We start from the raw sequence: 60,948 nt of genomic DNA, 5'->3' as shown, positions 1-60,948 counted from the left end.
TGAGGGCGTCCTGGATATCGGCAAAGACCTGGTGTGAGTTGAGACTGGCCAGGCTGGGCAAGTCTGGATTTTGGAAGATCTTGAACTGCCAGGACTAGAGAGGACAAGGTGGTGCTTTTTGGATGATGTCGGGTAGATTGGCTCTTCGGAAAATCCAAGACAGGTCAGGCTTGAGAATGAATCCATCTGGGGAATAAGGTAAATAATGAGATCATAGCAGCACGATCTGCTTCCCACATCAGCATCAGCATCAGCATCAGCATCAGCATCAGCATCAGCACCAGCACCAGCATCAGCATCAGCACCGGCTTTGGCATCGGCATCGGCATCGGCATCGGCATCGGCATCGGCATCGGCATCGGCATCGGCATCGGCATCGGCATCGGCATCGGCATCGGCATCAGCATCAGCATCACCCGAAGACACACAAGTGAAATGGGATGGTGTTATTCTGTATTTTCAGAGCCCTAATACGAGCTTGAAATATTTCTACTGAAGTGAGGAAAACTCCCAGTGTTTTGTTTAGGAAAACAGAAAGAGGAAGAGGAAGATGAGGAGGAGGAGGAGGAAGAGGAGAAGCTGGCATTTAGCAGAGTTTCCACTAGTGTCACCACTTACTCCAGGACTCACAGGACAAGGGACAGAGAAGGCTGTCCCCGCACCAGTGCCACCACAGAGAAGCAGTGGTGGATAGCCTTTCTAGCACAGCCTGTCCTCACTTAGGTGGGCGCTTCCCTGGACTTGGAAGTAATGGTTTCACCTGACAGGAAGTTGACATAAATGTTGACTGTGTGTGCTTCACCATGAGCACTCTAGACAGGGAGGGGAGCTGCCACTTCAACTATAGCTTCTAATCTTCCTTCCAGGATCCAATCCAGAATGGCTCCGAAGGGAGCCCAGCCTTCCCTGGGGTTTCCTTGCTGGTGCTTGGAGTAGGTCCTGAGCAGCATGGAGTTAAAGCCACCCTGGGCGACTTGCACATTCCTAATAGTCCCTGAACTCTGAAAACACTGAGAGTGGTCATGATCACGATGGCCACAGGTTATTTGAGGCTTCCGGGTGGTATACTGTGTCAGTCCTCCATATATCCCCGCAGAGCTCCCACACTGAGATGGGCTATGGTAATCCTCACCCCGGCAGATGAGGACCCTCAGCCTTGAGGAGGCCTGCACGTGCTAGTTCCCAGCGACCAGTACAGGACTGTTTGTGCAGGGGCCTCATTTCCACCCCCAGCTGTTTTCTCCTGGGTAAAAGGAGGGATGGGTCTACTCCTACAGAGCCATTCCCAGCTTCTAGAACCTTAGACATCTTGCCCCATTTGGCACTCTTCTTGGACATAGTTCACCTCTTCTGCAGAGGCCAAAGCCAGTACTCAGAATGAGCTGAGCAAAATGTCAGCTGAGCAAAATGTCACCGCTGAGGGTTCACAGGGACCTCAGAGTCTCTTCCACTGGGCATCTGGGTGGGGACTGGGATGAGTTTGTAACAGAGGGGGTCTGGATCAGCATAAGCCTTTGTTGCTGGGGCAGGACAGGTAAATTCAGTGCTTACTCTTACCTATGAGGTGGCTTCGGTCGATTCTCAGCCTCAGTTTTCTCATCTGTGCAGGGAGGGTGCCAACTGCTCACAGCATGGCTAGGAAAGCTTGGATGAAATGCCAAGGAGATAGAGAGGCTCACTCAGGGTTCTGCAGATCCATTCCCACAGGTACAGGTTCTTCTCACCTCAGAGGAGTGGGGCCTGAAAGGGGCCTCCCTAAAGTCTGTCCAAAGCACATGCAGAAGGGGCTTACCCCTACTGCCAAGAACAGACCCCAGAATGGCTTCTCCAGCCACATCTAACATTACGATGAGGACAGAGTGCCTTGCCCCACAGTTGAACGGCTGCCTCTTCCAGAGCTTCAGCTAAGCTGGCCTCTCTAGGCCCATTAGCTTTAAGAGGCAGGCCCTCTCAGAAGCCTCTTCTCCAGGCTGCTTTAGTGCGAAGATAGGTGAGAGAACCTGGTTCAAACCCTCCCTTCCCACTGCACCTGTCTACTCTGAGCAGGAAAGGAAGCTGGAAGCAGAGACCATACATGAGCACATAACACACACAGAATCTCATACATGAGCACATAACACACACATACATGAGCACATAACACACAGACTCTCATACATGAGCACATAACACACACAGAATCTCATACATGAGCACATAACACGCACATACATGAACACATAACACGCAGACTCTCATACATGAGCACATAACACGCACATACATGAGCACATAACACACACATACATGAGCACATAACACACACAGAATCTCATACATGAGCACATAACACACACAGAATCTCATACATGAGCACATAACACACACAGAATCTCATACATGAGCACATAACACACACAGACTCTCGGAGTCCTTATCCCGTGAGGAGGCTGCATCATTCCCCCTCCACAGTGAGGAGATCGATCCATGGCAAGGTCAGCGGCCACTGTCAGAGAGCCACCCTCAACCGATTGTCTCGAAGGAAAAGGTGAATGCTGAGCTTCTGGAACCCATTGCAGATGGGAAGGCTCTTTGAAAGGATTCCAGTCTCATCCCTTCCTCCTGTTTGTCCTGAAGCAATGGCTTTTATTAGTTTCCACCATTGGAGTGTAACCCTCATGAAAACATGGTCACTCAATCTCATTTTTTCTCTGTGTGTGTCTGTGTGTGTACACGCACACATGCATGTATGCACATGCGTACACACACACACACACGCACTCGCGCGCACACACACACACATACACACACACACACACACACACGCACGCGCACACACACACACACACCCACACACACCATGCTTGCAACACCATGGTGCATGTGGAGACCAGAGGACAACCTTTCTGAGAGTCACTTCTCTCTGGTTTGAGGCAGGGTCTCTGAGTTTTGCTCCTGAACTGCTACATACTTCAGGCTAGCTGGCCTCCAGCTTCCTGGTGAATCTCCTGTCTCTGTTTCCCATCTCTCTGTAGAAGAACTGGGATTACACATCCCGCTTTTTGACTTGGATTCCAGGTTACTGGACTTGTTCAGCAAATCCTTTGACCAACTGAGTCATCTCCTTGGCCCTTCACTGATTTTTTTGTTTACTCGTTTCTTTTCCACACTTATTAATCTGGCAGAGGGTGGGACCCCGCACACACCATGGTGCGCATGTGGAAGTCAGAAGACAACATGCAGGAGTTGTTCTCTTCCCACATGTGAGTTCTAAAAATGGAACTCCGATCGTCTGCTGTGGTGGCAAGCGTCCATACTCACTGAGCCATCTTGCCTCCTAGATTCTTATGTGTTCACCGTTTGCTCAGTGATTACAACAGAGCATATAGGAATGGCTCACAAAACATGCTTATTAAATGGTTGTCGGTGGAAAAAAGAAAATGGAGCAAAAGAGCGATGGACCTCTACTTCCCTAAGCCAAACACTTGAAGGATGAATATAGAACTAGAGTCCAGAGGGGGACTCATTGCAGAGACAGGGGCAAGCCAAGGTAATGAGTCCCCTAACTGCTTCTCTTGGGGCAGCTGGCTCTGTCCTCTAACCAAGAGTTAGAGGTTAAACTCTGCTGTCCCAGGATGAGGGGGTAAGAAAACGTTTAGGGTCTTGGAAATTGGTACCCGGAGAGTGGGACATTGCTGTGCAGACCTGAGCGTGTTGTTTTGGGGAGGATTGTGAAGAATTTTGGAACTTGGGACTAGAAATCCATTGTCTTTAGGGACTTAGAGGGTGAGTCTGTTGAGGGCAGTGCGGACGATGGAGGCCTGGCTTGTGAGGTTTCTAAGGGAAGCAAAAACCCTATGGGGACAGTTGCATGAAGAATCTATGGCTCTGGCCAACTGGAGCTGAAGAATTGGCTGTAGTGAGCAAGGGACCTGCACAGGGCTAAAGCAAAGCCTTTGCCTTCCTGGGACAATGGATGCTGCTCGGCTAGGGCTGACGAATCAGCTGTGGTTAGCAAGAGACCAGCATCCCTGGGGTGAGGTCTTTCTGAGATTATTACCTCAAGGTCGGCGCACACAGAAGCTGTGTTCCAAAAGTGGCCAAGGTTGTACTTCCTCCTGGCACCCAAACCCGGTAGTGTAAGAGTCTCCCGGGTGGTACTGGTTTTGAAGGCATAAAGGAGTCATGGACAGCAACTGAGGCTTGGCACTGTGAGGCCAGAGAGGCCACTGGTGAAGGTGTAGCCTCAGTGGCAGTGGAAACCCAGGACTGAAGGGGTCATGCAGAAAGGATGAGGTTTGGCACCATGAAGGGAGACCAAGAGGGGTTATTGGTCAAAGTGCAGCCTAGTTGCAGACCCCCAGCATTTTGGAGATGCCAGTGCTGTGCATGGGATGACCACCAAAAAGAGCAAGAGCTGTGTCAGGGAGAGGAGCCTAGAGGGCAAGCTGTATGTGCAGCAGACAGGAGAGTTGGAGAGGTGACCCAAACGCCTTGGAGGAGCCCAGGAGATCACGAGGAAATGACATTGGACATTGAATTATTTACACTGTTGGAGTGTGGTTTTGCTTTGTTCACATTTTGACTGTGCCCTGGTTCTTCCTCTTGAAGTTAGAAAATATTTTTTTTACTTTAAGGAGCCTACAAAGTTGAGAAACTTTGGATTTTTAAAAGAGATTTTAGGTTTTCAAAAGAGACTTTGGAGTTTTACAGAGACTGAACTTTTAAAGTGTTTGAATTAGTAAAGACTGTAGTACATTTGTAATATGGTTTCACATTTGTGATATTTACTAATCTGAGATCTTGGGGATGAACCAAGAAGAGGAAAGGTTAGGTCTTAAAAAGCATTGTGTGTCAAGTTGAAAAGGGACAATCGTGCTAATTAATTTGATGTCAACTTGACACAGGCTCGTCATTTGAGAGCAGGGAACCCTAACTGGAAAAAAATGTTCTGTAAGATTGGGCTGTAGAGCATTTTATTAATTATGATTGATGGGGAGAGTCCTGCCCACTGTGGGTGATATCATCCCTGGGTCGGTAGTCCTGGGTTCTATAAGACGCAGACTGAGCAAGCCATGAGGAAGAAGCCAGTAAGCAGCATCCATCCATGACCTCTGCATCAGTTCCTGCCTCCAGGTTCCTGCCCTGTTGAGTTCCTGTCCTCACTCCCTTCAGTGATGAACATGGGAGTGTAAGCCAAATAAGCCCCTTCCTCCCCAAGTTGCTTTGGTCATGGCAATAGTAATCCAAATTAAGACAGGTCCTAATGAAAGTTAGAGGAAGAATGACCTCTATTCTGGCACCCAACTCACGGAACAATAAAATAATTGTGAAATGAGCCAGATGTTGCATTGGGATTAATTTGTCTGCAGAGGCTTTGAGCTAATAGAAATGTGTCAAATCTTCTTTAGTAACAGCAAAGAATGCATTAAAAAAAAAGCACTCATAAAGCCAGTAGTCAGCAGAACCCAGTCTTTCTCAAAACCCCCCGACATCCCTAACTGTGCCACCTTCTCCTTTGCCTCTTTTCCACAGCCTGTAGAGAGTTAAGTGGCCAAGATTCTCACAGGAGGCCACATGGCCCATCAGGATGCCTGGACACGAGCTTCCTGCAACACGTTTTGAGTTTCTAGTACAGTGCTGATCCTCTCAACCTATGTGTTAATATCTAGGTTTGGTAATGGAGTGACTTAAAGAATAGGGGTTAGTCACACGCCACCACTCTGTCTCCTAACAATGTCCCATAGCCTTTTGAGATAGTGTATACAGTGTCTACTTGCCTGTTAGGGTGGTATTTCTAGACTCTTCCTTTCTTTCTAGAGTACTTACCATGCCAGTCTGATCTAGTACTAGAGAAATCGAAAGTGAGTAAGATTTGGTTCTGGCCTCTGCGAGGTCCTAGAGTGAACAGTAGGAAAAGGCACACAATCCTAAGATGATACGGATCAGTAAGAGCACAGAGGAGCACCATCATCATCCTTAAGTCATTTGGGAGCTGAGCCTTGGAGGACAGACCCGCTGTGTCTGGGAGCACAGGAAGTGGTAAACATGAGTCTACCTTACCATGGGTAAGGACAGTGGTGGTGATGCGGTGGGCAGAGGGACAATCCTCTGTGCCCCAATAGGAAGTCCGTACTCAGGAAAGACAAACAAAAACAAGCCAGTGTGACATCATCAGCTCTGAGGTGTACGGAGGAGGCTGAAGACTACTGATGGAGGATCACAGCAACACTGTAGCCTTCCCAGCAATGTGTCCAGCCTGGATTACAGCAGTGACTGTGGTAGCACAGGACAGAAAGACGGAGATTCAAAGGATGTGTGGATGGGTCAGGGGTAAGAGAGAGGATTTCAGAATGACATAAATTTCCTGCCTAGTAGAGAGGTCCTCTGGCTTGAGGGGACCGTGAACTGAAATGAGTCCAGGAGGGAGGCCTGAGAAGTACGTCTAATTCAACTTGTGCTCTCTGGGGCTATCTAACCTCTGGAGAATTCATGAATCAGTCGGGTAGAGATAAAAGACTCAGAAGCACAAGAGGAAAATTCAGCACCTAGTGGTTATCATGTACCCAACACACAGGCATGAGCCGAGGTCACACATATCACGAAGTGAGCATCGGGTGCCTATCAGGTACCTAGGCATAGCAGAAGTCATGCACAGCACAAATGATGGCTTCCGGATCCCTGAGTGACCCCGGAGTCTGCCAAATGTCCTGACTCATGGTCCTGCATACAGGTTCTTAGGAAAGCTTATTTCTTATCAGGACCCTTAATCAGCTGGAATACAGGAATGGGCTGCTAGCCTTAGGCCTCACAAGCTGGCTCAGGGTCAAAGGAATCAGGCCCGAGACCAAAGAGAATGCAAGGGGAGAGGCCCACACTCCTGGCCTTTGTTTAGTCCAGTGTCTCACTTGTCTTTGTAAAGCTTAAAAGTGGAAATTAAGGGGATACTCGAGTTGGTATATACTTTGGAGCGCTCACCCAGCCAAGATCACCAAGGTATTCTGAAGTATAGTTCCTCTTCCCTTATAGGAAGATGATGTTAATGTGGGAGGTGTGTAACCCCAGACCCACACTGCCTGGGAATTCACCATTCAGAGAAATTGGGGGTTTTACAAGCCAGTGTTTACAGTTGTACATGTCCTCTTGCTGAAGCCACCTCCAAAGCCATCAAAAGGCTCATCAATCTGGTTTGGACGCTGAAATTGCTCAGTGTCTGGAGCTGATGCCAGAGCAAAAGACTTAAAAGCATCGTGCCATTTTATTAGCGTAGAAATAGTTATAAATCACGGGGCATTTCCTCGGGGTGGGCATGGAGCGCAGCAGCAGCGGCAGCAGGTATTTCTAATCGCGGCTTCTCACCTCCCTTGGCATCACCGCCTGGTGTCCGTTCTCAAGCTGTCCTCTCAGTCCAGATGGACACTTCTCCCTCATCCCCAACAGGACAATGCCTGCCTCTGCTTCCCACACTCACGGGCTGTAGTCCTTAGTGGAGGTGGAGGTACTGGTGCTCTGCAGTCCAGCAGGAGAAGCAGACAACAGTGGTAGCCGTTGTCTCTGTCCCCTCCACGTGCCTGTGTGTATGGATACGTGTGCAGGAATATATGCGGTCTGTTTTTCAACTAAAATTGGACTTCATACTTTTCCTTAAATAACTGATTTCTTTCCTGTAATTACTAGTTATCAGTGACACGTGATTGTCGACTAGGGGAAAAAATAATTGTGTGTCCAACTGAATCATTTACCTTTACAAAGACCACTACCTAAAAACGGAGGGAGCTGTGGCAACTGGGAAGTGGGATACCTGCCATCACCAACCCGATGATGACCCTGGAGAAGTAACATACTTGGGCCTCTTGCGTTTAAGATGGGACTTCGATGGTGGGTGTTACTACACACTGGTATCTCAACACCTGAGAAGCTGAGACAGGAGGACTGCTGTGACTCAGAAACTAGTCGTCCCCCACCCCCGACAACCCAAAAAATGGGAGGCTTGGAAAGATGGGTCACTAGTCAGTAGTATTGCTCTTGCAAGGGACCCAAGTTCAAATCCCAGCACCCACAACCATCTGTGGAGCACATTCGTACATAAAATAAGTATTTAAGAGAAGAGTAGTATTTTGTCTCAAGTGCACTTAAAATGGCCTTTCTAAGGACTAGCATTTTTAAGATTTCATTTGCCTAATATTTAAGCCATTTCCTGTCCTGGAAAGAATTACTACACTAAATTAGAATGCAATTTTCTTTGTCCTTTGATTTCCCCCAACACACATATATCTGAATGATTTCTAATATTATACTTGATCAAGAATCTGGAACCTGAGGTGGGGGGATGGCTCGGTGGTTAAAGTGCTTGCCATGATGTCAAGAGGACTGGATTTCAGAGCTCCAGATTCTGCAGAAATGCCAGATAGGGCGTGGCACTTTGCCTTAATTCTAGCTTTGGAAAAGGGAGATGGGATCCCTGGAGCAAGCCGGGGGGTCTGGGTTTGAGAGACTCTGCCTGGAAGAACAATGGAGGAATTGAGGAAGATTCCCATATCAACCTTGGACCTCCACATGCATGTGTAGAGATACCCATGTGAAACTGCACATATGTGTGTACATATGTGAACTTGTATATTTGTGCGCACACACACACACACACACACACACACACAGAGAGAGAGAGAGAGAGAGAGAGAGAGAGAGAGAGAGAGAGAGATACTCATGAAAAAGAAAAAAAAAAGAACCTGAAATATTTCAGATTATACCAGACCTAGAAAGGAGATAATGAAAAAAAAAAAAAAACTCAAGAAATTGGAATGTTCAGGGATGGCTCCAAGGAGGGCGCCTGGGAACAGGCACGGGAGCGAGTCCTTCCCTGCATATCTTTTTGTGCCTTGTGCCTTTTGTTTCCCTCTCAGTTCCTGGAGAACAGGAGCCCAGTGATGGGACTGGATCCCTGCTGAACCATCCCCACTCTCCAGCCTGGGGTTGGTCTGGAGATGGATGGATTTGGTGGATGAACACTGCTTCTGGCTACTTGGCTGCAGTCATTTTGCAGGGCTACCATGCTGCACAGGGACTCTACTGAGGCGCTCTAGCAAGAGGCTGCTTCTCCACAGCTCCTGGACAAGCAGAGTCAGCAAAGGAGAGTACACCCAGCCTTAAATTCTCTGCCCCACTATTTCCCCTCGAAGGCATAGTGCCCTTTTTTGCTGTCTTCTGAAGATGTGACATGAAGACATGAGTATAAAAGAAAATGGAGCTAGAGACGAATGGGGAGAAAGAGAAGGGCTCCTTTCCCTGGCCTCACCCTGCAGTGCAGGCCTCCATTGGCAGAGCCAGGTTGCTGCATCTCAGGCCAACTTCTGTGCCCACTCCCCCCGCCCCCTGTGCTGCCTCCCCATCAGTTTTCCTAATTACCTCGTGTCCTTATCCAGTCTCCTCCTCCTGTCTCCTTTCCTGACTATAGCCTTGGATGGCACTGGCCATCCGGCCATCACATTTCTGTCCTTGTCTTCCTTTGTCCTACTCTGATTGCTTTGATGCCTCCTACTGCACTGGCATATGGCCAAGAAACAGGCCATCACCGAGGTCCATTTCCCAGTCTGGAGCTGTCACTGGTCCACAGCCGAGACCATTCAAGGAGGGTAATTCCAGCCAATCACCTGCACTGTAAGTTAAAGATGTCAGCTTCCCTCTGTGAATTAGTTCTTACTAGGAACCTAGAGATCAAAGTTTAGACACCCCAAGTTACTTCTATGTCTTGTGAGTGACCTTATGAACATGCCAGCATCCATAGTCTGGAGTGCCCTGGTAGTCATGGGCTCACTGGTCCCAGTCCCTGTCACTGCAGCGAGTGGACTCTCAACTGCACACAAGCCTGGGAGGGCCTAGGCTATGCCCCAGGAGGCTGTGGGAAGTGAGGGCAGGAGGACAAAAGCTGTGACAATCAGACAAGCAGCAGCAGACAGAGATGAGCGAGTGCCAGCGCAGATGCGGACCACACTGAGATGGAAAGATAGAGAAGAACAAGGGAAAAACAGCTTCAGGGAAAGACAAAGCAGAGAGCACAAACCCAATAAAAGTGTAACAAACACTAAAGCCAGACAGGCCTGGGGAGAAACCATCCAGAGAGGCTGTTAGCATCAGTGGAGTCAGGTCAGCGAGGAGGGCGGCAGGCTTTGGAGTGGCGCTGGAGGCAAGAGCACTGGAGCAACATAAATCTCTTGGGAAGGGTCACTCACCTTCCAAGCTGTTGTGCTTATTGGCTACAGCAAGTGGAATCTATTTAAAACAGACCAGGCACTTTGCCTCATTCCATTTCCCTGCCCAGAAAAGGCTGGAGCCAAAGGCTGAGGGAATCAGTCCAGCAGCCATCACAGGCTGAGTGGGAAGAGCCCACCCTATCTCCAATGACCCCTCCTTTCATCTCACTGCCACCCCTAAGCCACCACGCCACTCAACTGTTAGCATATTGAACACAGCCTCCAAGTCTCCAAAACTTCCTTAAAGCTTGTCAGAAGGCAGACGCTGTTCAAATGTGAGGGTTGTTGTAAGGACACCCTCACAAGAGCTGTCTGACAGTGGACATGTTTTAGAGGACTGGGGGACTGGGGTAGTCACTCAGAGGAGAGGAATTCAGGGAAGCGGGAAGACACCAGCGGTGCCACTGCCTCCCCTGGACTGCGTGTGAGTCTTTGGAAATGTGGGCTTGGAGCTGACCCCTAAGCACCTGCCACAGAGGGAGTGCAAAGGTTTGGAGGCAGAGAAGGCCACAGAAAGCCATAGCTGCTTCCTTTCCTCCTGAGGAAAGTGGGCTAAGAGACCCCCCTTCCATGAGTAGTGGCAATACTGCTCAATAAGGCTCTATGAGAGTTATGTGTGTAAACCTTATTGTACGAATCAGTTTCTTAGCCAGAGAAATTGACTTTTCAAAGTAAGTTTGAGGTCAACCTTATGTTCAAAGAGAAGGATGGCTTGAGAAAGTAAAGTTATCCCCACTTGTGTTTATAATTTTTTTCTATGATTCTGGAGACAGGGTTTCTCTGTGTATCCCTGGCTGTTCTGAAACTCACTCTGTAGACCAGGCTGGCCTCAAACTCAGAGATCCGCCTGCCTCTGCCTTACAGGTGCTAGGATTAAAAGTATAGACAATCTAGTGTGTCTGTAAACCTTGAATCAGAATGTCTAGTTTTGAAGGCATGGAGAGGATCTGTGGAGAGATTCACCTGTACCTTACTTTTAGGTGCGGGGCTAAGCGTCACTTAGCAGGAATACAACTCCTAAATGGATGCTGCAGGGGCTACTACTGAAGAGTTTGGAAAATTCAGTGGAAAATTTCAAACATATACAGAGTAGGGAGGAGCTGGAGAGATGGCTCAGTGGTTAAGAGCATTGGCTGCTCTTCCAGAGGACGTGGGTTCCATTCCCAGCACCCGCATGGTGGCTCACAAGCTTCTGTTACTCCAGTTCAAAGGGGCCTGAAGCCCTCGTCTGCCCTCCGCAGGCACCAGGCATACACATGTGCAGGAAAACACCCATATGCATTATAAAAAGAATTCTCGTCTATGTGCACATAGCACATATTTGTAGTTAACTAACTTCTAAAATCAAACTTCACGGAATGTACTGTAGTCCCCAAGTGTGGAGAAATGCTTAAATCCCAACTACTGAATCTTCAGCAATTCTGACTTGGATTTACTGTTTGAGTTTCCTCAGCTTGGTGAATACATGACCTTCGAGTCCCTAAGAAAAGAAAAAGGTACTCCAGCCTTCCTGTCCCCTTTTAAAAGCCACACTAGGGATTGAACCCAGGGCCTCCAGCATGCTAGGCAAGGTCTCTGTCCCTGAGCTATGTTGCCAGTCTTTATTAATTTTTTTAGATTAAGAGAGGGTCTTAGTATGTGGCCATGGCTGGCTTGGAACTTGCTTAGTAGACTGTGGGATGGTCCTGATTTGCGTGGACTGTACTGCCTGATCGTCACAAATGCTGGGATTATAGACGTGCACCAGGTCAGGTTTAAATTCTAGCCCATGACAGTTAGTTATTTAGGCATACATACCTGTCAAAATTCGTCAAGCTATATCCTTCAAATGTATGCATTCTTCAAACATATATGAGGCAACCACACTGCACTTCAATAGGATATGAACAATAAACCCCAGTTCTGTGTACAAATGGGCTGAAACATCACCAGTGTGAGGTGTGCTGGGCAGTTCAGAGAAAGCTGCTGTTTTGAGAGAACAATGCTTTCTGGGCTTTTGCAAGACTTGTTCTTTGGAACCTGCCACCACAGCATGTGCTTTTGGTTAAGCATTCCACAGCTGAAATGCAACTCTGTGTTAGATGCCGAGGGGATGAGGCAAAATCTTGGCCAAGGTCAAGCTTGGCTGATGGCTGGAGAGGGGGCGGCAGCTAAGTGCTCTGCATTTGTGTAACATTTTAAAAAGAAAAGCTAACCCCAAGTCATCATCTGCTCATTTTCTGAGCCAACTTTGGTCCTGCTCACTTTATCTGAGAACTTGGAGGAAGCCATACATGCTACGGTGTGGGCTCACAGACCTCCAGGGCCAAACACTGCTGTCTTGGTTTGAGAGCCAGAGCCAGACCGAGGCTTTCAGTAGGTCTATGGGATACAGCAGAAGGTGCCAGCATTTTAGATGCAATGAGACTCTCTATAAGCAAGGGCAGAATAATGCGCTCAATGCTTTTTGGTAGAAACTCGAGGCTTCAATCTTTTTCTAGGTGATTGTGAAAAAGTTTCAAGTTGAGCATATTGGTACAAGTCTGTGTTTTGCAAATTAAAGCCAGCATACTCTTTGGGACTGGAATGAAGCACGGGATGGATTAGGAAATGCATTTTCTACAAAATCGGAAGGAATGACATTCACAGAGGAGTCTTTACACAGTTAATAATGCAAACATTACCTTTATCCATGTCTGTCCAGCTGGTGCCTAAGTAAGCACAAAGGTGAGCAGGACGAAGTCACTGGCATAGACAGAGACTCTTCCCAGGCTCCCTGTGAGCTATTCACATCTAGGGCTCATGGATGCCTCATGGGTTCTCAACAGTCAAACAACATTTAAAAAAAAATCAGAGACTATTTTACTTATTTGGTTTAATGTCCTCCTTTTAAAGTACTCAATTTGGTGGGTGGTGGCACATGCCTTTAATCCCTGTACTTGGGAGGCAGAGGTAGGTGGATCTGTGAGTTTGAGGCCAGCCTGGTCTAAGTTCTAAGACAGTCAGGGCTATACAAAGGAAATCTCTCTCAAAACAAACAAACAAACAAACAAACAAACAAACAAACAAACAAACCAACCAACCATTTAGGGTTTTACTGCTGTGAACAGACACCATGACCAACAGACACCATGATCAAGTCAACTCTTACAAGGACAACATTTGGGCTGGAGAGATGGCTCAGTGGTTGAGAGCACCGACTGCTCTTCCAGAGGTCCTGAGTTCAAATCCCAGCAACCACATGGTGGCTCACAACCATCTGTAATAGGATCTGATGTCCCCTTCTGGTGTTTCTGAAGACAGCTACAGTGTACTCATATACGAAATAAATAAATAAATCTTAAAAAAAACAAAACAAAAAAAAAAAAAAAAACAAGGACAACATTTAAGTGGGGATGGCTTACAGATTCAGAGGTTCAGTCCATTATTATCAAGGTGGGAGCATGGCAGTGTCCAGGCAAGCCTGGTGTAGGAGGAGCTGAGAGTTCTACCTCTTCATCTGAAGGCTGCTAGAAGACTGGCTCTCACATGGTTAGGAGGAGGGTCCCACAGTGACACACTTCCAACAAGGCCAAACCTACTCCAACAAGGCCATACCTCCTAATAGCTCCACTTCCTGGGCCAAGCATATTCAAACCACATAACTAAATAAATAGATAAAGTGAAAAAGTAAATAAATAAGTAAACAAACAAATTAATGTGCCCAATGCCTTTAATTATTTATTTATTATATATAAGTACACTGTGGCTGTCTTCAGACACACCAGAAGAGGGCATCAGATCCCATTACAGATGGTTGTGAGTCACCACGTAGTTGCTGGGAATTAAACTCAGGACCTCTTGGAGAGCAGTCAGTACTCTTAACCACTGAGCCACCTCTCCAGCCCCATCACACCTACCACCTTTAAAATCACATATGGCAAATCTCCAGCTCTCTCAGCCCCTTCATCTTACTGCTAAGTTCAAATCTCTTATTGTTGTGTTTTCTGTTTTTTGTTTTAAACTTTTTTTTTTCTTTTTTTTTTCGGAGCTGGGGACCGAACCCAGGGCCTTGCGCTTGCTAGGCAAGTGCTCTACCACTGAGCTAAATCCCCAACCCTGTTTTAAACTTTTTAAAAAAATGTGTATCGGTGTTTTACGTACATGCATGTCTGTATAGCACTTGTGTGCTTAGTGCCCAGAGGCCAAAAGAGCACACTGGATTTCCTGGAACTGGAGTTCCTGTGTGAACTCCTGTGCAGATGATAGGAATAAAACCCAGGTCCTCTAGAAGAGCAGGCAGTGCTCTTAATTGCCGAGTCACCTCTCTAGACCCCTTCTTTTGTTTTTCTGAGACAGGGTGTCATTCTGGAGTCCAAGCTGACCTCAGACTTGTAGGGATTCTCCTGTCTCAGCCTCCCAAGTTCCAAACTACAGGCATGAACTACCTACTTCTGAATTATCTTATTTTAATTACTAGTATTTTCGATGTGAGGTTCTGGGCTGGGAAGGAACCTGGGCCTTATCCTGAGCTGCATCTCTAGCTCTGGTTTCTGATTCTTATCCAGGACTTAATACCCTGGTGATCCGACAAGTCAGAATCCCAACTGACCCCAACATGTTGCAGTCTGACACCGGAGACCTTAGAGAAGCAAAATATAGGAAATCACTCCAACTCAAAATTATCCTGAGTCATCCATTGTGTTTGTAATAATGCTGACTAGAAACTCAGCAGATTTTTAAAAAGGGAGATAGGGCTTATTTGGCTTATAATTCTAGGACATGGTCCATTATTGTAGGGATGTTAAATCAGGAACTGAAAGCAACTACTTGTATCTAAAGTCCCAGCAGGGAGTATGTGCAGGATGCTATTTTGCACTTGTCTTTCTTTTCTTCAATTTTTAGGAGTCCAGGATCGCAAAACCAGGGTGTGGCGCTGCCCTTAGTGGGCACTGTTCTTCCTACATTGATTGTCATAATCAAAACTATCCCCGCAACCCTGGCCAACCTGATCTAGACAACTCTCACTGAGATGCTTCCCAGGCTGTCTAGTTGACAATGACAACTATCACACTCACCACGTCACTTGTTATTTGAATTCTGACTAACAGGTGTCAAACTGATGTCACACCTACCCTTGGCCCCTTTCCACCTGTCTCTGATTCCCAGCCACGAGGAGAGTAGATCTTACAGAACCCTCTCTGCTTGAATGCTCTGCTTCACTGCAGGCCCAAAGCAAGGGTGATACTGAGGGAGGCAACAAGTTCCATTTTCAGCAAGGGAGAGAAAATTCCAGGATTAATAACAAGGAAATGAAATGTTTTAGGTGAGTCTGAAGGATAAGACTAACTCCTATCTATCAAAATACAGAGAGGCCTTGAAGGCAACATATACATCAGCAAAGCCACAACCTAAGTTGCAAAAACTGGGTTATATAAGCATTCCTTAGTCCCATATAAAGGAAGTCAGATCTTAATTATCTCCAAGACAATGATGCATTTAGTCCAATTACCCACAGCATTAGAGGTCACCAATCAGAGACTGTCAAGGTAACAAGGAAATGTGATCAGTGCATTTCCCACTATCTTGAATGACATGTTGGTCTCAGCAGAGTCATTACTGCAGGAGACAGGAAAGGGTGCTGACTCTGCGGGTCACAGGCTGCCTGCCCAGCCTAGCATGCACCATCGCTGTGCTCCATGATTGGGATGGGAAGACAGTCCAACAGCGGGACTTGGTAAAGGTCAGAAGAGTAAGCTAGATCCAAAGTAAAAGCGTATGTGCTTTTATATATCATGTTGTGTTGTCTTAAGAATCACCCTCTATCCTCTGTTTGCTCATTTCTCTCAAGAAAAGTGGATTCTGACCTAAAAATTACTACTGTACATTTTTGAAGAAAAAAAAACTGGAGTAGGGGATAATTAATTTCAAATACATAATAATTAGTAATCTTTGGGGAAAAGCTCCCCACTTGCTCACTCCCATTCTTGGGGCGCTTTTCCTTAGTAAACCATGAGAAGGCTCAGTGGGTAAAGGAAGTTTAGCACCATGTCAGCTAGATCCCACAGTCTCAGGGCGGAGGGAGAGGACCTATTCTGAGGTTGTCATTGTCCTCAACAGAGCCACCCTGTTACACATGAACCCATACACACTCAAACACCCATACCCAAAAATGTAAAGCACATTTTTAATGAGACCTAAAAAATGAGACCTAGCGAAGAAAACTAAAAGATAAACAAATGAATGAAAAACCTGGAAGCAAGGTAAGTCAGAACTCAACGATTAAAGAGGCCAAACAAGAAGCTAAACTGAAGGAGCCTCTGCCTGCTGGGCTCCTGAGAGCTGAGAACGGGGATTAAGCCGGCTTTATTTCAACAAAACGCACTTTGTCATCTGATCTGTCCGTGACCAGGGTAAGAATAAGTAACGTATGGCTGTGCTCTGTGGTGGCAGCAAATCCCTGCATGTGTGCTTCTTTCTCTTTACCATAGCACATTATTAAACACAGATCTATTTTCAAAAAGAATCCGTCTATAACCTTATTTTAAAATTAAAAAGTTTTTAATTAAAAAAATTTACATTAAAAATTTTTAAATAAACTACTTACAAAAAAAATCACTGACTGCAGAGGCAGAGAAGGGAACAGAGTAATGAAGAATGGTAGACAAGAGGAAGCAAGGGGCCTAAAGCCACTAACACGAGAGCATGCAGGGTCTATTCCAATTCACAGAAGCTCAATCCATATCCAGGAGTTAAAGGGTTAAAAAGATGAATTCCCTGATGTGCCCTCCACTCCCAAGCTGACATCACTTAGTACCCACTGCAACAGTGACCCCTCCCCCAGTCAGTTTCTAGGATTCTATCCTAAAGAAATCACAAGTACAGAGTCAGAAATATACAAGAAAGTTTATCTCCATAACTGGTAAGGAAGGATTTGAAACAACTGTGCTTTTGAACAGAGTATGGGGCTGCGCAACCAAAGGAGAGCTCCCGGAAACACATCACCATTCACTTTCACTGGTTTTCTGCTGTCTTGTTTTGTCTGAGACAAGGGTTCATGTAGCTCAAATAGTCTTAAACTCACCATGTAGCTGAAGAAAACCCTAAAGTTCTGGTCTTCCTGCCTCCACTCCCAAGGGCCAGGACTATAGCCATGAGCCAGCACGCTTTAGAACTTTATTCTCAAAGACTTAAAGACAGTAAATTACTTGTGATGTCATATTAGTGAACGGGAAAAAAATCAGGATGCATATAAACATCAGACACACACGAGCACGCACATACATATATGACAATTTTAACTTTATATTTAAGTTTAAATATTATACATCGTTTAAAATGCTGATTTTTTTTTCTTTTGAGACAGGGTCTCTTTATGTACCTCTGGCTGTCCTGGAACTCACTATGTAAGCCAGGCTGGCCTTGAGCTCAGAGACCTACCTGCCCCTGCTTCCCTGTATGGGCTGCTGAGGTGCTGGGATGGTGGGAGCCACGGTGACTGTGCACTGCCACACCTGGCTGAATGAAGATTCTTAAACTCACCAAAGTCTAGATCTGCTCCAGACAGAAGGCAGATGGACCTCTGTTATTTTTCCAACCTAGCATCAAATCCAACATCCTCCTGCTTTTTCATTCTGCATACAGAGACTACAGGAAAACATTACCCACACCCTTCTTTGTGTATTTTATATCAGAAAAATAGGTTTACTCTAAAATTTCTCATTGAAGACGGCAACTTAAATCTTAGGGAAAGGCTCAAAATAGACTCAAGAGTCAAGATAGACTCAAGACTACAGATTCCAACCCACACAGGAATGCTCTTCTGAAGAAGACACAGACCCTACGCTGCACAGACTGGCTTTCTCCTGATTTGCTGCTGGCTCTCTCACACTGGACCTTGTTGGGCGCCACTGGAGAGCGTACTCTTCACTTAGCAAACAGTGCACCTCACAGCAACCACTGACCTCCTCAGTATTCCTCTCTTCTTCGTATGCAAATCAGGAGGACTAGGAGAACACATCTCTCTGTTTTCAGAAAAAAGTTTTCTTATAAAGCTATGGAAGTGACTCAAAATTAGCTACAAATATTTTGAAACACAGGGCACAGGTTATATTCAATGACCACATATACAAAGTTGCTTATTTCTCAAAAAGGCATATAAAAACAAATCTGTGAGTGCCATCTTGTGGGGAGCCTGGCAACTACCATGACCCAGGGCCAAGCCAGCTCCCATTCCTCTCTGGGCTTTCTCACTGAGTTCCCACAGCCAGAAGACACAGGCTTCTACTTCGTTAAACATAAATTCCCCAAAAGGAGCTGGTCCTATTTGTTTATAAGGATGTCTAGTCATGATCAGAAACGCCTGAGAGGAGCTGGAGAGATGGTTCAGTGATTGAGAGCACTGACTATTCTTCCGGAGGTCCTGAGTTCAATTCCCAGCAACCACACGGTGGCTCTCGGCCATCTGTAATGGCATCAGATGCCCTCTTCTGGTGTGTCTGAAGACAGTTACAGCAAACTTACATAAAAAGAAAATTCCTGAGAGGACAGGTGGAAAGGTAGGACAGACGGGCAGTGTGTAGCATGCACATGTCATGCGTTTGTGAACTGCAAACCCACCAGGCTTGTGGTGCGGTGTGTATGGTATGTCCATGCCTAGGTATCACAGTCCTGTCATGAGGCAGGGACTCTGAAGGATAAACAGCAATCCCACAAACACTGATTTTTATACCGTTGGTAAGAAAAGTTTCACATTTACAATTACTGAGCTTTGTGCTTTGAAGTTGTTTTATTTATCAATGTCAGATCAGTTATAACCAACTTGGGTACAATTCCAAAATAGAACTCTTGTTGGATTCTGGCCATAAAATTCTTTTCAAGCTTGTTAAGATCTTATAAAATAAGAAAGTTTTCCTAATAGTTTAGAAAAAATACTAATTGCTAATAAATTGATTTCATACTCAAAGTAGTAGTCTAACATTTTGAAAGGTGAAGCATTACCCTTTTAAACTTCTATTGTATCAGTTAATTTCAGTGTCTCAGGCTTTAGGGGAGGTGAAGTCCTCACTCTGAAACCTGGCCAAAGGGCTATGGGAGTGACTTAAATACTAAGGAGAGATCAGTACTGCAAACGCAATGGAACATGAACACTGAAGGGAGCGGGTGCGGAGAGATGATGGTCCTCAGAGCAGGACAAGAGACATGCAAGCAGAGGAGAGGCTGAACAATGTACCACAGCTCTCCTGGGAAAGGGTCAGTGCTTGTCAGCACAGCCAGCTGAGTACTCATTTCCAGAAAAGGACTCCCCTGTGATGTTAAGGAGCCCATAGCAAGCTGGACTTTGGTCCTGTATGTGTTAAGTGGTAACATTTTCAAGCATGTAAAATAAATCCAAGTAATACAGTTGGAATGGGCCCCAAACAAATGCATATGGGAGAGCAAGGAAGATTAAAAGTGTGAGGCTGAGCTGGGAATATGACTGTGACTTGTGGGTCACTTCTTCAACTGTGGAAAAAGTTTTCTCTCAGGCCTGGAAAAACCAAGGCAGCAAAGAGAATTATAAACATCTTCCCAGGGCCCGACAAGTTATTTCAGAGAAGACTTCTCCCTCTTAACAGGACAAGCAGAGAAGGAGTGTGAAAATGAAGGCCAAGCTTCTTTTGCACAGAAAAATAGGAGAGAGAGGAGGAGAAAAGAATAGACTCCTCAACTAAAATTCAAAACCATAAGCTCCCCTTCAAACAACAGCCTTGCTCCATCAGAAGGACCTGGGGATCAGTGTAGGTTAGCATTCTGAGCTGAGTTACCAGGGCTTCAACCGACCATTAAGAACATTAACAGCAGGAGGCCCCTGCTTCCCGCCTGTCCTGATCTGCAGGAAGCAGTACTCATGACAGCTTGATGGGAAGGTCGTCCCCATACTTTCGGAGCAGCTTCTGATGGTTATGGTCCACTGACCACTGCTGGGGCAGGTGCTTAGGCTGCATGGAGTCCAGGAAGTGCTGACGCCAGCGGCTCTCCAGCTGCATGAGGGAGCGCAGCCCACCCTCCGTGTGCCGCTGTACCACCTTTAGCCCATGAGGAATATAACTTTCATTGTATATCCTGTCAAAACATGAAGTTGGAAAGGGTCTGAGAAAAACAAGCACTGGACACTCTCATAGGCAGATAAAGAGATTTACCCCAAAGGACACATTATTTTAAATGTTTTCAAAATATCTTTTTTAACCTTTATTTTTTTCTTAATATGTAGGATACAGACTCAAACTGGAGGCATTTGGGGGTTTTGAGTTATATTTATGGGAAGGCCACATACACTCATCCCTATAGGGAAATCTTGCCTGGCTGATGATGAATTAGAAATATTGATCTTGTATTTGTTGGTGCGAGGCTACTCAGGGAACGACTTACTTCTCTGTAAGCCATTAATTATTAATCTTAAACCATATCAGTATTAAAATGAAGCTGTTTAATCAGTCCACCAGCCTGGTTTCTCAGAACACTGACAGACTTGGGTGTACACTTCAAGGTGATCACCCTGTAGAACCTTCTTCCTCACAGAAAGTATGTCAGAGCACACTAGCAAGGAGTGTGTCAGTTACAGTCAGAGTTCCTGTGGCTGCTCAGCTGTGCAAACAGTGTACAGCAGAAGACAAAGCCCCTGCCTGGTCCCTAGCTAGACAGGAAACCATGAAAACTGCTGGTACTATGTGAGCAGAGCCTCCCAGAAGCTCCCTCCACCTCCTTCAAGAGAGTGAAACCACCTTTCTCAAAAAAGTGCCTTTCCCAAGCTTCTACCCTCTGCCAGTATCTGTACTTCCAATCCTAAGCCCCCTCTAGCTCAGCAACTTTGGACTCTCCCAACGTCTGCAGGTGTTTCATAATTTACCACTGGCTTGTTTGTTTGTTTGCTTTTGCTTTTGTTTTTGTTTTTGAGACAAGGTCTCTCCAGGTAGCCCTGGCTGTCCAGGAGCTCATTATGTAAACCAGGCTGGACTTGAACTCATACAGATCCACCTGCCTCTGCCTCCCAAATGCCATCATACTCAACCCCACTATTTTCAATCTCTCCCTAAACAACCTGTCCTCAGTTTCAATCTATCCTCTAACCCAGTGCAGTGACCCCCTTATTAAAAAGGTCTGTGATTAGCTGGGCATCGTGGTGCACCCCTGTGATCCCAACACTCAGGAGGCAGAGGCAGGCGGACTTCTGACTTCAAGATCAGCCTTATTTAGAGTGAATTCCAGGACAGCCAGGGCTACACAGGGAAATCCTGTCTTGAAAAACCAAATAAATAATTAAATAAAATAATAAAATTTTCAAAAGAAAGGCCTGTCCTAAGAAGTTCATCTGGGGGGCTGGAGAGATGGCTCAGTGGTTAAGAGCACTGACTTGGTGTTCCAGAGGTTCTGAGTTCAAATCCCAGCAACCACATGGTGGCTCATAACCATCTGTGTGCCTGAAGCCAGCTACAGTGTAGTTATATATAATAAATAAATACATCTTTTAAAAAAAGTTCATCTGGGGGTCCCGGAGATGGCTTAGATACGAACCCCAGCAGCATAAGCCAGCATCCTGCGCGGGCTCCCTGGTGGGCCTTCGTCAAAGCAAAGAACCAATTTCCAAAAGTTGTTCTTTGACCTCCACACATGCTATGGTACCCAAGTCTACCCAGACACCAGCATTCATGGGTATATACAAACTAATAAACGAAACAAAATTCAAGAAGCTCATTTGGGAAATAGTCAAAGGCAGTCTTCTTAATGTAATGTGACCTTGACAAGTTACTTAACTTTAACCCCACAGTATTTAATTAAAACTTAGAAAATAACATTTATGTTATGGCTGTATAAAAATACATTTTTAAAAACTTTGAACAATTAAAAATACGAGATATGGGTTGGGGATTTAGCTCAGTGGTAGAGCACTTGCCTAGGAAGCGCAAGGCCCTGGGTTCGGTCCCCAGCTCCGATAAAAAGAAAAGAAAAAAAATACGAGATATAAATAAAAAGTCATTAGGTTGCTATTAGATAAAAAGGCAATTTGTGTGGCCTATTATTTTGGTCTGAGCGCGTCAGTGTCTCTGTAAGGGTCTGTTCAGTAGACATTTGCTGTCTCTGAACTCAGTAGTATGAGTGAAATAAGCACATTTTGAACAAAGAGACAACTATTTGCTGCTATAAATAAAGTCTTTACATTTTCTCTTACTGGTAACAAAACACTGTAGGCATTCGGTCTCATTACCGGAGTTTATGGACCTCCTGTCCTACTGATTAGGTAATCCTCTAACCTGAAAGCTGCATAGTAACACACAGTTCTTATTGTTGGAGCCATGCACCTGCTCATGCCCCAGGACTGTACACTTCTTGTTTAGGAACACTGTCATATGCATTCAACTATGTACTACACAGAAGGAGGGAAATGAGAAAAGGAAGAAGAAAAAATTAAATAGGGGAGCTGTTTGCTCAAAATTCTATTCCATGGGTCCAGACAATCAGTGCAGTGAGAGAGACAGGAATCATGAATGAATGCAGTGGTCAAAAGTCTCACAACCCGAGGTGTGGGGTGAGAGACGTAAAGCCACACATACCCTACTTCGTGACACTTTGCTATTATTTTCACTTTATGTGCTGACTTTAGAATTCACCTCTACAAATAACCATCAGCCCCCAACTCCACTTAATTTGACATATGATCGTATACAGCCAACAAGAGATACTTCACAACTGGCAAATCTCCTTTAAAAAAACATTCCCGGGTCTGGCTCAGAAGTTAAGAGCACTGACTGCTCTTCCAGAGGTCCTGAGTTCAATTCCCAGCAACCACATGGTGGCTCACAAACATCTGTGATGAGATCTGGTGCCCTCTTGTGGCCTGAAGGCATACATGCAGGCAGAACTCTGTAGCTATAATAAATGAATCATTTTAAAAACCTCAGTTTCTTTAGGTATTGTGTATATAGGTGTGTGGTGTATGTGGCATGCGAGTGCATGCGCGTGTGCACAAGGATGCCATGACATGTGTGGAGGTTCGAGGCCAGCTTCTAGAACTTAGTTCTCTTGATCTGCCACGCAGGCCCTAGGGTCCAAGTGAGTTGTCAGACTTGGCAGTAGGTATTTGCCTTAAGCTGCTGAGCCATCTCGCCATCGCTTACGAGAAGGAAGTTCTCAGATCGTTTGGTTCTACCCACAGAATTGGACAGACAGACACTGGTTGATACGCAGGTGGCTAAGCACTGTGACTGACAAGCATTCTCATGCAGCCGTGCAGGCTGCTGTTACTGGGCCACACCCCAGTCTTTCTCCGAACAGTAAGCTGTACCTGGTCTCCAGGCTGGCCGCCTCTTGGAGCATCTCCTCTGTAACAATGTCTGTGTTGTAAAACTCCCTGAGTGCATGCAGCAGCTCTTCTTTCCGATGGGCAGGTAGGCTCTCCGCATTGAGCAGGGCTCTGGCTCCGGAACGCACCTGCCTACGCTCTAGGTCTTCCAGCAGGCGCAGGCCCTCCTCTGAGCCAATGGGGGCCTGGAACTCCTTGGCCAGCTGCTGCTTCAGATGGTTGTCATAGTAGTTAGAGATGGCATGGCAGGAGGTGCAGAGCAGCAGCACATCATGGGAGTTGTGGTCCTTCATCTCAATGGGGAAGTGCTTGCGGTACTCATGTGGAATTATGTTTTTCCTGCAATGAGCCCACCCCAAAGGCGATGCTCATTACCTTATGATACTGAGCATCTATGGAGCCAGCAAGTGAGACACTTGGGCAGCACAACTCAACAGAGGTCACATGAAGGCAGTTCCACCTACTACCTTTCAGGCCCACCTGCTTGCCTTATCTACCTGAGCATTAGAGTCCTCTCAAAGTAAGTACAGACTACATGCTGTAAGGCTTCAATGGCAGAGGCTGGTAACAACTACCATGTTCCTAGAAAGGAGACTCTAAGAGAAAGGAAATGATATTATACTGGCTTTGATACCTGCACAATAAATCTCAAAGAAGTCTGGTGGGCTAAGCAAACCAATTTCCTTTATCTAAGGACTCATTACTCTGATATTACTTCCTGACTCACCAAGGTCTGTCATCATTTTCTAAGCAGAGCTATGTTCTCAGGAAAAACTCTCAGTGACAACAGTTGTCTCACGATGCAGAGAAAGGAGGGAGGGAAGTGAACCAGTAAAAGCAGCATGTGGCACACGCCTTTAATCTCAGTGCTGGAGAGGAAAAGGCAGGCAGACATCCGCCTTCTTGGCCAGCCTGATCTATAGGGCGAGTTCCAAGACAGCTAGGGCTACACAGAGAAACACTGTCTCTAAAAATACCTAAGTAAAAATACCTAAGTAAATAGAAGAAGAGAAAAAATATTCTGTCTCAAGATGAGAAAAAGTGATCTTAAAGAGAAAAAGTGAAACTTAAAAAATTAAGTTTCAGGGGTTGGGGATTTAGCTCAGCGGTAGAGCACTTGCCTAGCAAGCGTAAGGCCCTGGGTTCAGTCCCCAGCTCCGAAAAAAAGAAAAAAGAGAAAAAAAAATTAAGTTTCAAAAAAGAAAATAACAATAATACCAGAAAATAACAAAATAGAAAAAGAAGAAAAAAGAGAAATAACAAAGCACACCAAAATGGTGGAGGAAGAGAAGGAATGGGGAAGCAAGGAGGGAGGGAAGTTGAAAGGGGAGGAGGAGAGAGAATTACTGTACAGGGCCGAGGAGAAAGGTATGCAAACCCAGTGCTCAGCGTCACATTCACTGTGGGAACCCTAACGGAAAGGACAGCCTTGGGGAACTATAACCAACACTGAGGCTCAGAAAGCTCGAGGGCTTCAGGGAGGGAACCCGGGATACAGCTTCAAGGTCTGCTTTAAGAGGAACAGAGGCCACGAGAGATGGCAGACAGAATGTTGAAGCTGTCAGGAAAACTGTGGTGTTTGTAGAAATATGTCTCTCTGCCATTGTAGGAAAACTTGACCAAGGCATCTGGGGCTCAACATGTGACTGCACAGCAACTGCCACAGGAGGCAGATTTCTTAGTCCAATAAATACTTACCGGATGTAGGTATCTGTCTTGCCACAGACAACACACAGGTTCTCTTTAACCATCAAGTAATAATCTCCCGGGGATTCAGGTCTTCCTGCAGGTTCAAACTGTAGCCTGACCACAAAGGGTTCTTTACTCACCAGCTCTTAGGAAAAAGAGAACACATCAGTGCTGGGTGCTCCCACCTCTGCTTCCAAGAAGCACTCTTAACCATTGTTCACTGTGTTCAAGCTGAGAACTCCAGGTTATGACTACCCAGTCCCGAACATCTCAAGGTCTCTGTCTTCCTGCAGTCACCCTCTTCCACACCCACTCACAAGAAGACCTTATTTATAAGCAAATATGACAGATGCGTCTCATACCTCCAATGCCTTTGTCCAGGTACCACTGAGCTTTCCTCCGGTCACAGGTGCACAAGGGCTGTCCATCAGGAGCTTGGAGAAAGCAGTTATCATAGAGAGGTGACTTTCTGCAGGGAAAAGAAATCTCATAAGGAAAGCTGTTGGTCACGCTTCCTAAGACCTTCCACACTCTTCTGAATGACTCAAATTATTCTCAACATCAGAATCAAATATACTACATGTAGAAAAAGCAAACAGGCAAGAAACCACACTGGACTCTCCATCTGTATTGGCTGGGAAGCAGAGCTACAAACGAGCCTCTAATTCTTATGCTTATGGACCGAGACACTGGGAAGTGAGTTAGGAGGAATTCACAGAGTTCTGCTGTGAATGTAAACAGGAACAGAGCACTAATAAACTGCCAAATCGCTGAATTAAACAAACGCTAAATTAAAATGGTAAAAGTTCAATATAAAGAGATGAGGGCACGTGGGTTAATTTCTGGCTCACATGCGATGTTTCCTTCAACTTAATCATCTAATTCTTAAAGGTGCCATGTTCCAGAGATCACACTTCCACTCAAAGCATCCTCCTCAAGAGGTGTCAGTCACATGGGAGATTCTCTACACAATAAAGTTGGTATGAGTCTGAAATCACTCTAAATTAACAAGGAATCTTAAGGTGCATTTCTCCGGGTAAGTATGAGGACTTCATGTTATTCATGTTCATAGCTGTCTCAAACAAATAAAATTTATATCCTCTTAAAATATTTTATTATAACTGTTTATTCTGGAGGAGAGGCACACACGTGCATTTGGGGATCAGAGGACGACTTTGGGAGTCAGTTCTGTCCTTCTGCCACGTGGGTCCTGAAGACTTAGTTAACCAGGTGGTTAGGTTTGGTAGCAAGTGCATCTACCTGGTGAGCCTGGCCCAAGGTTGCACTAGGGACGGTGACAAAGCATGAGTAAAGTCTCTTCATCTCTATTCCAACTGACAAATGGAAAAGGGGAAAGGAAGAACACAAAGAGAAGCACAGTGCTAATGTTACTAAAGGCAGGGGACATTAGCCCTGGGGTCTCTGCTGGGAAAGCTCAGGGTAAAGCTGGGCCCTAACTCTTCAACATCAGGGAACATACGGGTTACCTGGCAGAATAGCCCACCCCCAGGGGCTTCCTCTTATGCTTCCTGGGGTCTCTCCCTTGGTTGCTGCCTGGCACCATTCCATCAGTCCTAGCCTTCCTATTTCTTGGCTTCTGCTGCGATTCCAGTGCTTCCCCATTAATCTCTTCACCCAGCCGGGCAAGTCCTTTGCTTCGGAATGGGATGTCTACCATATCCCTGCATTTCTCCAAGACTTTTTGCCAGTTGATTTGGCCATTGTTTTCCTCTTCATAGGAATTTCTAGAGAAAGGGTATCCAAGAAGATGGAGAAAGAGAGCCACTGAAATCTGTGCATCCCTGGCAGCATAAGTTACCTAAAGAGAAAAGCCAGAGGTCAGTGGGATACGGAAGACAAGCAGACAGGGTACCTTCAGAGTCAATTACAGATGTCTCGGAATACCACTCAGGCTAGCACTGCTCAGCAGCATACAACCCTGGATTCAGCCAAACGGTGGTGGTAGTCTTTAATCCCAGCACTCGGGAGGCAGAGGCAGGCAGATCTCTGAGTTCAAGGCCAGACTGGTCTACAGAGTGAGTTCCAGGACAGCCAGACTACATAGAGAAACCCTCACTCCAGAAAAAACAAACAAACAAAACATCTGGTTTCAAACCCCCACCCCCCACTCTCTCTCGTATTTTTGCCTTTAATCCCAGCACTTGGGAAATTGAGTCAGGAGGACTACCAGACTGCATTGAGTTTAAGGCCACCATTAACTCAGGATGTGAGGTTCTATCTCTAATATAAAACTAAATAAAAATAAAAGTCTATCGTGGCAGTTGGATGAATGGTTCAGTCAGTAAAGTGCATGCTTTGCAAGCAAGAAGACATGAGCTCGATCCCAGAAACCATGTAAAACAGCTGGGCCTGGTGACACTCACCGGCAACCCCAGAACTGGGAAAACAGATGAGTCCCCAGAGCTGCTAATCCTATGCAGGATTAGTAGAATGCCATGTCCAACTTTGTCCTTTTTGAGACAGGATCTAGCTATATAGGTTGGGATGGCCTTGAGCTAGAGACATTCCTGACTCCAGTTCCCATCGATAATATTAGAGGCATGTGTTCATGCTTGCCATTTTAGATAGGTGAATTTTATTATATAAAAAATAATCTTTATATATAGTCTTTATTATATAAAAATTAGTCTTTAAGATTTATTTATTTTTATTTATATGAGTACACTGTAGCTGTTTTCAGACACACCAGAAGAGGGCATCAGATCCCATTACAGATGGTTGTGAGCCACCATGTGGTTGCTGGGAATTGAACTCAGGACCTCTGGAAGAGCAGTCAGTGCTCTTAACCACTAAGCTATCTCTCCAGCCCTAGAAATTAAAGTTGAGATCTAGAGTTAGACATGGTATCTGTGAAGGTCAATGATGAGTTGGAAATGATGGAAAAAAATAAGAACAAAAACAAAACAAAACCACTTTCAAACACTTACTAACTTGCCAGCATAACAGGGCCAAGAAACTACCTCTTCTGGCCTCAAAATAGTAAAAAGTTAAATCACAAGGGCTGGGGAGATGGCTCAGCGATTAAGAGCACTGGCAGCTCTTTCAAAGGATCCAAGTTCAATTCCCTGCATACAGATGGCAGCTCCCAGCTGTCTGTAACTCCAGTTCTACGGAACTGACACCCTCACACAGACATACATGCAGGCAAAACACCAGTGCACACAAAATAAAAATAAATGTATCTTTTCAAAAAATTTAAATCACATAATAGCTAAACTGAAGGCCTACATATAGCTATACAAAATACAAAATATTAAAGAATTACTCCTAAGGGTAAGACTGAAGGATTCATTTCTGGAGAAACCAAGCAGCAGAGGGAATAGATGCTGAAAGCTTCCAAGAAAGTGTCTGAAGGTCTAGGAAGATATCTTGATGTTGATAAATGCAAGATATGAAGGATTTATCTTTTTGTAAACTTAAAAGATTCTTATAAGTTTCAGGGAATACACTTGAGTCCACCAGGTCAAATGGACTCAAGATCAGTACAGTCAATTAACAGCCTGTTTCCCTCCCTACCTGCCTGTTCCTGAGGGTAGGATCTATTTCCCTTTCTCTGATCCTGGGAGCCCCCTCACCCCTCCTCCAACTACCAAGACCACGGGCCCAAGAGTTTCAAACTGTATACCCAAGAAAAAGTTTTTCTCCTAAATTCCTTAGCTTTACTTTTATCTTCTGCCCCTAACACCTAGGTGTTCCCTCAGAACCTGCATCCAGGAAAGCTGTGAAACGGTTACTCACAGGTGCTCTGGCCCAGCCTCAGAGACTGCTTGAACTGGGCCTGCACACTCCTACCCCAAGATGGTCCGAAACCTGGACAGCAGCGAAACAACCAGTTCTTCCTGGACTTAGCTGACATCCCACCTTTTTGCCCACACTCCATAAACGGTGCCCCAGTGTTAGCAGGAAGTATACATAGACGATTATGTTGCTCCTTATTCATTTATAATCAACAAAAGGCTGGGGTGTTTGACTTAGGACCCAGGACAAAGGACTGAGGTGCATATTTTACATATTAAAGCAGACCTAGCCTCCAAGTTCTCCCAGCATCCCTCAGTCCCTACCTGGCATACTCTGCCCACAACCCTGAACTTTACAGCCAAGGGAATAGACTGCCCTTCCCCGAGAGGCTCCTCCCTATGGAATTCAGACATTTTGGTCTCTCTCTCCTTCTCTTCTCTCTCTCTCTCTACTTTCGCCCTTTCTCCCCCTCCCCCAACCCCACCCAAAGCCCTCACCTCTCTGTCTTCCCATGGTGACTCCCCTGGTCTCAATCCTTGGGGCCAGTGAACTTGCCAGAGAGCAGCTTCCCAATAAACCTGCACTTAATATACTCCAATCTGGCTTGAATTGGCTCATTTCACTGGTGGTGGAGAAATAATCTATCAGATACACAATTACTGACACCTGACTAACCACAGCTACTGAAAAGGAGCCCACCAGCCCCCAAGTCCTGCTGTAACTGCTGTGTACTCAACCACTGGTTTTGTTTGTTTGTTCATTTTTGTTTTTCCAAAACAGAGTCTCTCTGTGTAGCCCTGGCTGCCCTGGAACATTCTTTAAACATCATGAGTAAATACTATTCTCTGATCTTTTTTCAAGATTTATGTATTATATTTTATGTGTATAAGTATTTGCCTGCATGTGTGTGTGTGTGTGTGTGTGTGTGTGTGTGTGTGTGTGTGTGTGTGTGTGTGTGTGATTGGTGCCCATGGATCTCCTGGAATACTTCCAGGTGGTTGTGAGTCAATATTTAAAACTGGGAATGGAATTTGGGTCCTTTGGAGAGCAGCAGTACCCATAACTGCTGAGCCATCTCTCCAGGCTCCTGTTCCCTGAAATCTTACCAGTTATGCTTATAGTTAGAAAAAAAAGCATTGTTAAATATTTTGTTACATTTGTTTATTTGCATGTATGTATGGCTGCATGTGCCACCGTATGTGTACAGATGTTAGAGAAGAACCTGCTGGAGTCATTCTCTCGTTTTACCAAGTGGATCCTAGGGACTGAACTAAGGTTTTCAGGCTTAGCTATTAGTCACCGTGCCATCTTGTTGGCCCCAATTAAGAATTATTGCAGGGCAGTGGTGTCTTTAATCCTAGCACTCTAGAGGCAGAGGCAGGCAGATCGCTATGAGCTGGAGCCCAGCCTGGTCGTGTTCCCTGACAACTGATACAACAGAGTCAGGTCTTAGTCCTTAGAGAGCTCTCCCTAATTGGTCCCCACTTTTCCTCCCAACTCTGGGGCCGGATGGCTCAGAGGTTAAGAGCACTGACTGCTCTTCCAGAGGTCCTGAGTTCAATTCCCAGCACCCACATGGTGGCTCACAAACATCTGTAATGGGATCTGATGCCCTCTTCTGGTGTGTCTGAAGATAGCTACAGTGTAGTCATATATATATATATATATACACACACACACACACACACACACACACACACACACATAAAATAAATAAATCTTAAAAAAAAAAGCTGAGAAGCTGGCACATGTGTGAAACATGTGGAAGGCCAAGTCAAGAGGATCACATGTTTATAGCATGTACCTTTTTACTTGTTGAGTAATGTGCCACTGCGTGCCTACATTTTATTTACTCATCAGATGATACAGCTTATCAGATTATTTATTTATTTACTTCTTGCTTACTTATTTATTTTAGAGATAGGGTTTCTCTCTGTAGCCTTGCTGTTCTGGAACTCAACCTGCAGACCAGGCTGGCCTCAAACTCAGGGCTCTGACTGCCTCTGCTGGGATTAAAGACAGACTTCATCACACCTGGTTTTTATGTCTGTCTGTCTGTCTGTCTGACTCACTCTCTCTCTCTCTCTCTCTCTCTCTCTCTCTCTCGTTTGTCTGTCTTTTTTGTGTGTGTGATATTGAAAACTGAGTCCAGGCCCTGAGCATGTTTTGAAAGATACATCTTTCACCTTATGTCTCCTTCTTAAATATGAATGGAAAACTAAGGTTTAAACATCTGGACAAATCCCTCACATGAAGGCCAAGGCCAAGTATTAATGAGAAGGAACTCTGAGGAAGAAGAGGTGATGCAGGGAATGGAAGGGAAGCAGAAACCCTTCCCACTCTGTGAAGAGGCTGCATCCTAAGCAGAGACAAAGGCTGGGTCAACAGCGTGTGCTCAGGGCTGCAGGTAAAGCCAGCTCTGCGGCTTGGCTACCTGAGTTCCAACCAGATCTGTGTAAAAAGCCAGGTGCAGCAGCACGAATCTGTACGTCCAGACTCCTACCCCAAGACAGACAGAGATAGGACAGCATGAGACTATCTCAAGAAAAAGAAAGTTAAAGGATCAATTTGGGGAATCCAGTAATCCAAAAAGAAGTTCTTTAGACCAAAAAAAAAAAAAAGGGAGAGTAGTAAATGTCATAGAAAATAATCTGAGGATTCTTTCCTGAACTGGAAGAGAAGAACATCCAGACAGAAAGGGGTCCATTCAGGAAGAGAAGAACATCCAGACAGAAAGGGGTCCACTAAATCCTGCTACTGTGCATAAAACATGGCCTCTATCCATGTTTCTCACTGAGGATTTCAAACAAGGAAGGAAAGAGAACTTCCAGAAAGAACAGTCACACACTCAAATGTTAGAAGCTAGAATACAAGGACCTTCAAAATTCTGCAAGAAAATGGCTTCTGCCCTAAACTGCTAATAGGCAAATCACTAGCTAAGAGAGGGAGGTCACTTGTCCTTTCAGACATGCAGGACAACAAGAGGACAAAGCCACGGGATTTAGCCATGGGATTCAGTAGAGAAGAGAAGTGGGGGGAGCCACAGACAGACAGACAGACAGACAGACAGACAGACAGAAGAACTGCAGTGGGCAACAGGTCTGGAGAGCCAACATTCTTGAGCAGAACAGGGCAGCAAAGAGCTGCAGGAAAACAGCAGAGGGCCACAGAGGGTCAGAAGGAAAGAACCATAGGAAACTGGGCAAGTGTTTTTAGTCTTTCAACATATCTGAGAGAGCCAAGAGAGGGATTAAGTCAACAGTATACAGAAAACTAAGAAAACAGAAATACAAATCATACATCCTGGGAAAATAAAGTATTGTTCTTGATGAAAGTGGATTGTCTATTTATACTGGGGACACAGGGTAGGAACAAATTGTTTGGGACCCAGAAACTAGAAGATCTCTAAGTCACAACTTCTGTATAAGAATTCAAAACATAAGAAAGAATGATACACACACATAATCTGAAAGTACAATGGTAATTACCAACAAGAAATTTAAAAGGTCACCTCTGAGTAGAGGAGCAAAAGAAGGAATGGGGTGGCAAAGGCAGAGAACTGCTTACTGCTTCTTATGGTGAGATTTATAGCACTTTAAAAAATGTTCATGCATTTGTATTTCTGGAAAAAACACATCATAGGAACTCTAATGTCATTTAAGCAGCATGAACATTACTGTCTTGAGTGTCACTTGACAGTAAGTCTGCTTTAAGGCCTCTCTGCCTGGTGCTTGCATTGAAGACTAGAACCAACTCTCTGATCACAAGTACCTGGTCTTCAGTAAGATTCTCAGCATCCCAGTTGCTGCAACGAAGTAGAAGGGACTTGTCAAGTGGGAAGTTCAAAAGAGTCTCAGCAAGTGATTTCAGGCTAAGCCCATTACAGAGTACACTGTTTCTACAAGAAATAAATAAAACCATGTATCAAAACCAGGCAAATGGCATGCATAGGAAAAAATTTTAAATGACCAATAAACACAAATAAACATGAGATATCTATCAGAATGTAGTGTTTTGTTTTGTTTTTAAAAGAAGTACATCTGGTATCAATAGAGCATAAAATCAATTAGCCTCATACAAAATGTGTAAACTAGACATTTTTATGATCATTATGAAAAAGTTTAGTAACGAGTAACTATCAAAAACTCAAATACAAAAGTTCTCTTTCCAGGAGTTTACCCAAAGGACAAAGACTTCGGTGCTGCTCACTGCAGCACTACTACTAGCAAGGAGGACCGTCACAGACTAAATGTCCTTCCATGATGCGCATGCCTAACTTTCTTATGTATGAAAAAAATAACAAGGCTGTTTTCATTGGTGAGGTAAGAGTATAAAAACAAGCAATTGTTTCTGTTGTTCAAAACTTCCTGATTGAAACTGCTGCAGGGTTCTGGAGAGATGGCTGAGGACCCAGACTTGGTTCCCAGCACTCACGGGGCAGCTCGTAGCCACCTGCAATTCCAGTCCAGGAAGTCTGATACCGTCTCTGGCCTTCTCAGGCTCTACACGCATGCGGAGTACTTACACAGGTACAGGGAAACACTCACACACATAAAATAAACATAAAAAAATCCTTTTAAAATTTTTGTGTGGTAACAAAAAGGATCTTCTTGATCTCAGATTAGAGACTAACCAAGAGATTTATATGAAATTCAGAAAACATGAGTGGGCCAGGGAGATGGCACTGGGCAAAGGGCACCTCCCACCAACCCTGATATCCTGAATTTAATCCCCAATCCCCATAACTGCATTAGGGTGTTAATGGACAAGTAGGTAACATTGTCGCTGTTCTCAGACACACCAGAAGAGGGCATTGGATCCCATTACAGATGGTTGTGAGCCACCATGTGGTTGCTGGGAACTGAACTCAGGACCTCTGGAAGAGAAAGCAGTATGTGTTCTTAACTACTGGGCCATCTCTCTTCATGCCCCTGGGCCACACACTCTCTTACACACAGAGAAACTAAATTTTAAGGAAATAGAATCAAATTCACATACATGCAGAAAACGTTAAGAGTGAGTGTGGTGGTACATGCTTGTATTTCCCGGACCAAGATTACACTCAGCTACATGGAGTCCGAGACCAGCAGAGATATGTAAGACCTTAGTGATTAATTCACTTAAAATATTTAAATCTTTGGACATGTATGTATGTATATTCATTTGAATGCAGATGAAAGTATAAAGACCTGGGCTAGAGAGATGGCTTAGAAATCTAAGTGAGAGAACACTGGCCTAGCATGCACGAGGCTCTGGATTCAATCCTTGGTACCCAGATAATAACAAGAAAAATCAGAACATAGAGCAGACAACGTATGACAATGGTCCAGGGTGAGCATCTGGAAGTCACAGAGCAGCAGGCTGGCAGGCAGGGGCTCCTATCAGTGTTGCAGCAGTTTCCTCAGGGACTGCAGGAGCCAAGACCACAGTGAGGAGAACAGGAAACCTTGCCTTGCCACTGTTGACAAGCAGTCAACTGTCACACCTTGTCACCCAAGTCCAAAAAACACAAAAAAACCCAGGCACACTTGAATAAAACATATAGGTCTTGATTAAATTCATGGAAGTTAAAGATATGGGGGGAGATTACAAACTTTATTTAGTTTGTATTAAAAGCCACAAAAGTAGAGCCTGGAGTGTAGCTCAGTGGTGAAGCACATACTTAGACAGTATGTACAAAGGGGCTGGGGAACATCAATAATGGTTAATAATTTCTTAATTATAAAAAGTTCATTTAAAATGAAGGGTCTTGGGCTGGAAATACAGTTTAATGATATAGCACTTTCCTAATTAATTCAAGTACTGAAGCTCAATTCTCAGTCTGGAAAACATTAAAAAAAAAGAAAATCCGAATAAAAGTAAAGGTCTGGCACAAGTTTTGTTGTTGTTCTGGAGGATGATCCAACGGTAGAGTACTTGATAGGTAAGCGTAAGGAGCTCCACCTCCCAGAGGCCAGGTGAGGCAGAACACACCTCAACCCCAGTGCTGAGAGGCAGAGACAAAAGCGTGAGGGCCAGCCAGACTCGTCACATCTGAGAGCTCAAAAACAAAGTGGAGGGCTGGGAGGGTGGTGCATGCCTTCAATCCCAGCACCCAGGGGCAAGGACAGGCATGCAGATCTTGAATTCAAGGCCAGCTTGGTCTACACAGTGAGTTCCAGGCCAGCTATGGCTATATGCTAAGGCCCTGCCTACACAACCACAAAATGAAAGGAAAAACAACTGGAGACACCCCACAGTGACCTCTGGCCTTCACACATGGATGTGTGTGTGTACCTGAACACACGCACAATTTCATTTTTATCTCTAACCACAACTTGTGTACTTACCATTTCATGATAATATTCATCTTTGGCCTAGTTCTTTTGGGGGGTATTTTTGAGACAGGGGTCCATGATCTATCCCAGGCTAGCCTCAAATTTGTGGCCCTCCTGCCTCAGCATCTTGAGTGCCAATTTTATAAGAGTTAACCCTAACACACCCAGCCCATCTTTAGCCAAATCAACACTCAGTTATTCTCCATTTTCTCAGAGACTCAATGCACTTTCAATTTACATACATTCATGTATCTCCAAATGCATAGAAAGATACCAGAAAATCAAATGATTATGCTAAAATTATAGTGATATGATTACAAGTTGGTTAACATTAAAATTTATATAGTGCCATATATAACACACAGTATTTCTCAGTTCTTCATATTGTTTAACCATTTAATCCTTATACCAACCCTATAAGGTAAGAGTATTATCTCTATTGATAATTAACCGTGAGGTTTAGTCCCTCACACACAGGTCACACAAGTCACACAGCTATAACTGACAGCACTGACAATGCAGACTGCTGGGTGCTCCTGACTCAGCTTCTTATCCACTATACACAGAAGAATGCAGAGGGGCCTACTGAATGGAGCTTTTGGCCCATGTGGTGTGGCGTATGCCTTTAATCCCAGCACTCCAGAGGCTGAGGAAGATAGATCTGTGAATTAGTAGCCAGCCTGGTCTACAACCTGGTGAGCTCCAGTGTTGTTACCCAGAGAAACCCTGTCTCAAAAACAAATCAACCAACAAGGAAAAAAGAAGTAATGGAGCTTTCTTCTTTAATTCAAACTTTGAAGAGTTTTAATTTTTACAATAATATTTTCATATAATACTAGGAAAAAATATTCTTCACTAAAAAAGTGAAAAAGGTAGCAAACCAAAATAAAAATTCACTTATGTTCAAAAATTCAGACAGGTGCATGTTTTAATTAAGCCTTCTCTGAGATTATGACACTCTCCCACCTTATAGTCACTGTCATTTAAGACAGACAAGCGGCTGCTTCAGTTCTTGTCAGTATAAATGAGGGCTGTGGTTTCTGGAGAGATGACCCAACAGTTAACAGCACTTGATGCTCTTGCAGAGACTACACTGAGTTCCCAACTCCCACACAGTCACTCACGCCACTCTGAAATGCCAGTTCCAGGGAATCCATGTCCTCTTCTGGCCTCCAGAAACACACATGCAGGCAAAACACACAAACACATAAAAGGAAATAAGTAAATAACAGATAAACGAGAGCTGTGTGTGTGCCTGAGGAATTCCATGTTATCCTCAGAAAGATGAGGTGAATGGGTCCCCAGAAGGAAAAGCTAAGATGGGAGCCTCTTTCTCCAAGTCAAGATCAAGGCTGACCATTATTTGGGCCTAACTCAGGGTTTGCAAACTCAAATGCTGACTAGAAGTTAGGTTTACCAAGGAGTAGTGAAGACTTTGGAAGTTAAATTGAGTACGCAGGTCTGGAGAGATGACTCAGCAGTTAAGAGCACTGACTGCTCTTCCAGAGGACCTAGGTTCAATTCCCAGCACCTACTGGCAGTTCACAACTGTATGTAACTCCAAAGATCTGACACACTCGAGCAGACATACATACTGGCAAAACACCAATATACATAAAATAAAAATAATTAAATTATCTTTTTAAAAATTGAGTATGCGGGGTTGGGGATTTAGCTCAGTGGTAGAGCGCTTGCCTAACAAGCTCAAGGCCCTGAGTTCGGTCCCCAGCTCCGAAAAAAAGAAAGAAAAAAAAATTGAGTATGCACATCAAAAAGGAAAAGACCAAACCTGGCCTACTGTTGCCACCTACAACTCTGGATTCTGAGGTCAGGTCATGTAATTTCTGAAAAGTCACACAAAAGTAGATTCTTTTATCTAGTCTTCTGGATTTAAAACAGACTTTCTATGGGAAAAAATAAACAAAGCTCCCAGTTCTTAGCTAGTGGGTCACTGGTTTATAACCTCCTTTACAGGAGATTATAGAGCTTCATCAAAAAAAGAAATTTTAGCCACTAAACTTTCTCAGACATTGGTATGTCTCCTCACACATTCGATATGCATTTCCAAAGCCTTTAGGTTTCTAATGAATTCTAAATGCTCATTATTGATTGCTAGTTAACTACAGGTCACGAACAATGCTTGCCCCCACAGGAATCCTGGCATGCATACAAAGCGTACCCCTGCTTCATGGCTAGGTAGCGGAGGTCCAGACATCCCCTAACAATGAGGCCATAATCCTGTAGAAGTTTGTTGGCATCTTCTGAGCATCCCACTCCTACTTTCAAGATAGTGCCATCTGCCAATATGTCCAAAAGTGTTCTGGGTAGTGTTTTGCCTCCATATATCAGCCTGGGCAAGCGAACCAATGCACAGAAGCCACTTGGGGAAGCCATCTGTAGGAGTGACAAAGGACTGGCTTTGCCTTCCAAATTCACCTGTAAAAGAACAAGACAGAGCATAACACAGCAGCATGACAAAAGGAAACTCTGGCTAAAACAAAAAAACCAGCAGCAACAATAACAATAAAGCAATATAAGAGATACATCCTTAGCTTACCAAAGGAGCAGCAGAATGGATTTGAAGTTAAATGCAGTGAGAGCCTGTTCTAAGAGATATGGGGCCTTATAAAGCGGCAGTCTGAATAAGCTTCACAGGGCCAACTCCAGGCCCTGAAATTATAGGCAGTCTACACATAGTGACCGGCTGAGTCAGGAGCCCTGGGACACACACTTTCAGTCAGAGGAAACATGCTGGGTTTAAAAGGCTAAGGAAAAAGGCTAAGAGCAGAGTGCCAACTGGCACCATAACCGGATGCATGCTCTATGGCACATGCTAGTACTTGCTCTCATATGCCTTATCCATAAGCACTGCCTCAAGAGGCAAGTTTCAAAAGGAAGTAGAGGCTGGGCATGGCCTGTGCTTTTAATCCCGGCAGGGATATGGGGTAATCTATGAGTTTAAGGCCAGCCTGATCTACATATTGAGCCAAAGCTATATAAGTGGGGCCCTGTTTCAAAAGCAAACAAATATCAGTGAAGAGCACAGCTCAGCCAGTATAACAGATCCTGGTCGGACAAAGTCACAAATGGAGTTCATCAAAAAAGGTAGGACCTTTACATCTTCAGAGAAGAAAATCAGCATGCATATTATCTATATACTTACATCAATCTTTAATCTTTTGGGGCCATAGATAAGTTTGAGAAATGCAGAAAGAATGTTATCCCAGAAAAATATACATACAAAATTTGTTTCTCTTTTAAGGGATTCCTTTTAAGGGTTTAAGGATTCTGAAAGCAATCTGCAGAACAGATGAAACCCAATACATTCCTTCTCATTTTTCAGGAAAAGAAAATTTCAGTCTATCAGTGAAACACTACCAAATATGAAGGGATAACAGCATTATAACTTAAACTACCTAGTGTCTATAACAGTAGTTCTAAAAGGAGAGCGATTTCACCCCTGAAGGGAAACATCAATCTGGAGAAATCTCTGGTCATCACAGTGGAAGGAGGAGGAGAGAGAATGCAGGAATCTGGCAGGTAGAATGCAGATGCTGTCGGGCATCCAACAGCACACACCCTTCAAGCTACTCACAGCACAGAGTCATCTGCCAACAGCGTCAGAAGTAGGGGAGGCTGAGGAAGTCTGCCTGATCTAACCTGTATTTGAGGCTCACACAATACCTACAGAATTATGGATGGCATGGTTCTTAAGGTCTAGAGGACTTAGAACCTTTCAGGAGGAGGAGACATACAGACCAAGCTCTCACACACAGAAAATGACATGATAAATACCTTCAGTGTCCTAAGTTCTTAGAGAAGAAATATATTATACTTGAGAAAATCAAGGTTACCAAGAGAAAATAGTCAACACCACAAAGAATTGCTACTAAAAACAAAATGTAAGAGACTTTGCCCTTGGGCTGGAGAGATGGCTCAGCGGTTAAGAGCACCCGACTGCTCTTCCAGAGGTCATGAGCTCAATTCCCAGCAACCACATGGTGGCTCACAACCATCTGTAAAGAGATCCGATTCTCTCTTCTGGTGTATCTGAAGACAGCTACAGTGTACTTATATATAATAAATGAATAAATCTTTTTAAAAAAAAAAGAGAGAGACTTTGCCCTTAAATTCTACTTTTCTATTCAGCACAGCACAGCACAGTTAAATTTGGTGATTTAATTCACCAAAGACTTAGAATTTCTTTTTAGACACTCATTTACCTAGTGAGCCATTTGTGTATATCCTCAGGAGAAAGCTGGTGCCATGTGTGGTAACACACCTTTGATTCCCAACACTTGGGAGGTGTAGGCAGACCGATGTCTTGAGTGTGAGGACAACCTGATCTATATAGCAAGTGCCAAGCCAACTGGAACTATGTAATAAAAAACTGTGTGTGTGTGTGTGTGTGTGTGTGTGTGTGTGTGTGTGTGTGTGTGTGTGTGTCTGTCTGTCTGTCTGTCTTTCTCACCACAAAAGAAAATAAATAGCATGAAATATCTTAAAAGAACATTTCAAAATGATAAAGAAAGAAGTTCTCCTATCCAGACAGCTTTCTGAATCCCAAGCTGAATCTATACTCAACTTAGCACATCTTCAGAGTTATGAAAAAAATCAAGTTCCCTACAAAGGATCAATAAAACAGAGAGGCAATTACCTTCAACAGCAACAACGGAGACCAGGAAACAGTGAGATACAGTCTTGACAATGACAAAGCTAAAATGCTACACTCAGAGAAAATGGTTTTACAAGACTCTGAAAAAAGACATTTTTAGAACAATGAGTATTTTATTATCAATAAGCATCAGAAATAATTTCTAAAAAATTTGGCATAAGGGTTAGGCCAACTCCATGCATGTAGAAATAAATGGTCGTATGCCTTCTCCTGCAAGGTTCTAAGTCCTTAAGGCCAGGGCCACCAGGCCTTCCCTATCCGCAAAGTTGTCCTCTGACCTGCACATGAACTGGCATGAATATATACGCACACACATACACACACTCACTCACATGTACATATGTGTATATATGAACACACAAACCACAAAAACACAAACTTAAGAAAAACAAACTTCAAAAACAGAAAAAAAAAGAAGAGATAGGGATATAGCTCAGCTGTAGATCACTTGACTAGCATGTGTGAACCCCCAGGTCTGACCCACAGTGTGGCATACAAGGACATGGTGGCACGCACATATCCATAAATCATCTTTTTTTAAAAAAAGTATTAACAAAGCAGTGGGGTAGTAAACACCTCTGAACCTAGTACTTAGGAGGTAAAGGTTACTCTCATCTACATATCAAGTTCAAGGCCACCTAGAATCTGCCTTCAAAAACAAACTAAAAACAAAAACTAAAATAGGTAGGTAGTATGGTGGTAGGTTTTGTTTGTTTGTTTGTTTGTTTGTTAGTTTTTTAAGACTGAGTCTTACTTTATATTTATAGCCCAGGTCAGCCTCAATTCACAATGTAGCCCAGCACAGCCTTGAACTTGCTCTGATCTTCGGGCCTTGGCATCCCAGGATGCTGAGATCACAGGTGTGCACCACCACACCTAGCTAGTAGCTGGTATTTGGTGAACACTTGCTGTAAGTTAAAACTGTTCTTTAAGGCTTTATAGTGATTACTACTTGAATACTTAGATTCTGTCACTAGAAGTAGGTCCCTTACATTCCTATTACAAATAAGTAAGAAGGCTTGGAAAAACTAATGAATTAGCTTGCCCAGTTCAGTAAAAGTGAAACTCATAAAGGCCCACTGACTCCAGATAACAACGTTAAGGTCACCCCTATCTGGAGGACATCAGCATCACCTGCTAAGGTATACTTACAAACAAGTTGAGAACAATGGAATTCTCTGAGCTCAGTCTAATCTCAAACAACCCTGGCCCAAATCAGGAAAACTAATGAGATTCTTTTTCAGCTTTTAACTCATGCCTTTTAACTCACCCATTCACAGTCAATTCCAAGTACTGGAAAATCTTCCAACTCTCTTTTAAGAAAGGGCTGGATTTGATTCCACTCTGCCTCCTGAGAAACTGTCACCACCTCTGCCTGGAGTATCCTCTCCTCCCATGAAGCTCTGGGTGTTCTCAGGGCACCAAAGGGTAACTGGTCATCTTCTGGAGGGGGCCACTCCCTCGCACCAGGCACTTGCTGCTTCTGCTGCTCCTGCTGTGGCGGCTGCTGTTGCTGCTGTGGCTGCGGCTGCGGCTGCTGCTGTGGTTGTGGCTGCAGCTGTGGCTGCATCACTCTGCTTGTCTTACTCCATTTACGCTGGATGCCTTTCCACAGGACAAATCCCCCCATGGCCACACCCAAAAGGGTGGTCACTGTCAAAGCCAGTAAATTCTGTCTAGACATCTTTAGCCTTTCACTGTTTAGGAATGCATTTCACTGACCTACAATCTGCAAAACAAATGTCAAAAATATATTTATAAATAGAATACAAATTTAGACACAGACACCTTTCCCCCTAAAAGTCCAAATCTCTGTGCCCACAAACTTAAAAACAAACAAACTGATTTTGACACAAAACAGTTAAGATTTAAATTTTCCCATTTTTATACTTTTGCTTTTTATTTTATTTTTATTTTTTTTAATTTTTTAAATTTTTTTTTAAATTTTTTTTTGGAGCCGGGGACCGAACCCAGGGCCTTGCGCTTGCTAGGCAAGCACTCTACCATTGAGCTAAATCCCCAACCCTTATTTTATTTTTTGAGACAGGGTCTCATGCAGTCCAGGCTGACTTTGAACTTATTATATAATGAGGGATGACCCTGAAATCCAGCTCCTCCTGTCTCTACCTTGAAGTACTGAAATGACCAGTGTGTAGCACCACATCTACCACACCTTTATACTTTGTTATTCCAGTTCTAGTCTCATTCTTGCTTCCACAAATTCACCTACACTGTCAACTGCCTAGGATTCTCTTAATGATCCAAAGTAGAATCAGAGTGAAGGCCAGCAAGACCGCCCGGCAGGTGAAAGCACTTGTTGACAAGACGAACCTGAGTTCAATCCCTGGACCTATGTGGTGAAGGGAGAATTCCAAAAGTTGTGCTGGTGTGCGTGTCGCCCCCCCCCACCCCACCCCCCCGTCTCTGTCTCTCTCATTGTAGGTGCGCGCACACAGACACACACACAGACACACAGACACACAGACACACAGACACACACACACACACACACACACACACACACACACACACACGGACTTGATTTTAAAAATTTTATGGACTGGGTTATAGGTCAGTGGTTGATGGCTTGCCCAGCATATTCAAAGTCTTAGGTACAACCTAAAATAAAAAGGTAGTGACACGCATCTGTAATCCCAGCATTTGGGAGGCAGAAAAGGGAAGAGTAGGAATTGTCTCCAAAGAGTGGGAGAGCACAAGGCTGGAGACAGCTCAGTGGTAAGAGTGTTTGTTAGTCTTGTAGAAGACCAGAGTTTAATTCCCAGCACCCAAGTTTGTACTTAAGACTGATACAGAGTCCAAGTTCCTATGAGTCTCATTAAAAGGAAATCCAGAGGCATGCAGCTTAACTAAGACCCATTCAGAATTGGGGAATCTGTTAGAAGCAAGTAGTCAATCACTGAAGTGATACACACAGCCCATGTGTTTCTAATACAGAGAACAAAGAGAATATCTAGGGAAGACCAGAGCCTAGAATTAGAACAAACAACAAACAAAACTCTAAAGTCAGTAAGAAGACTTCGTAGAAGCTAGGCACACACCTGTTATCTCAGCATTTATAAGTCTGAGAAAGGACAGCAAGTTTGAAGCCTGGGTTACCTACCAAATTCTAGACTAGCCAGGTCCACAGACACGGACCCTCTCTCAGGAAAAAAAAAAAAAAAAAGAAAGAAAGAAAGAAAAAGAACGAAAAGAAAAAAGAAGTTGGTAAAGGAGCCGAGGTCTCCCAAATTATCTTTCCATACCCCAGATGACCCAAGGACTCCCACATGATCCCATCTTCCACAGGTCACACCATCTCCCAAGAGTGCCACACTGGGGAACACTCCTTTACCACATAGGCCTTTGGGAGACACCACATTCAAATTACAGTAACTATTTTCTAAAAATGTTCAAACTAAAACACAAATTCGACATAAACCTCATTTTTTAAAACCTTTTTAAAAAACAAGTAATAAATTGGCAGTTGGGTGGTGGTGGTACACACCTTTAGTCCCAGTACTTGGAGGCAGAGGCAGATGGATCTCTGTAAGTTCTAGGTCAGTCTGGTCTACAGAGTAAGTTCCAGGACAGCCAAGGCTACACAGAGAAATCAGATCTGAAAAAAAAAAAAAAAAAAAAGAAAAGAAAAGAAAAGAAATTAGCTACCCAGACATCCCTAACAGACCCTGAAGAATTGGAGAAAATATTTGCAAGACATGTATCTGTTAAGGTCATGCGTTTAGAATTTAAACTCTTACAACTCAATAATTAGAAGACAAACCAACCAATTAAAAAACCTCATTTGACACTATGAATAGAGATCTGAAAGACAGCTGAGCAATGGACAAATAGCACATGAAAAATTCTTCAACATCATTAGCTATTAGGAAAAATGCAACTCAAAAACCACAATGACATAATGCTTCAAAACCACTACCATAGCTCTCAAAAAGGCAGAGAAAAAGAACTGGCAGTATTGTGGAGAAATGAGAAACTCACACACTGTCAATGGGAATGCCAAACGGCCCAGATGCTTTGGGAAAGAGCCTGGCAGGTCCTCAACAGTTAAGCATACAGACTCCACAGGACTCGCAGTTCCACTACAGCCACACATGGAAGGGAATGAAAACACATCCACAGAAAGTGCACAGCGGTGCTGTCTGTAACAGCCCCAAGGTGGAAATAACCACAAAGCCTAGTAACTGGTAAGACACATAAAACAGCTTAGCTACAGGTTGTTCGTTAAGCTGTCTAAAAAGGTACGTTGAAGTTCTAGACCCCAGAACCTGTGCCTATGCCCTTATTAGGAAATAGGGTCTTCCATGTGTCAAATAGGCCTTAATCCAGTGTGACTGGTATCCTACAGCAAAAGAAAGACAAGAGTCAAAAATGACAGACACATGGGGAGGACGCTAGGAGAAGATGGAGACAAAGACTTAAGCCATGCAAACAAAGGAAAACCACAGGTCTTCATCACTAGAAGCTAGAAGACTCTCCCATCACCAACTCCCCACCAAGAGGACAGTATAGCCCTCCTAGTACCTTAATCCTTAATTATGCAGCACCTCTAATTTCCTGAGCTGTGGAGAATGGATTTCCATTATTTTAATCCATCCAGTCTGTGGTATGTTAACACAGCCTTAGGGATGGAGAGATGCTCGGGATAAGAGCACTTGTTGCTCCTTCAGAGGACCTGAGTTTGATTCCCATCACCCCTATCAGGTGGTTCACAACTGCTTGGACCTCCAGCTCCAGAAGGTACAGGAATCCAATACCCTCTTCTCTGATTTTTGGGAGTGCACACATGAAACACACAAACACGACTTAAACGTTTTTAAAGAAAGAAATACACTATAAAGTCATATCAAGACTCGGCCATACAGTCCTGATACATGTTCTACTAGGCTCAAACCTTGGAAACACGTTAAAGAAAACAAGCCAGTCACAAGGACAAGACAAAGAGATGAGGAGTTGCCTACAAATGGGGCATACAGAACTTGGGGACTGGGGAATGACTTCTAAATAGATCAGGTTTGGGGGGCGTAATAAAAGTGTTCTAAAACTAAAATGTGGTGAGGGTGGCATAATTCTATGACTATATAAATATCAATTTGTATACAATGGGTAACAAATTGCATGACGTACGAATTATGCTGTAATAAAGCTATTAAAATACTATTTTGACAAATCGGTTCTAAAATTAATTCTGAAAAAGAGACTAAAAATAGCCCACTTAAAAAATCTGGCCATGGAGATGGAGAGGTGACTCAGCAGCAACAGTGCTTCCTGCTCTTCCAGAGCCTGAGCTGTTTCCAGACCTGTGTCAGGCAGCACACACTCACATGCACACACACTCACATACACACACACACACACTCACACACACACTCACATACACACACTCATACACACACATACACACTCACACACACACACTCACACGCACACACACACTCATACACACATACACACACATACACACACACTCACATACACACACACTCACATACACACACTCACACACACACACTCACACGCACACACGCACATACACACTCACACACACATACACACACACTCACGCACACACACACTCATGCACACACACACACTCATGCACATACACACACACACGCACACACACTCACACACGCAAACATTTTGAAAAGTAAAAGAACATGTGAGCAAATGAAGTAGGCCTTTCAATAATATAAGATAATCATAGAATTTACCTTACCAGATATCAAAACGTATTAACTACAAGTTTGACAGGGATGTTGTAGTATTAGTTCAGCAAATAGAAAACAGGCCAGAGAATAACAGAGTCCAGAAAGAGATTTTGTGTGTCTATAAAAAATTAATTAATAAATGATAAATATGGAGTTTCAGATTAGTGGTTCAAAAATAGTCCAAATACTTACAGAAACACTGTTTAGAAAGCAGTAACATACACTACACACCAATTCTAGAGAAAGTAAAGAAACCTAATGCTGTAGTCTGCAATCCCAGCACTCAGGCAAGGTAGGAGAACCGAGAGTTCAAGGCTTGCCTGGCATACACAATGAGACACTATCTTTATATTAAAAAAAAAAAAAAGTCAGACATGCTGATTCACACCTTTAATATAAGCACTTGGGAGAGGCAGAGGCAGAAGCAGAGGCAGAGGCAGAGGCAGGTGGATCTCTTGAGTTCAAGGCCTCCCTGGTCTACAGGGAGAGCTCCAGGATAGCCAGGACTAAACAAAGAAATCTGTCTCAAAACAAAAACAAAAAAATTTCAAAAGAATTTCTCTCAGCACATCATAGCCCTTGCACTCACAGGATGAGAACAGAAATAGATAAAATGACACAAATTTATTATCAATATATGAAACTGTCTAGTAGTAAAAACATTCAACTTTAAAACATCCTTAAAAATAAACAGGGCACAGCTCAGCAGTTAAGAGAACTCACTGCTCTTCCAGAGGATCTGAGTTCAAATCCCAGCAATCACATGGTGGCTCACAACCATCTGTAGCCTCTTCTGGTGTGTCTGAAGACAGCCACAGTGTACTTATATAAATAAAGTAAATAAATAAATTTAAAATAACTTAAATAAAATAATATAAATAAACTACAGGGGAAAGAGCTTTCTTTGTCTTAAGAGTACACGGAATGCTTCATCCTCAGCACCGCAGACATTTAGGGCTGGCAGAACTGTGCAGGGGAAGGCCATCCAGGGCTCTGTAGAATGCTCAACAGCACAATCCCTGGCACCTCCTCACTGAGGCCAAGGGCAGCGCCACTTGAGTTAACCTAAATTCTTTGGATGTTGCCCAGTGGTCTCTGGGGGGAAACATTTCCCAGCTGAGATCTACTAGGGTAGAGGCCAACAGCCACACCGAAAATACAGCAAAGACCAATAAAGGAAAATAAAATGTAAAACTTTGTTTCTATGACTATTCAACTGGTTAAAGGATAAACCTTAACTTTAAAAATCAGTGAGTTGAGGGTAAATATTTAAAACACACATATCTGGGGGCTAGAGAGTTGGCTCGGTAGTTAAGACTCCTTGTTGCTCTTCCAGAGGACCTGAGTGCAGTTTCTAACCCCATGCCTAGTGGCTCATAGTCACCTGTAACTCCAGCTCTAGGGGTTCCATCCCCTCTCTGTCCTCTCCAAGAATCTGCACTTATATACAGACACATACAATTAAAAACAAAATAAATTTAAAAATAAAGCCAGATATAGTAGTATAAACCTTTAATTCCACTACTCTGGTGGCAGAGGCAGACATATTTCTGTGAATTCAACACTACATAGCAGGTTCCAGACCAACCAGAGCTACATAGTGAGAACTGTCTCAAAAATAAATTAAGGCCCTAGAGAGATGGCTCAGCAGCTAAGAGCTTGCACTGCTCCTGCAGAAAGAAGACCTAAGTTTGGTTCCCGGCATGCATGACTGGCAACTCACAGTCTCCTGTAAATCCAGCTCGAGAGCATCCTATGTCTCTGGGTTCCTTGTATACCTGCACTCGTGCAAATACCCACACATGAACACACAAATACATGGTTAAAAATAAAACAAATCTTCTCAAAATATAAGAACTTAAAGTAAACCAAGATGTACGCGGCTACAACCTGTAATCACAGCCCTGTCAGTAAAGCCAGGAGGATGGTGAGTTTAAGGCCAGCCTCAGCTGAGATTGTGTGAAAAATAAATATTGAAAATATATATATATAAGATTCAAATTCAGATTCTATAAAACACCACTACAAGTCAATAATTAAAGATCAGTCTAATGCAAAGTAGTATTTCTCAATAAAAAAACACAAATGGCCAACTATGAAAAGATGTTCAATCCCACTAGTGATTGAGACTATAAAGCAAAATGGAATTAAGAAATCATTTTTCATCCTTCAGACTGACAAAGAACAGTGACACCAGCATGGGTGTGATGCATGCCTTTGACCCCAGCACTTAGGAGGCAGAAGCAGGTGGATCTCTGTGAGTTCAAGGCCTACCTGGTCTATAGCATGAGTTCCAGGACAGACAGGGCTTTTCAAGAGAAACCCTGTCTTGAAAAAAACAAAAACACATGAACAACAACAAAAACAAAAAAACAAAAGCCTAGGAGAAGCAGGTATTCTGACACAGGATTTGAAGGCAGTTCCATATCCACAGCCTCCTATCCAGCAATTTTACCTACAGAGACCCAGCTCCAAAAATGTCCACATGGGCACACAGAGACAAGTAGAAGGATGCTTTGGGCACCTGGTAAGCAAGGGTAGAAAACAAGAAACCTACTGAATTTCACATGTTATAGAATGTCAGCATGATGTGGAGTTGAAAGAACAAGGAGAAAGAGTAGGCTTGACTCTGCAGATGGGCAAAATCATTTTAGTACCCATTTTTAAAAATAAATCAAGTTACAGAGTATGTACAATATGTCATATTTATAAAAGTACACATTTGTAAGTCTAATAGGATTTTTTTTCACTTTTTTATTAGTTCTTAGAGAAGTTTATATAATGTGCTTTAATGCTACTCACCCCCCCCCCCAACTTCATCTCTTCCCAGATCCAACCCCCCCTTCATATAAACTCTTACAAACAGATAAATGCAGGCTGGGCATGGTGACATATTTCTATATTTCCAGCGCTCAGGAAGCAGAGGCAGAGATCTCTGAAGTTGAAGGCCAGCCTGGTCTACACAGTGAGTGCCAAGGCAGCAGGAGAGACACAGAGGAGATCCTGTCTCAAAAACCACCAAGAAAAACAACAATATGTACACAGCATCTGAGGAGGCCGGATGAGGACTGGAGTTACAGATGACCACATGGGTGCTAGGAATTCAGTGTGGATCCTCCAGAAAAGCAGAGCTCTCTCACTAGCCTGCCACCTGAGGATCCCACTATGCAGCACCAGCTGCCCTGGAACTGAGAGACCCACATGCTTCTGCCTCCCCACTGCTGGGATTGAAGGTATGCGCTGCCAATTCCAGCAATAAATGTGTGGTTTTGAATTTAAAAAAAAAATTAGAAGCATTTTTTCCCAGAACTTGGGAGGTAGAAGCAGGTAGATCTCTGAGTTCGAGGTTCCAGGATAGCTAAAGCTGTTACACAAAACACCCTATTCAAAAAAATAAACAAACAACAACAACAACAAAAGAATTTAAAACAGGACTGGAAAAAAAAATCACTCAGCACTTAAGAAACTTGCTGCCTGGGTTGGAGAGATGGTTCAGTGGTTAAGAGAACTGGCAGCTCTTCCAAAAGAATCCTGGTTCGATTTCCAGCACCTATAACTCCAATTCCAAGGGATCCAATACACCCTCTTCTGACTTTTTATATATATATATATATATATATATATATATATATATATATATATATATATGTGTGTGTGTGTGTGTGTGTGTGTGTGTGTGTGTGTGTGTGTGTGTCTTGCTGTCTTTCAAAGGATCCAAGTTCAATTTCTATCATTTACACTGGGCACCTTACAACAGCATGTAACTCCAGCTCCTGGAGATCATGTGGTCTCTTCTGTCCTCTGAGCTTGGGTGCTTGAACATGTATGTTTTCTCTCTCTCTCTCTCTCTCTCTCTCTCTCTCTCTCTCTCTCTGTCTTTCTCTCTCTGTCTCTCTCTCTCTGTCTCTCTCTCTCTCGTGCACGCCCACACACCAAGGTATACATGCAAAAGAATAAAAAACAACAACAACAACAAAACAGAAACAAACACACACCAGCTAGGCATGGTGGTTCAGGCCTTTTCCCAGGAGGCAGAGACATTGTAAGTTCCATGCCATCCAGGACTATATAGTGAGACCTTGTCTCAAAAACAAAAGAAAGCAAAATAAAACAAAACAAAAACCCATGAGCTGGAGAGATGTCTCAGAGGTTAAAAGCACTGACTGCTCTTCCAGAAGTCCTGAGTTCAATTCCCAACAACCACATGGTGGTTCACAACCATCTGTAATGGGATTGGATGCCATCTTCTGGTGTGTCTGAAGATAGCTACTGTGTACTTATATATAATAAGTAAATCTTAAAAAAAAAAACAAAAAACTTTTTTTAAAAGTAAAGATACAGATGGTAAGAGAGTATTCAAAGAGGTTGTTTTGTTTACATATTTTACATAATTTTTTAAGACCCTGTATATGGACTACAATTAAAATAAGTATTTTTAAAGTATGTTTTGAAAACAACTTAAACTTGACCAAATTTAATAATTTCTCTATATTAAACTTTTTTACTATATCTTTTAATTTAGATAATTATCAAAATGTTTTAGTTGCTATCTCTTTTATCATTACAATACAAATGAATATGCAGTAGATATGTATGAAAATATAATAAAATCCATTATTGTATATAATTCATTCAGTTAGCACTTGCATATGGCATGTATTCACTTATACACAGATATTATTTGTCAATGATCACTGAGCTACAATCCATAGAACCACTAAGATTAGGTATAGAGTTGAGAAGTTAAGGGGGACAGGTAGAGCTTTCTAGGAAAAGAAAACAGAATAGTTATAATGGATGAGGTGGGGACTGGGACAGGAGAATCAAGTGGGAAGAGGGAGGGAATATGGAAGATACATCTAAAATTAAGGGCCATTTGAGGGGTAGCATGGAAACCTAATACAGTAGAGGCTTCCTAAAATAAAGATGATTAAATATAATGGGGGACCCAAATAATGGGGGAGACAGAGTCCTAGCCAGATTCTTGTCATCTGAAGCTTCCAGTACTAGGACTGGGTTACACACCTAATTGAATGTTGGCCAGTGACGTCTCACCCTCCCCCCCACCCCAACAACTAAGTCTGTGGCCAAGACTATGGGTTGTTCTCCACAAACCAACAACCAAACCCCACTGCTGAACCCACTGAACCTGGAGAAACAAGCTAGCACCTATATAGAGCCCTCACTCCCACGGTCTGGTGTCTTTGGTACAGGAAGGAAGGTACTCTGCATGCTACCAAAAGAGAAACACCAAGCCAGCCACAACTCCTCATCTACATCAATGTCCTGCCTCCAGAATATGCCAGGGCACCGGCCAAACTCTGAGGTGACTTAAAGCCTCCTCTATGAGATGGAACCTATTCCCAACATTGCTTGTGGTGACCAAGAGCCAGAAACTAGGTAACCCACGGACCTGGGTAAAAACATGTACTACTGTTTGTAAAGGAGGAGGCAATAAAATGGCTCTTAATGGACATACTGCTATATTCATACATCAGGGCCTTGTTCAGCCAGCACCAGAGCTCTCTCCTGTAGCAGAATATCAACAGAGACCCACAGCCAGACCTTGGAACACTCAGGTGTAAATGTGGTGTCTCCATCAAATCCTTCCCCTCGGGGGCTTAGGGACACTCTCCCCACCCCCCTAGAGGAGGTGGACACAGTGTAAGAGTCAGAGGGATGAGGGACACTGAAAAACAAGGCCTTCTAAATGAACTGAACAAAACTCCTATGAACTCAAGAGACTGAGGCTTCAAGCACAGGGCCTGAGCAGGTGTTCAACAGGTCCTCTGCTATGTTGCATCTTCCATTTAGTGTTTTAGGGGATTCCTTAGTATTCAAACAAGTAGGTCTCTGACTCTTATGCCTTCCCTTGTCTTTGTCCTCTGTCTTGTCCAATTTTGATTTGATGGTTTTGTTTTATCTTTTATTTTATTTTGCTCTATTTTATTATAATCCCTTAGAAGCCTGTTTGCTTTCTAATGAGACAGAAAGGGAGTAAATTCGGATGGGAAGGGAGGTGGGGAAGAATTGAAAGGAGTAGAGGAAGTGGATACCACAGTCAGAATATATTATGTGAGGAGAAAAAGACGTATTTTCAATAAATCAATAGCACCAGCTGCTTTTCCAGAGGACGCAAATTCAGCTCCTGGCACTCCCATCAGACAGCTCATAACTCTGGCTCCAGATAACGCACACACATAAACAAAAACAAATCTTGACGGGTGTGGCGGTACACGTTTTTAATCCCAGCTCTTAGCAGAGGCTAACAGATCTCTTGAGTTCCAGGCAAGAAAGGGATACATAGTGAGAGGCCCTCCCACTACTCCCGTCTAAAAAAAAAGTTACTAAAAACAAAACAGTTTTTGTGTTTCCAAGGAAGGGTTACATAAGAGAATTCGCGTCCAATCGTGTATCAAAAGCTTATAAAAACTTGAGTTGTTTGAATTTTGATGAACAGATGTCCATTTTTAATAAATAAGATTTAAAGTTCTAGTTTGATTTGCCTTGTGGCTGTGAAAAGCCAAAGCCAGAGACGGTTCCCAGCAAATCGCTGGGCAGCAAGCGGTGTGTCCCCGCAGGCACCCGGGTGGGGCGGGTCCCCGAAACCCGGAGGAACCGAGGCGGGGGCTGCTTTTTAACTGACTAGGTCAGGAAGCCTTGAAGGGTTGGTGGGTGGAAGCTCCTGACGAGAAGACCGGCGCCTGGAAAGGGGCGGCCCGGGAAGGCTTGGGGACCAATGGCGGGGCGAGTTCTCCTCGAACCCGAGGGCTCAACCGCCCACACCGAGTGAGGGGCCAGGAGGCCGGGCGGGAAGAGGGGCAGTGCCAACAACGCCTGGGCACCACTGCAGCCCAACAGTCGCCCACGCGCAAAGTGGTACCTTCAGCATCACGACCCTCTCGAGCCACGCTGGAAACCCCTCTGCCCGGCAAACAATCCCGGAGAAGACTTTGCTAACCCAAGCTTCACTTACCTGCGGCCTCCAGCCTCCACCGAACACCTGCGGCACCCCACGCTGACAAGCTGGAACCCCCGCGGCGGCCAGGACGCACCCACCCGGATGCATAAAAGCCGTAGCCACTTCCGGCCCAGTGGCTGGCCAGGAGGATATAACCCCCGTGGTGTGTGCCTGTGGGCCGCGCCATTTTGTACGGAAGCCGCTAGGACAGCCGTTACCTCCCCAGGTTCTCGGTTAAAAGATGGGTTGAAATTATGAAGACTTAATGACTTCGGAAAAGTGCTGTTTTCTGAGATGGCGCTTGGTCTTCTGGTTTTGGCTTTGAAGGAAGAAGCCTACTGAACTTTCACTCACAAATGCAACATAAGACATATCATTTTCTCTTTTAACCCGGATAGCGTTTCTCTATTACATTAATTTTCTTATATTCGAGCGAGAAAATAAAGAAACTGTTTATAGAATGCGCTCTTCATTATATATTATGGCCATTAATAACTTACCCTCCCCCCCTTCCCCTTTCTTTCCTCTGTCTCCCTCCTCCTTCTTCCCCCTCCCTCCCTATCCCCCACACTCCCGGTTGCCTCCATTATATGTCTGTGCACTAACTGCATGCCTAAAGATGCCAGAAGAGGGCGTTGAGCCCCTGGAATCGAAATTATAAAAGGTTGCAAGCTATGTGGAGATTGGTAATTGAACTTGGGTTCTCTGGAAGAGCAAGTCAGTGCTCTTAACTGCGAAGTCATTTCTCTTGGCCCCTATATCCTTATTTTTAACAAACCACAGGATTGTCTGTATATGAAACCATTCATATCGGATTGATTTTTTTAAAGGGGGTTAAAGCAGGCTGTTGTGTAGCACGATCTGGCCCCAAACTCTCAATATATACCTTATATATAATATAAGGGTGACCTTGGATTCCTGATCTTCCAGCTTCCATCTCCCAAGTGCTAGGATTATAGGCAGGCTTGGGCCACCACACCCAGTTTATGCAGTGGTGGAGATAGACCTCAGGCTACAATGATAAATTTGAGGCAAGTCTGGGTTACATGAGACCCTATCTCAAGAAGAAGGAGGAAGAGGAGTTTTTTCTATAAATTTCTGTCCAGTCAAGAAGCTTAGAAGCAGGGGCTGGAGAGATGGCTCAGTAGTGAAGAGCACCGACTGCTCTTCCTGAGGTCCTGAGTTCAAATCCCAGCAACCACATGGTGGCTCACAACCATCTGTAATGGGATCTGATGCCTTCTTCTGGTGTGTCTGAAGATAGCTACAGTGTACTCATATATAATAAATAATAAATAAATAAAATATTAAAAAAAAGAAGCTTAGAAGCTAGTTGGAGACATCCAGAAGCACGTGAGCACACACACACAACATTAGAAGTGAGAGGATATCTTCTTATGAAAATATAGAAATTTGGGGGAAATGCCTATAATAATTTTAGAACTCCATGAATACCTCTTAGACATGGTGCTATTCTCACACACCACACAAAGGGATAAGTCACTGAACAATCGGGTTAAATCTGAAATCTCTTGGTTTTGGAGGAAGTCACGAGGGCATTGACCTGAAGATGACAGGAGACAAGAAATTCTAAGGCCTTATACAAAGTAAGTGGCACATGCCTATAACCCCAGTACTTGGGAGGGGGAAGCCTGAAGACCAGAAGTTCAAGGCCGTGGACCATGCAAGTGGTGAGTTTGAGACTAGTGTGGCTGACATTAGAGACTTGGTTTAAAAGAAAGAAAGAAAGAGAGGGAGGGAGGGAGGGAGGGAAGAAAGGAAGGAATACAGACTTGGGAAATCAGAAAAGAATCAGCAAGGGTCTAAAGTTCTTGGAAGGAGAGTATATCTGTAGAAGAGAGTTGTTAGGAAAAGAGAAAAGTTTATGGTTCTAGTGGATTCTTTGGAAGAGTTGAAATAGATCAAGAATTCTGAAAGCAGCTTTGCAAGAAGGCTGCACAAGGCTAGTTCTGGATCTGCTGGAGCTGAAGGGCAAAGAATGGACAGAGGACATGTAGGCTACAGAGATGTAGCACCACACAAGAGAGTTGAGGGTGACAGACTGAAGCTGGGTGGCGAGGGCACAAGCCTGTAATTCCAGCTCTTGGGAGATGGAGGCAAGGAGACCAAGGTCAGCAGCCAGCCTCAGCTCTGTGAGAGAGGTCCTGTTTAAACACACTCACAGAGGGGGAGAGCGGTGGGGGAGGGGAGGGAGAGGACAAATATTGTGGTATATACCCATAATCCCAGCACTGGGGAGACTGAAGCAGGAGTATTGCTACAAATTCAAGGCCACTCTGATTTATATATCAAGTTCCAGATGAGCCAGGGTTACATAAGCAAGACTTTATCCCAAACCATGCCCCTACAAAGTACATTAAATATATAAAACTTTAAGGTGGGGTGGCTAAAGCTCATAAGTTTATGAAACTCCAGTCCTCAAATCTTTCTCTGGCTACCAAGCTGCACTCCAGTGATTTTTGTCTCAACCTCTCACAGTACTGGGGTTGTCCATGCAGCCACACAGTGGCTAGGAATTTACATTCAAAACTTTGTGTTTTCACGACAAGTACTGTTAACCCACTGGGCCAGCCAGGAGGTCATTATGAAGAGGGTGCAGCTGCTGCTGGATTAACAAAGAAACTAGCTTTCTCTATGGTTGATATGGTTTTCTCTGGCTTGTCTTTAAATGGAAGTCTCAGTAAAATGGAGGGATGCTAACTCATTGCCCAAATCCTGACCATGCTGCTGGTTGCTGCAGACCTTGTGATTCAGAGTTCTGCCCTCACACATGATCTGGGTAGCTGTCTGATGTAAACTCAGCCTTTCAAAGAACAGGAGATCAAACCACTGACCATCTGAAAGCTAGAAAACAAGAGGATAATGAGAACCAATTTAGCAGACTTGTCATCTATACAGGGGACAGGCACAAGCAAGCTTGAGCTGGGAATGGTGGCACATGCCATCAATACCAGCACTTAGAAGGCTCAGGCAGGAGGATCAGAAAGTCCCAGATCAGCCAGAAGTAAGACTCTGTTTCAAAGGAGAATAAAAACAAAAGTCAGCCAGCCAGCAGTGGCACACACCTTTAATCTCAACACACTGGAAGAAGAGGAAGGTGGAGCTCTGAATTCTAGGCCAGTTAAATCCACGCAGCGAGTTCCAGTACAACCAGGGCTACACAGAGAAACCGAGTTGAACTGGAAACTTCTAGTTCTTTGGAGAGTTAATTTTGCCAAATGGTGTTTGCTGGAGTACACAGGTGAAAGGATGTCTTGCTAATGCAAACACGTCAGAGACTTTTCCTGAAGCAGACACAGGTGAAAGGATGTTTGGATATAGCAGACAGGTGAAAGGACTCCTGATGGAGGAGTATAAATCTTACCCCTCAGACTGTGGTAGATGAGCTTTGGTTTGCTCTACCTCGCCATTCTTCAGTAAAGACACCGCATGTATTGGTTCGCCTTACATAGCGTGGTTGAGCTCAACCTGTGATAAAGCTGCCATGGAGAGAAGCTCGACCAAGAACTGCTCGTGAGGTTCCTGCAGCAGCTTGTCACTTCTGGGGCTTGACCTCAGGTCGGTGGCCAGCCTGGTGGTTTCTTCAGGATTGAAGTACAGGTGCCTGGTGTCTGCTTCCTGAAACGACTGGACTATGGCTGCTGGTTCGAGCCTGTTTTCTGCCTGCCTAGAGGACTTGTCTGCAGCTGCTGAGTCCTGTTTGGTGTTTGCTCTGGGACTGAACAGCTGCCCAAGGAGATGGAACTCGATCCAGAGAAAGACTGCTGAGCAGGTCCACTTCCCCACATCCTAATAACTTTTCCCTTCCACTGCATCTGCTCTGTGGTGGGCTAGAGGAGAGCTTAAGAGGAGGTTTCTAAACATTTATGCCTACAAGTGACACCCAAAGTGCCTTAGGCATAATGGGTAACTCTGCTTCTAATGTGGTAGAGGGAACTGTAGATTCTAGGTGTTAGCAATGTTACTGAAGGAAATTGGTAAAATGGCAGCTACAGTTGCGGGTAGTATCCTACTCTATTTTCCTGGAGGGGGATTTTTGGTTTTGCTTTGTATGTTCACATACCATTCAGAAAGTTTGGAGAGAAGGCGGAAAACTCGGAAGGTTCACTCAATTCTCTTCTGCTAGAAAGGACTGCAGACTTGGCTATGCATGTAGAGTTTTTGACTAGAAGTCGAAATGCTTGGAAGGCAAAAAGTCAGGGCGAGAACAAGGTTCAGGCTTGGTGAATGAGACTGGGAATGTACCCCATGATGAAAAGGGGACAGAAATAGACTGGAAGGGAAAGTGTTGCCCTGCCCTGCTCCCCATGCTTTCACTACCAGGTGCCCAAATGCCTCAGGGAGACAAGGGGCTGGGAAGAGCAGGAGGCAGCACAGGCACAGAGGGTTACTGTGTGAGTGAGTACATTACCACAGGCTTTGCTTGGGCCTACAGAGGCTCCATCTTTCCCAGTGTTTCTGCAGCATGTGCCTGCTACTGATGCTATTCCTGTCTATAATGAACTGATCAGGTGACTTAAAGAAATTCGAGATTTAAAGCATTTTAAACAATCTATTTTTTTGTATCAATTAGACCCTTCCCATGTCAAAAAAAATCTAGAAACTAGGCCACAGCAGAAGGTGATCCCACAAGATGTGAAGGGGTTGGTGTCAGCTGGTCAACAATTACAATGGTTGTCGAGGCAGAGGCAGGAAGCTACAGAACCAGCCCTTGTAATTAACAAGTGGAATAACTGTTACTAAAGACCAGCTGCTTGGTGATGGGCCTTATGCTGTCTTATGGGAATAAATCAGATCTGACGGGGTAGTTGAACAATGGTGTGTTGCTGCTTTAAGAGCTTGGGATTTGGTTGCAGAACATGGGGGGAAATCTACCAATTTTACAAAGTAGTATTCTGGAGAATCTTAGAGAATTCTTAAAGAGGTTGAGTTCAGCTATGAAATAGAACCATATCAGACCCTGAAACCAGACAGTCGTTGATACAAATATTGGCCTTTAGGGATGCAAACACAGAATGTAAGAGTGCAGTTAGACCATTGAAAGCATGTAGAGCCCCTATAGATGAATGGATAAGGGAAACCACTGGCATTGGTTCTCAGGAGTATAATGCCGATATCATAGGGCAAATGGTGGCTAGAGATATCAGGAATCAAAATGCTTGATGTTTTAATTGCGGTCAATTTGGTCATTTCCAAAGAAACTGTAAGGTTAAAAGATTCAGCGTTCAAAATAAGAGGTGTGTTGATTCTAGAGAATATAGAGCTGAAAGAGAGAGAGAGAGAGAGAACATGAATAGAGAGAGATAGGAGATGGAGAAAGATCTACATGGATCTGGTTCATCTTCATCTTCTTGGCATCTCTCTGTCTCTGTCTGTCTCTTTGAGGAGAGAAAAGACAGTCATGTCTTCCAATAAAGAGATACAACTGGAAAGGACTTCCAAAAGGAATGTTAAATAGTCCAGCTTTGTCATATTTTTGTGTAACAATCATTTGCAATTATTCATAAGTAATTTCCTCGATCTCTCATTTACCATTATATGGATAGCATTCTGTTGGCTGATTCTGATAATCATGGGTTAGAGATTATGGTAACACAAAAAATTCTACTATGCTGGGGATTACAGAGTGCTCCAGAAAAAAAATAAAGGGGAGATTCACTAGTTATCTGGGTTATAAAGTCCAACAAACAATTTAACCACAAAAGATACAGATCTGTAGGGACCAGTTGGGTACACCTCGTGATTTTACCCAGATGCTCCTGATTTTCCTCAGATGCTGGATGAATAATTTTCTGCATCAGGGTCTTCCTATGTGCATGGTCATAAGGAATGCAGGTAAACGATGCATACACTCTCCACCATTCACAGAACACATGAAGGTTTGCTCATTGACTCCTCTTCATCATCGGAGCCGGGCTGCTCCTTCCACACTTTCACTGGGCAATGATGTGGACTGCAAGTGTGAAAGCAGAGGAGACAGAGTGTCTGCCCGGCTCAGCTATGGCTCTCACCCCAGAGTCTGATGGCAAGTGCTCGTCCACAGCTGGGTGGATGACACTGTGGTCCCTTCAAATTTAAGCTTGGCATCTTCAGATCCAGGAGAGCCACCACAATTTCATTTGTCTGTGTGAAAGGGAGTCACAGGGCAAGAGCTTTCAGCCACCTCAGACGCTGTTTTAGAATGTGTTCGAGGTCTGTAACTTCGAAAGAATTCCTATCGTCAGGGGAAGATTTCTTTCTATTTCTTTCCTTTTTTTCCTGTAGAATGTTTTTGGCATTAAAGCCAAAATTGAGGATGTGGCAACCAAAGTTTTTCTTCCTAAAGCTGCTCATGGTTCTTGATACGCTTACAGAAAACAGCACTGGGCCACAGCTAGCCAGACCTGTGGTGAGGAAAACAACAAACCCCGAGGACCACACAGCCATTAGTGGAAGCTGATCCAAGGTGGCACTAAGCTTATGTCTAGGCTGCCTGTTGGTGACATCTGCGGGAACTGCCCTCAATATTCTTAATGTTGGTGAAAATGGAACAACAGCACCCGAGAGAGGTTATTGAAAAAACTGAGGAACAAGGCCAACCAATGTAAGGATGTGTAGACATGAGAAGGGAACCTGGTAATTGTATTACGGGGATGTGGTTATGCTTATGTATCTACAGAGATTGAAAAATACGGCTACCAACAGAAGCTTTTAACGTTTAGATCTGATTAGGGAAAACCTCTTGTGAGCTGAGACAGTGTCTCCACAAAGCAAACATCCCAGGTGACTCACAGACTGTGTCAGTTTCTGATTCTCCTAACTGTGCATGCAAATCAACTTCAAAAGGGCTAGCACAGAAACTAGAAAGACAGATTGGGCAACAAAGGCTACAGCTACCTTTTCTCAAACTAACCATTTTTTTCTCCCTGGGGCCCATACAGGAATTCTTCACCCCGTTTCAGCAGGAAGCAGTTTTCTGAGGATCGTCGCCCTAGTCCCTTAAAGTGTGGTAGATAGGTTTGGTCATTTGATGTGTTCTAATTGTTATCTAGGATGGAAGGTTATTATTGGTTATGATCAGAGCTTGATAGACATTTATAAAGTCATTTTGTTGGAATAATTGTGTATTAGAACTTTAAGGTATTTTGTTTCCTTATGATTTTAGAATTTTCAGATTTTTGTTTTATCATTACATATTGATAGCAACTTAAGTTTTTGTTTGAATTGTACTTCAATAGAAAATTTAAATTGTTTTGAAGTGTTGTGTATTGATAGAAAGGTAAGGTTTTGTTAATTATTTGAGTATAGTCTACATAATGGCATTTTTTGAAAATGTGATGGTTCTTACAATAATTCCCATTGTGTGTAGATTGCTAATGATAGGGAAAAGGACAATTTTAAAGAAAAAGGGGATATGAAGTGGAAACTTCTAGTTCTTTAAAACATATATTTTGCCAAACGATTTGCTCAGGCACAGAGATGAAAGGATGTCTTCGTAACGCAAACATGTGAAAGACTTTTCCTGAAGCAGACACAGGTGAAAGGATGTTTGGATATAGCAGACAGTGAAAGGGCTCCTGATGAAGGAGTATAAATCTGACCCCACAGACTGTGGGAGATGAGCACTGAGCTTTGGTTTGCTCCATCTCGCCATTCTTCAGTGAAGACACTGCATGTATTGGTTCCCCTTACATAGCGTGGTTGAGCTCAACCTGTGATAAAGCTGCCATGGAGAGAAGCTCGACCAAGAACTGCTCGTGAGGTTCCTGCAGCAGCTTGTCACCTCTGTGGCCTGACCTCAGGTTGGTGGCCAGCCTGGTGGTTTCTTCAGGATTGAAGTACAGGTGCCTGGTGTCTGCTTCCTGAAACGACTGGACTATGGCTGCTGGTTCGAGCCTGTTTTCTGCCTGCCTAGAGGACTTGTCTGCAGCTGCTGAGTCCTGTTTGGTGTTTGCTCTGGGACTGAACAGCTGCCCAAGGAGATGGAACTCGATCCAGAGAACTACTGCTGGGCAGGTCCACTTCCCCACATCCTATTAACTTTTCTCTTCCACTGCATCTGCTCTGTGGTGGGCTAGAGGAGAGCTTAAGAGGAGGTTTCTAAACACTTATGCCTACAAGTGACACCCAAAGTGCCATAGGCATAATGAGTAATTCTGCTTCTAATGTGGTAGAGGGAACTGTAGATTCTGAGGGGTGAGCAATGTTACTGAAGGAAATTGGTAAAATGGCAGCTACAGTTGCGGGTAGTATCTTACTCTATGTTCCTGGAGGGGGATTTTTGGTTTTACT

The 60,948-nt window shown here is 44.0% G+C and overlaps 1 protein-coding gene and 1 long non-coding RNA gene across 3 annotated transcripts; both read right to left on the bottom strand.

The window, feature by feature from the left end:
• Nucleotides 1–12,419: 12,419 nt before the first annotated feature.
• Nucleotides 12,420–17,029, bottom strand: LOC148005374 (uncharacterized). The gene is made up of 2 exons (XR_015623172.1): nt 13,592–17,029; nt 12,420–13,375 (listed from the first exon to the last, which is right to left on the bottom strand). It is a non-coding gene; the product is annotated as an uncharacterized LOC148005374 (long non-coding RNA).
• A 1,922-nt stretch (nt 17,030–18,951) lies between these two features.
• On the bottom strand, nt 18,952–52,764 carry Exd2 (exonuclease 3'-5' domain containing 2). Of its 2 annotated transcripts, NM_001434009.1 has the most exon segments (10): nt 18,952–20,291; nt 23,509–23,865; nt 25,225–25,360; nt 25,578–25,684; nt 26,703–27,034; nt 32,746–32,872; nt 37,471–37,727; nt 41,237–41,695; nt 45,704–45,813; nt 52,672–52,764. In NM_001434009.1, coding segments are annotated over 8 exon segments (1,947 nt in total). In that variant the 5' UTR covers nt 41,651–41,695; nt 45,704–45,813; nt 52,672–52,764; the 3' UTR covers nt 18,952–20,074.
• Between the last annotated feature and the right edge of the window lie 8,184 nt (nt 52,765–60,948).

This window comes from Rattus norvegicus, chromosome 6 (genome assembly GCF_021556685.1).
Source record: "Rattus norvegicus strain SHRSP/BbbUtx chromosome 6, alternate assembly SHRSP_T2T, whole genome shotgun sequence".
NCBI classification, from domain to species: Eukaryota; Metazoa; Chordata; class Mammalia; order Rodentia; family Muridae; genus Rattus; species Rattus norvegicus.
This window is presented reverse-complemented; position numbering and strand designations above follow the sequence as displayed.